Raw genomic sequence first — 53,501 nt, 5'->3', positions numbered from 1 at the left:
TGGTGCCATAGACTGTCCTTGGGCCGGGGCATCATGCAGCCAGATTCTGTGTGCATCACTAAAGAGTAATTCTAAATGTGGCAGGGTCTATAATTAGCGCTGGAGGCTCCCTGGGGCAGGGAGTATCTATTTACTCGGCCCAGGCCCTTCACGGCAGCTGGCAGTCTGGTGGCAGTAGCAGGAGGGAGGGACGTGTGCCCAGCCTCGGGGACTGTCAGAAAGGCCACAAGCCCTTCGCAGAGCCAAGCATCGCACAGAGGTGCTGGGCAGGCTCTGCCCACACAGCTCTGCTGGTGCCCCTCAATCCCGACCCGCAGCCTCCTGCTGGCTCAGGGCTCCCGTTTTTCCAGCTCTGCTGGTGCCCCTCAATCTCAACATGCAGCCCCCTGCTACTTCAGCCTTGATTTCCACCCAGCCGGCTCTGTCTGTGCCCCTCAATCCCAACCCACAATGCCCAGCTAGCCCAGCCCTGGGCTCCCCCATCCCCGGCTCTCCTGGTGCCTGGGATCCTGACCCAAAGCCCTCTGCTGTCCCAGGTGTGCCACAGGCATCTTAGCTATACGAAGATGGCAGCTTTCTGTCTGATGATTAACACAGCAGTAATGAGCCACGGCAAAGCGTGCATCAGCGGTGAGCAGAGTGTAGCCTGCGAAACCCTGCACAGCCTGACCGATGGCCTCTTCCAGCCCTGATCCCACCTGCAAAGAATCATTTTAAAAGCCCAGCCCTTGGTGGGCACTGGCTGAGCTTCCAGAACGTCCTCCACCATGATGAAAAATAGTCCCATGCAGAAGGAAGGGCACAGGGGGCACAACCCCAGATGCCTGGTTGAGATGCTCCAGGGGTCGTGCCCTGCAGCAAGAGAAGGGGTAGAAAGGCTGTTTCCTGTATCCTTTGTGTTGCTCTGGTTTATCATTTTCTACCCCGCCCAACTCTTTCTTTTAAAGGTTCTCTGTGTTCAGTCCCCCCCACCCACTCCCAGTTCCCACAAGCCCCTTCTAGAGCAGTGTGGGTAACATTTTCAAAAGCTCCAAAGTGATTTAGGAGTGTACATAACTTTGAAAGCCAATGGGATTTAGATTCATTTTTGAGAACCGAACTTAAGTCCCTGAAGAAACCCATAGGAAACTTCACCTTTGTGGCTCAACTTCCCTGTTCATCTCACCTCTTGCTATAAAAACACCAGGTTTTCACCAGAGGTCAGTGTACCAGGTGCAGGGGGGGGTGCTGAGATCCCTCAGGTTTGGTCACTGGTCTTGCTGGCAGAGTCACCCTCCAGCCCCACTGGGGCCAGGAGAGTGGGTGAGAATTTGAACCAGTGGAAAAATTTTGATGGGCAATTGTTTTCACCCTTAAAGCACCATTTCCTCCAAATTTAAATGTTTCAAGGAATGTTCAGTTGGGACAAAAGTTTTGTTTTGAACAACAATTTTTGTTGCCTTTTTCAGAAGTGCAAAATAAAAAAAAAATTGTGACATTTGTTTTTTTGGGGGGGAGGGGTGGAAAAAAAGTAAAAAAGAAAAAGAAGGAAAAAGTGGGGGAACCCCATTGTTCCCCCAAAAATCTTTTCCCCTCCACACTTTTTGTGCCTTTTCTTCCCCCTCACCAGCAAAAAGAAGCAAAAGTTAAAAAGGGGGCAAAAGGAAGGGAAATAAACCCCAAAAATCAAAAACTAATTTATTATTATTATTTATTTGGTGCTCTAAAACCAAGACAAAAATCATGAGTTGTTCCAGCTAAGAATTTTAAAAAATATCGACATTTTTCATTAAAATATTTCAGATGAAAAATATTTCATTCAAACTCTCTTGGGGTGAAAAAGTGTCGATTTTTTTTACCAGCCCTAATGAAAAGAATCTGGAACAAGCAAGAGGTGAGTCTGACCACATGTATGCAGCTGTAGTAGTGGCTGGAGCTGTACTACTGCCCCCCCACCTCCCCCCCAAGCTCTCCTTTAGTGACAGAGGCTGGCCTGGGCTGTGGGAGGGGAAGGCAGAGGGTTATAGCTGCAGCTTCCCAGGATCATGAGTGTTATTTTTCATTGCATATGTTCTCTGCAGTGGTTGCTTATCCACAGAGATGGGATAATCCCCCGCGGCTTGTTTCTTCTAAGTGCTGCTGCCCTGTTGTCTTCACATCTCTGTGGTGAATGGGCATCCGATGTGTTCGCTTGCAATGCTTAACTGACATCTGACAGAGAGACAGAGCTGCCTACATCTCTTGTCCGACAGAAAACCTGTTTCTTCAGGGTGTTAATTCAGGCTCCTATGGGCAGCCCTGAAGGTGTATAGGGCCCATCTTTGAGCCCCTAGGGGCAAGGGACATCCTTCCAGGCAGAAGTACAGGGCTGACGTAAGCCACCCTGCGGGGCCAGGAGGGGGAGTAGTTATAGCATTCAGTGCTAAGGGGCTTCTGGGGGCTGCACAGCCCATAGGCAGCCCTGGGGTTGATCTAATTTACACTAGGGGGCATTTTGGCCTCTGCAACAACCCACAATCCAAAGCCCCCTGTGCCCCCCTCTCCTTGGACCATGCCCCCTGTGCTGTATCTGTGCATGATCTGACCCCTGAAATGGAGGGCTCATCCAGCCCAGAGGACTCTGTGGAAAACTGGACTCCATCCAGCCCAGGATACCATCTCTGACTGTAACCGGGTACCAAAACCTCTGGGAGTGGGACAACCTGCCCCAGGAAGTTCCCCCCTGACTCCCAGTTAATAGTGGCCCTGAAGCAGGAGATTTGTTCCTGGTCAGTCTAAGAGACACCCAGGCAGCGAGGCTGATTTGCTGGGAGATGAGGCCATTTTAATCCAGGTCATTTAAAGCGCCTTGTCAGGGATACGGCAGCCTTGGCAGCTCCAGGTTATGGGCAGGGAGGCTCCCAACTCCCCATTTGTGAGCCAGCCACAAATCCTGGGGAGACCGGAGCTGGTGCTCGGCTCCCCATATTCCAGCGGGGGAGAGCTGCTCTCAGCCCTGCCCATTGCAAAGGACAGGGTGCAGCAGGCTGCATTCACAGGCATGGGCAGGGGCGATGCATCGGGGGGTGGGAGGGAAGGGGCTCAGGAGCCAAAGAGTTGGGGAGGGGCAGGATAGAGGGGGGAGTTCCCCACCCCTCTCCCAAGCCCAGATCCTCATGCTCCTCAGGTTCGCTGAGCCTGAATAGGAAAAAATCCCTCCTTTGAGAGGCCTCGGCTCTGGCCGTGAGAACAGACCCTGGCTGTCAGGAAAGGCCAGTTCTCTCCAGGGCCCCCACAGGGCGAAGTGGACCAATGCCAACAGCTCAGAGGCCTTCAAAAAGGGCCAGCCCCATCCCCGGGCTATCGCCACCTTCCTAGCTCTGCGCCAGCATCCACGCAGGCCCCCGGCAGGGCAGGGCATTCACAGGTTCATCCCACATAGCACAGGGATGAGCGGAGACCACCCCAAAGGCACTCAGAGAATCAGCATCAGAGCTGGGCTTAGGACCCACAGTCCTGCTCTAACCACTAGACTCCATTTCCCACCCAGAGCTAGGAATGGAACCCAGGAGTCCTGGCTCTTCCCCCATCTTGCTCTAATTCACTAGACTCCACTCCCAAATCTAGGAAGAGAGCCCAGGGGTCCTGGCTCCCAGTCCACACGGCCATATTATAGCACCTTGCAGTGGGGCTGAAGGGGTCAAATGACCCCCCCAAATCATGGCTGGGATGAAGTTTCTCTTTGTGCATCTCATCATGGCTGTCGGTCTCCTTTATTTCCTGGCGGCGCTGGCTCCCTGTGGAGTTCAGCTGGTTTAGTCTCCATGGAAACTGGCCCCAGAGCACTGGAGCTCAAGGGCGTCTCAAGGTTGCAGGGCCCAGAAGGGACTGGGGGTGGGGTGGGGTGTGGTGGGGGGGGAAGCAGACACAGGCAGAGATGGGGAGATACTGGGAGGAGGAGGGACTGAGATACTGGAGTGATGGGGGTTAGATAGATAGGGGGTGTATGGGGTTAGATAGATGGGGGTGTATAGGGATAGATAGATGGGGGGTGTATAGGGAAAGATAGATGGGGGGTGTATGGGGTTAGATAGATGGGGGTGTATAGGGATAGATAGATGGGGGGTGTATGGGGTTAGATAGGGGGTGTATGGGGTTAGATAGATAGATAGATAGGGGGTGTATGGGGTTAGATAGATGGGGTGTATAGGGATAGATGGGGGGTGTATAGGGAAAGATAGATGGGGGTGTATGGGGTTAGATAGATGGGGGTGTATAGGGATAGATAGATGGGGGGTGTATGGGGTTAGATAGATGGGGGGTGTATGGGGTTAGATAGATAGAAGGGGTGTATAGGGTTAGATAGATAGAGGGGATGTATAGATAGATATATAAGCACCATTTCCTGAGTTAATGGCCCCCAAACTCAGAGACTGTTGGGCCCTAAATCCTGCTGTGACTGAGTCCCAGGCATGCCTTGCCCTTGGGGAGCGCTGCCTCATCTCCCCCCCGCAGTCCTCGTCCTCCCGGAGGGGATGGGGCCAGTTTCCGATCCCGCAGGGCTGAAGGAGACAGAACAGAGGCAGCTTTCAGAACAACCTTCACTGCGATTGCCCACTCGGAGGTGGGGGGGGCTGGGATTCTGCATATTTGGCCTACATGGGCTTTTTCCCCCCCTTCCACCCCAAAGAAGGGGGCCATGTGGCAGCCTCCCGTAATGCCCCGGCCCAGAATGGGCACTGCCAGGGTGGGTGCAAAGTGCTGGGGATCTGCAGAGACCCAGGGAAGGGGCCTTGTGTTTCCTGTGTGGACACACAACTGCAGAGAGCTCAAGCCCCAGTAAGGCCGAGGGGCTGGTGAGAGTCCCGCTCGCCGGGTGTGTTGGAGGCACCTGGCCCTTCCACCCAAGCTGAACAAACAGATGATGCTGCCCTCAGACAGCGAAACAAGCAGCAGGCCAGCCAGTCAGAGCACCCCCAGCCCCCTGAGTGGCCAGGCAGCTAGCAGGGTGCTGGGAACCCTGCCCTTGGCTGAAATGATCCATCACCCATGCACCCTGAGGCTCACAGCACCCTTTGCCAAGGCTCCCACCTCACAGCGGGTGTGGGTGGAAGAATGTGCCCAGCTCTTTGAGGGCACTGCCTGCCCTGTTGGTCTCTCTTCCCCACATTCCCTGTCCATCTCAGCACAGCAGCTGGGCTAAGAGGGGTGGGAGCAGGGGATCAGGCCGAGTTGGTTACTCAGGGCTGGTCTACCACTGAAAAGTGACATCGGCATCGCTACGTCTCTCAGGGCTGTGAAAAATCCACCCTCCTGTGCCACGTAGCCATGGCAACCTAACCCTGGTGTAGACAGCGCTAGGTGGACTGGAGAATTCTCCTGCCAACCTAGCTACTGTCTCTCGAGAGGTGGGGAACCCTGCCCATCGCTGTAGTGAGCCTCTACACTGAGCCAGCTCTGCCTGTGCAGCATCTTAAGATGTAGTCGTCCTGTATCCACCCCGGTGGCTCTGGCTCTCCAGGCAGCCCCCACCTCCCTCCCCACAGCCTGCTCCAGCCAGGCCTCATCCCCACCCGAGGCCCAATCGCTGGGCTAGCAGAGCAGGAGTGTCTTGGTCCTCCCCTCCCTGAGTTTCAGAGCTGGGAAATGTTCATCCAAAGGGGTTTCCAGCTGAAAATGGCTTCTTAGACCTTGAGCTCTTCGAGGCAGGGGCTGTTTGTTCTGTGTTTGTGCAGCACCTGGCACATTGGGATCCTGCTCTGTGACTGGGGTTCCAGTGCAAATGATTGTTTGTTATTATTGTTGTCATACTGACAACTAATCCTTTTCGTTTTCCTCCCATTTTTGCCATATTTTTCTATATCATATTTCAAGTGTTTTCCTATCATGTTGGTAGCAAAACCTTGCTCCTTCTCCCTCACTCCCTCTCCCCCCTTTTTCCACTAGTTTTAAAAGGTAGAGAAAGTGTGTGGAGGTGATGGGGAGAGTAAAAAAAAATTCATACGGGGTGGGGGGAATTGTCACAAAATTCCCCCTTGTTTGACAGTGCAGCGTAGAGGAATAGGGCAGCGTCCCTTTAAACAATCCGTGAGTCCTTGCGAGGCGCTCCTGGTGTTTCGTGGGCCCGAAGCCAGGCAGCGCCATGGTGCACATGCGTCTCCGGGCAGCTTGTGCACATGCAGTTAGGAATCATGGCCACTGCGGCACCAGCCCAGCCCGTGTGGTTCCTCAATTTGTTCTGTGACCAGCGACAAAGGCACCAGACAGCTCTAAGGAGAGCGTCGGGCATCCCTGCATGGTCTCAGCACCTGACTATTCTCCCCCTAACCAGGACATGAGAGAAAATCCCCTCCCCACAGGCCCATAGCCCCCAGGGGTCAACCAGCCCTGGACCCATACCTTTTACGCCCCCACCTATTGCAGGGTGAAAGCAGGTGAGCGCCCCCCTCCTGGCAGATTCAATGTGGCAGCCTGGATTCCTGCCAGTGCCCATCATCCCTCCCCCCCATACACATGGGTCTGTGTCCCCTCGGGAGATTCCAGCACCCACAGAACAGCAGGACCCTTCTGTGTCTTCCTGTGTGGTAAAGTCACGTCACAGCTTTGCACTGAACAGTCATGGGGTGTGAACAGGACCCTGGGCCTGCAGTGAGTCCCTCCAGGGTAAACCCCTTGGGATCTGCAGGGCACAGCTGCAGGATCGGGGCCAAACCAACTGTGGTGCATGACAGACATCCCATGATGGAACTAAGGACACCCACTGTGCCAGGCCTGGCTCCATACACAGCACTGAGTGGGCAGGGCTCTAAACACAGAACACGGCAAATGCCACCAGAGAGCTTGCTAGCTGTTCCAAGGCATGCCAGATCCAATTCCTGTCCACTACCGGCAGGCTCTGGCCGCTCTTCATGGCACTGGGACCGGCCGCTGTGGTTTGAGCTGGATTTTCCAAAGTGCTCAGTGCTCAGATTTCCAGGGACTCAGCAGCCCCCAGCCTCAGCCACGTCCAGATTTCCCCTCAGTTGCCATTAAGACACCTATCATAGCCAAGGCACAGATCTTCAGTCAGTGTTGCTCCGTTGGAGAGGATCCACTCCAGGTTTTCCAAAGTACTCAGCTCCCAGTCTCAGCAACTGTTTTCAGAACAGCCCAGTGCCCCTTCCCACCCACCCATACACCTGAAGCTCTGGTCCCTTATATGGGTGCCTCAAGGGGAACTAACTGAGTCCTTGGGAAAAAGCTGGTCCCTAGAGCGAAGAGGGCCCTACATGCCCTGATGGCTGGATCTCTGGGCAATTCTTTTCTCTCTTTGTTTCTTCAACCTGCCAGTTGGAAAGCAGGCGCTGGGTCTGTCCCTTTAAATGGCAAGGGCCTGTCTTCGGGGGGCTGGGGGGAGGGGGGAGAATCAGCTCTCCTGCTGCGACTTTACCTATGTTCTTTTTTTATTGTTTTCCTTACTCTGAAATAACAAGTCATCCCGGCTGAGAGCCCCTGCTGCCCTTCGCATGTAGGAAACAGGACGCTCTGTGCTTCCCAAACTGTTTGACCTGAACATCTGGAGAGCAAAAGATCCCAGCCAGGCTGCGGGTGAAACACAGTGGGGACTGAGATGAAAGACTCCCCCCGGATTGATCAAGTGTTCCCTCAACCCCTTCCACCGGCAGCTCTCAGATAACTCGGCACACGCGGTGTCATGTACCAGAGCCAGCCTGGCTACAGAGCTTGCTTATCCTCCCCAGCTGTGCTCAGCATCAGGTCCTATAATGCTCTGCTCAGTATGGCTGAGGCTAGTTTAAATATGGTATTGTACACATAGCGCTACCTAGTGGCTGAACAGTATAATACAGTTTAACATTCCATGACATTCCCCCCTACCCCCCTTTAAGTTCTACATTGCCACCATTTACAGTTTTCAGAGTAGCAGCTGTGTTAGTCTGTATCCGCAAAAAGAACAGGAGTACTTGTGGCACCTTAGAGACTAACAAATTTATTTCAGCATGAGTTTTTGTGAGCTACAGCCCACTTCTACAGCCCACGAAAACTCATGCTGAAATAAATTTGTTAGTCTCTAAGGTGCCACAAGTACTCCTGTTCTTTTTACCATTTACAGTATTTACACTGTCACACTGTCTGTGAAGTTCCATATGGATCAGTCTGTTAAGTGTCTCTGAATCATGCTGGTTTGCTAATTACACGAGCCGAACATGTAACAACTTGGTCATCTGGCTGTCTGTTAGTTACGACTGGCTCAGTTTGGAATCCTTGGGTCATCTTAGTTCTGCATCTGCCACCTGGAGAGTTTGCTTTGTCGATTGTTCCTTCTGAAGAACAAAGAGTAGATGTTGATGGGTTTTTTTGAACTCTCTACTGTCTAGATCACATAAGATCTGGGAGCTGATTTTTTTTCTTTATGACAGCTGGAGTTGTCCATCCTTTTTCTCCATCCAATTCGACATGAACAAGGTCACCAGATTCTAGACGCAGCAGTTTGGTTTCTGGACTTGTCCTTCCTTCCTCCTCCATCCCCCTAACCCAATACGCTCCCCTCCCCCAGTCTACCTTCGGATTTCTCTCAATGTATTGTGCAACAAATAATAAAGAACAGTTTTTAAACAATTTTGATTTTTTTCCCTTTTTTATATATAGGGGGCAGGTAACTTCAAGAGAAACAAACACAACTGTCACACCATACCCTGGCCAGTCATGAAACTGGCTTTCAAAGCTTCTCTGATGTGCAGCACGCCCTGCTGCACTCTTCTAATCACCCTGTTGTCTGGCTGTGTGAAACTGGCTGCCAGGCGAGTTGTCTCAACCTCCCACCCCGCCCGAAATGTCTCCCCCTTACTCTCACAGAGATTGTGGAGCACACAACAAGCAGCAATTAAAATTGGGATATTGGTTGTGCTGAGATCTAACCGAGTCAGTAAACTGCGCCAGCGCGCTTTCAAACGTCCAAAAGCACATTCTACCAGCATTCTGAACTTGCCCAGCCTATAGTTGAACTGCTCCTTACTACTGTCCAGAATGCCTGTGTACGGCTTCATGATCCATGGCATTAAGGGGTAGGCTGGGTCCCCGAGAATAACTATAGGCATTTCAACATCCCCAACAGTAATTTTCTGGTCTGGGAAGTAAGTCCCCTCCTGCAGCTGTTCAAACAGACCAGAGTTCCTGAAGATGCGAGCATCATGCACCTTTCCTGGCCATCCCGTGTTGATGTTGGTGAAACGTCTCTTGTGATGCACTAGTGCTTGCTGCACCATGGAAAAGTACCCCTTGTGGTTTATATACTGGCCGCCCCGGTGTGCCGGGGCCAAGAGAGGGATACGTGTTCCGTCTATCGCCCCACTGAAGTTAGGGAACCCCAGCACATTAAAGCCACCCACAAAGGTCTGCACATTTCCCGAAGTCACTACCCTTGATAGCAGCTGGTCAATGATTGTGTTGGCTCCTTGCAACACAGCAGCCCCTACAGTAGATTTGCCTACTCCAAACCGATTCCTGACTGACCGGTAGCTGTTGGGCATTGCAAGATTCCACAGTGCTATGGCCACTTGCTTCTCAACTGTGAGGGCTGCTCTCATTTTGGTGTCTTTGCACTTCAGGGCAGGGGACAGCAAGTCACAAAGTTCCATGAAAGTGACCCTATGCATACGAAAGTTTCACAGCTACTGGGAATCATCCCAGACCTGCAACACTATGTGGTCCCACCAGTCTGTGCTTGTTTCCCAGGTCCAGAATTGGAGTTCCATGGCATGAAACTGGCCCAATTCCACCATGATCTCCCAATCGCCACATGCTGTGCTTCTAGGAACGTCTGTGTCCATGTCCTCATCAGTATAGTAATCGCACTGTCATCGCTTCCTTGCCCAGTTTTGCAGGTACTACGCATACTGCTGGATAATGCACAAGGTATTCACAATGGTCAAAACTGCAGCGGAGATCTGAGTGTGCTCCATGATTGCCGCCCTATGGCACCTGCCCAGGTAATCCTGGAAAAAGGGGGCGAAACGTAGGAGGCCTGTTTGGTTCAAGATGGCCGCTAAAAGGCGGTAGATGGTTGTCTTCTGCAGCTTTCACAGAGTCAGGAAGCTCACTAGAGCTGCAAGAGCGGGAGAGCAGAGTCTGCAGCAGAAGCATGAGCAGAGTTTGCGGTGGAAGCTGTGTGGCTCAGTTCATGATGGCCGAAAAATGGCAGGGAATAGTTGCCTTCTGTAGCTTGCACACGAGCCCAGGACAGACAACATGGAAAAATTAGCTAGTGATACAAGAGCAGGAGAGCAGAGTTTGTGGTGGAAGCTGTGCTGCTCAGTTCACGGTAGCTGAAAAAAGGCAGGAAATGGTTAGATAAAAGAGTAGATAGAAAGACGAGAGGACATGCGAGGTGGATTCATAGTACCAGGAGACAGACGGTGCACCGTACTACACCGTCTGCTGGCAGTATGGCATCTGCCGTAGCTTTCACGGACAGAGGAGTGAGTGACGGCACACACCCAAAAACACCTGCGAGAATGTTTTTGCCCTGTCATGCACTGGGAACTTAACCCACAATTCCAGTGGGCAGCGGGGACTGCAGGAACTGTGGGATTGCTTCCCACAGTGCACCACTCCGACATTCGATGCTAGCCTCAGTACTGTGGGTTCACTCCGCTGAATTCATGCGCTTTAGTTGGGACACACAACACTGAATGTATAAAATCACTTCCGAAAATTCAAATAGAATAAATTCAAATTAATTTCGTACTGTAGACGTACCCCGAGTGACGTCTGTTGTAAAAGGGTTCATAATCTCTTTTAGCCTTTTTATCCAATTTGGCTACTCTCTTCATGTCTGGCCACTTTGAAGATAGATTCTTTTCAAAGGTTGGAGCAGTAGTTCTGAGATGTCTTCCCATCAGGAATTGTGCTGGACTATATCCAATAGCCGCTATTGGTGTTGATCTGTAACTCAGAAGAGCAAGGAATGGATCTTCTTGCTTTAGGATTTTCTTGGCTGTCTGTACAGCTCTATCAGCCTCTCCATTCGCTTGTGGGTAATGTGAGCTGCTAGTAATATGATCAAAATCATATTTTGTTTGGAAAGACCTAAATTCTGCTACAGTGAATTGTGCTCCATTGTCTGGAATACCAAAGTGAAGAAAAGTGCACTTTAGTTTCTTGATAGCACTATGACATGTTATGTCTGCTGAGTACATTATCTCTATATACCTGGAAAAATATTTCACAGTGACCAGCTAATTCAGGTCATCTGAATTTCCATAAGTCTGCAGCTAGCGATTTCCAAAGTGTCTTGCTAGGGGTGTTTGTACGTTGTATGCCTCAGCATTGTCTCAAGTTGGATCTCCTTTCAAAAGTGCAATATCATCAAATCCTCCATCAAGTTTTCCACCTTTCTCACTAGGCTCATCATGGCTGCCGTACTGCAGCTGAGAAGGTTTTTGGTCTTTGGTTCTTCAATCACATGCATTCTGGATGCAAAGCTTTTGTCTTTGTAGGTTGTGAACTGGCCCCTGCAGTTCAGAATCCCTCCAGGGCTAGTCAGAGCTGTGTTAGGTGACTTCAGCTCCGGGAGGGGTTGAAGGTGATTATAAGGCCATTCTTAGGTGACTGTGACATCAGCTCTTGAGTCAATTTTAAAGTCAATAGTCTTGCCAGGAATATTCAGTTTTACTTTCCAGGTGGACTCTTTGTCATCATAAGTAATAGATCCCAGAAACAATGGTTCTTGATGATCTGTAATATGAGTTGACTCCTTGATTGCTTTGATGAGGCAAACAGCTGTAAAATGTCCATATTTCATCCCTTTATTACACTGTGCACCTCTGGCTGGACATGCATCATCTCTTGGGATATATCTTTTTCCTCATCTTGTACCTGTAGGCTGGAATTTGCCCCTCTTAGTCTGGGAGTTCTCTCTCTTTGCCTGAGGGGTTTTATAGGAATGACTGTGCACTCATGCTGCATCTGTTAACAGCTTCTAAGCTAGTTTCTTGTTTTTCAATTTTGGCAAATTGCTCTTGGTTTTGCTGTCTCACCAGCTCAGACTGCTTTGCTATTTGAATAGCTCTGGCTAGGGTTAAATCTCTCTTGAGATGTAGCTGTTGTGAAAGGTTTTTATCTGTTAACCCAATAACCAGCCTGTCTCTGATATTTTCATGTTTTGCATTCCCAAAATGACAGCCAATATCTACAGAGCTCTTATAAAACAGTGAACGTTTTCCCTGGTTCTTGAATTCTCTGGTGAAAACATGCTCTTTTGTAGACCACATTTCTCCGAGCATGCATCAAAAATAGGCAGAACCCTTTCATGGTCATTTTTGTGACTCTCTGCAGTAAAGTGAAAGGATTTAAAAACATATGCTGTCTGCTTCCCCATTGCATAAATTAAAGAAGATATGTGTTTAGCTCCAGTTTCTTATGCAGCTTGGTAGCAATGCAAAATCTTGCCAAATACTGCTTCCATCGTGAAGGTTTGTCAAAGCTGAAGTTCTCTGGGACATTGAAGAGCAGCGTGTTGATGAGATCCTGCAACCTCTGTTGCTGTTTTCCTTCTGTTCCTGTTCTTAGTTTACTCCTGACACCATGTCATGGACTTCTGTACCAGATCTGGCCTGATGACAGAGACCGCTTATCCACCCCAGTTGTGTTCATCGTAAGATTCTTTAATGCTCTGCCAGGTCTGGCTGAGGTCCATTTGAAAAAGTTTTTTTATGCAGACTGCCACCTCACAGTTGAACAGAAAGATAAGGAGGTGTTAGTACCGTTATACAAGGCACTAGTGAGACCTCATCTGGAATACTGTGTGCAGTTCTGGTCTCCCATATTTAAGAAGGATGAATTCTAACTGGAACAGGTACAGAGAAGGGCTGCTAGGATGATCCGAGGAATGGAAAACCTGTCTTATGAAAGGAGACTCAAAGAGCTTGGCTTGTTTAGCCTAACCAAAAGAAGGCTGGGGGGGATATGATTGATCTTTATAAATATATCAGAGGGATAAATATTAGGGAGGGAGAGGAATTATTTAAGCTTAGTACCAATGTGGACACAAGAACAAATGGATATAAACTGGACACCAGGAAGTTTAGACTTGAAATTAGATGAAGGTTTCTAACCATTAGAGGAGTAAAGTTCCGGAACAGCCTTCCAAGGGTAGTAGTAGGGGCAAAAGATATATCTGGCTTCAAAACTAAGCTTGATAAGTTTATGGAGGGGATGGTATGATGGGATAGCCTAATTTTGGCTATTAATTTGGCAATTGATCTTTGATTATCAGCGGGTAAGTATGCCCAGTGGTCTGTGGTGGGATTTAGATGGGGTGGGATCTGAGTTACTACAGAGAATTCTTTCCTGGGTGCTGGCTGGTGGGTCTTGCCCACATGCTCAGGGTTTAACTGATCGCCATATTTGAGGCTGGGAAGGAATGTTCCTTCAGGGAAGATTGGCAGAGGCCCTGGAGGTTTTTCACCTTCCTCTGCAGCATGGAGCACGGGTCACTTGCTGGAGGATTCTCTGCAGCTTGTGGTCTTCAAACCACAAGCTGAGGACTTCAATAACTCAGACATAAGTTAGGGGTTTGTTACAGGAGTGGGTGGGTGAGATTCTGTGGCTTGCATTGTGCAGGTCAGACTAGATGATCATAATGGTCCCTTCTGACCTTAAGTCTATGAGTCTAGCATCCATTACACCTAGGGATTGAACCCAGCCCCTCTGGCTCTAAGACTACATCTACACTGAGATAAAACCCCTGTGGCATCGAGTCTCAGAGCCTGTCAGCTGACTTGTCTCACGGTGCTTGGGCTGTGGGACTAAAAATAGCAGTGTAGGCATTTGGGTTTGGGCTGCAGCCCAGACTCTGGGGCCCACCCCACATACAGGGTCTCAGAGCCCCGGCTCTAACCCAAGCCCAAACATCTACATCACAATTTTTATCCCCAAAGCCCAAGCACCGTGAGCCTGCGTCAGCTGATCTAAGCCAGCCATAGCCAGGCTGCAGGTCTGTTAATGCCGTGTAGACCTCCCCTAAAACAGGAGCAGGATGAAGTCAGTACCAGACCGATAAACCTCTCCATGCTGTGAGCCACACGAGGGGACAGATCCCCCCACTCTGCAGCATGGGTTACACCAGCCAGGTACAGTGCTGCAGAGGAAGTGAGGCAGAGTGTGTCTTGCTCATGGCCATGCAAGCAGTCAGTTGCAGAACAGGGAATAGAACCCAGGTGTCCTCACTACCAGTAATTAACCACTAGATGGCGCTTTTTCTGCGCTGTGATGAGCTAGGAACTGTTGCTCAGCTATGCCATAGTAGCACAGGGTGTCTCTCTGTCCATAGGGCTGTGCTTGGGATGCTGTAAAATCAGGGGGAGCCACTGGACTCTCAGCCCTTCTGAAAATCAGGCCTAACATGGACACAGGAGCCTAATGCTGGAGGCCATAGGAGCTAGGGGAGGTAGTGTTGGTGGTACTGTCGATGAGCCAATATCATCCCTTGGCACTAGGGGGTGCTGTGTTGCTGGAGATGAGATGCTGCACAATTAAGGTTGTGATTGTTCTAAAAGTCCCAATGTCATTTTTTACTCGAAAGAGGAGTTAACCCTGGTGTTCTGGCTGCATCCCAGCACAACAAGTAATATTCTGCTTCCATTACCTACAGTTACCCTAGCGATTCCATAAAGACAACTGCGCAGCTGCTGGGTCCCATCCCAGGGCTGGCTGCATTTCAGCACCCAGTGAGCAATCCCCATGCAGTGTAGCTGTGCAACTGTTACCCAGCTGCCATGTCCCACCCCAGAGGTGGCTGCATGTCAGTGCTGGGTGAGCAGACCTTGCGCAGTATTGCTGTATGGCTGGTGAATGGGGTGTATCCTACCCTGGGGAGTTGGGAGGGGCTGCATTTCAGGAATGGCCCCTGTAATGCATGGAGGAACTCTTTCTCCAGCTCCATTCCAGTCCATCCCGCAGAAGGCCTGGCAGCACGTCACAGGTGCAGTGCGCTCTCCCGACTGTTATCTAGGCTGCGGCTCCTGTTTGGAAAGAAATGGATGCTTCTCCTCAGGAGGAAATTTACATACAAATGGGTTGGATATGAAACCAGGCTGATTGTCGAGCCCATCAATCTCGATAGCAGGCTGGATTCAAATCCTGGAGACAGCAGCAAAAATCGGAGTCACCAACTGACTATAGTGGGGTCTGGGCTGGATTCTGATCTCACTTGTGAGCATTTGCACAGTCATTTACTTCATAGAGACTTTCTCAGAACTGCGTACGCTGTAAACACGCCTGTTGAACTGACCCACCCCTTCCCACCCTGCTGAGAGCATGTGCCAGTGGCACCTGACTGGAAACCAAGCAGATCCCTCCATCCACCTACCATCACGCCCCTCCATCCACCCCACACACGTCTATCCGCCTCCCAGCCACATTCCTCCATCCACCATACACATCTATCCACCCTCCATCCACCGCCACATACGTCTATCCATCCACCGCCACACACATCCATCCACCCACCCACCATCACACCCCTCCATCCACCACCACACACATCCATCCATCCACCATCACAACCCTCCATCCACCCCACACACGTCTATCCACCTCCCAGTCACATCCCTCCATCTATCACACACATCTATCCACCCTCCACCACACCATGCACGTCTATCCACCCACCATCACAACCTTCCATCCACCACACGTCTATCCACCTCCCAGCCACATCCCTCCATCCATCACACACATCTATCCACTCTCCATCCACACCACACACATCCATCCACCTACCATCACGCCCCTCCATCCACCCCACACACGTCTATCCACATCCCAGCCACATTCCTCCATCCACCACACACATCTATCCACCCTCCATCCACACCACACGTCTATCCACCTCCCAGCCACACCCCTCCATCCATCACACACATCTATCCACCCCCTATCCACACCCCGCATGTTTATCCACCCACCATCACACCCCTCCATCCATTGCCACACACATCCATCCACCTACCATCACACCCCTCCATCCACCACCACACACATCCATCCACCACCATACATGTCTACCCATCCCCCAGCCACACTTCTCCATCCACCACACTCATCTATCCACCCACCATCCTCACCTCTCCATCCACCACCACACACATCTATCCCCCAACCACCCACACCCCTCCATCCACTACTACACATATCTATCCCCCAACCACCCACACCCCTCCATCCACCACCAAACACGTCTATCCCCCCACCATCCACCACCTCACGTCTATCTACCCACCACCCACACCCCTCCATCTACCACCACACATTTACCAATCCACCATCCACACTCCTCCATCCACCACCCTACACACATCTATCCATCCACTCATCCATCACCATACACTCATCTATCTACCTATCCATCCATCCATCCAACGCTGCGCTTACCCCCATCTATTTACCACCATCCACAGCTCTCCAGCTGCCTGTCCTTCCATCTGCAGAATGTCACTCCACACTCCTCTATCCCTCTGCAGTCAGTGGACTCTCTCTTGCTCTCAGCCATGGGGTATATCAGGGTTTGTGACACCTCCTCACACCTCCTCCCTGCCCCATCAGACCTTCTCTCCATGGTTTGCTCTTGGATAATGTTAGGCGGCTTATTCCTTCACCCTCTTACTTCCCTGGTCCTTCTTGCATGAACAGAGAGCAACAATACCTGAAGTCCGAAGGTGCAAACAATTCGATGTTTATTGGGGTGAACTTTTAGCAAGCGTGATTCCAGTTTCCTTCCTTAGTGTCCCTCTTCCCAGCTCTCACACCACAGAGACTTGCCTGTGTCCCTTTTCCTGTTCCCATTCCCTGTTCCCATTCCCCCCCTTAGCAAAACATGATCCCAATTCCCCTACCCCCAGTCTCTGTTCCCATTCCCCCCCCTTACTTCCTGATTGATGGCAGACTAGATAGTAAAACTTGAGTTCTGCTTAGCTAGACCTTAACCAATCATTTTACTGAAATTTAACTAACCAATTTCAACATCCTGTTTAACATGGTTATTTAACCAATTATATCCCATCACCTTAATTGGTTTACACCCAGCAAAATTAAATTATACAGCAGACAGAAACAATCACAGAACCAGACAGAGATTATACAGACAAACAATAGGAAAGTGGAGACTACAGTGATAGAACAATACAGAAATAAGGATTTTACATCCCAGCTATTGATAAGTGAGTTCTTGCCAGACAAGATGCTATCAAACTAAGTTTCCTTTTACATCTTCTAGGCTCTTCGCTTTCTCTGGAGGTGATAGGCGTATCAGGACAGGATTGTATTCCTAACAGCCCAATAGCACTTTATTTCAATGTGACTAGTTTGGAATGTGAGGATGTGATCATACACTTGCCGGTTTATGGCTCGCCTCTGCTGCTTAGCTGAAGGCCTTAGCCTAAGCACCAGGCCTCAAACTGTCCCAGGAAGAGAAGGCCCTTACACTGGCAGACAGTGATTTTTACTCTTTCTTTTATATCCCAGTGATAAAAATACACCTAAATTCTTAAAGTATAGGCCTTTGCAGACAGGCCTGAATATCTATATCCTAACTGATACCAACTCCCTCTGAGGCCTCAGCCAAAGGGGAGAGGGGTTGGCCTCCATTCACTGCTAGCCTCACCGCAGCATAGCTCGGTCCCTTGGCTCTCTGCCCACAGGCCATCCAGACTCTGCACTGCTGGGGGCCAACACCTGTTGCTCCAGGACTCTGAGAATCCATTAGTACCTGGCTGCTCTGACAGCTCGTCTGTGGTTTCCTCTGGGCAAATTAATCTGCACTGACCGGGGCAGGATCAATAGCATCCAACAAGCTGAGCAGGAAATATTGACCAGGACAGGCCCAGCTGCAGATAATTGCTTTTACAAACAACCCCCAGCAGTGCAGCAGCCCGGTTGGATCCTGAACTATTTCTCTGGAGGGAGAGGGCTGGATCCTTAGTTCAAATTCATGAACCTTTTATCCGGTCATTTGAACCCACAGGGGCTGGTTTTTGTCTCCTGCTGCTTGTGCAGCCATTTGCCCCTGTGAAAGGGGAGTGCAACACACGCAGGAGGAGTTCACACCTGCTCTGATATGAATGACACACAAGGGGATGGGAAATCAAGTTCCTTGAGACACCCAAGGGGACTGGATGTGGTCTCGATCCTCAGCTGATGCCTGGTTAGCAGGGGCATGGTGGCTCTCTGCTCCTGGGCTCTGAACTGGCCCTGGGGTAACTTAGAGCAGAGTTGAGGTGCTGTAACTCACACTGCCTGCTGCTGCAGCGACCAGGGATCTCACAAGGAAATGGCATCTTGCCCCCTTTGCCGAGGTGAGGGTGGCAGGAGGGGTAAAGCCAGTTTGGTGCCACCCTGTGTCGGGGCCAGGTGAGGTGTTCTAACTCTAACACAGCTACATCTCAAGAGAGATTTAACCCTAGCCACAGCTATTCAAACAGCAAAGCAGCCTGAGCTGGTGAGACAGCAAAACCAAGAGCAATTTGCCAAAACTGAAAAACAAGACAGACACGCTCAATGTGCCTTTCAGGATAGCGTCCCAGCTGCTCTGTGCTGATCACCAAAGGGCCTAGCACAGTGCTCTATGAGCTGGGTAGCTGGATTCTGGGTCCCTTCCTCTCACATCAGGTCCCCTCAGGAGCAGGGTGAAGAGGAACAATCGCATCCATGCGCTCTGGAAACTCCCCTGAGCCGGGCACGAGGTTTGGGGTGTGAGATTCAAGCAGATTCTTACCAGATCCCAGGGAGAAGGATTTCTCACAGCCCGAGTTCCCAGCAGGCACAAGGACGGTGGTAAGGAGTCAGCATCAAACACCTTCACAGCAGGCCTGGTCCCGAGCTGTATAGCCCCAAGCTGGTCCTGCATGTTTCCCCACTCAGATCTAGGGCTTAGTCCATACCCAAGGGTGAGTACCTGTGTGTCTGGGGGGAGGGTTCCTGGGAGTTTCCTGACAATACAGCTGAGCTGAGTTTGAAAAGCAGCTAGATGGGTCCTGTGTTCAGATCATTGTATGATAGGAGGGATCGTAGGGTTAATGTTGTCACCCCCTGCCAAACAATAGCAGATTTTGGGGCCTAGCAGATCAGTTTCCCATTGGAGGAGAAAACTGTGACATGGAGCCCCTGTGTATTCTTAGCGCCACTTGTTTATTTACACTATTTGCACCAGTCCTGGAACAGTGGTGTCCCAGACAGCAGGCAGGCAACACCGCACTCTCAGGCATCTCAGCCCACACCCCACACCCAATTCCCAGGGGGCAGCTCTACCCCAAGAACTGACTTTCCTTCCAGAGATTCCAGCAGGGAGCAAACTGCTTGCAACAGCGCCTCCAAAAGCAATCAGATCCCCCCAAAAGTGACAACAATGCAGCACTTCAGCAAAGACTGACACTGCTCCCCCCAGCCCAAACAGACCTTGCATGACTGGGTGAAACAGCGCCACCTGGTGACTCCTGCCCTAACAATAATGGTCCTTCTCCGTCTCCTGAACTGCTGCTATAGGTCTCACTCCACAGCCAGAAGATGGAATTAACTCTCACCGCTTGAGTATCGTACAGACTTGCCAGAGTCCCTCACCAAAAGAGAATCAGATCCTGATCTCTAGTGAAAACAACTTGGGGGTAAGATGAAGGACAGCACAGAGACCACCTTCCTATGCAAAGGAGCTGTGAAGTAGACAAAGGGATCGCTTCACAATTTACCTTTAAATTAGGTTGAAAGCTCTTGTTTAAAATTTTCGCAAATCTTCAGCTATTAATTTTAAACTATTTCTTTTTTAGACACTTTTGTGCCACAGGTGTTTTTTTGGTTTAAATGAAAATGGAAAAAAGTCCTATTGGTTACCAAAACCAGAAATCAAAAAAACACACCCACCCTTCCAACAATCCCAGCTGCTGCCAGTCCTGCAAGGTAGCTCACGGTCATCTGCATTAGACATAGGGGAAACTGAGGCACTGAGAAGGGACAAGGGTCACACAGGGTCACAGAGCAGGTCAGTGACAGAGCTGGGAACAGAACCCAGGAGTTTTGATCCACAGGCAGGCTTTTGAGCTAATCACTAGGCCCCAGTCCCCTCCCTGAGCTAGGGATAGAACCCAGGAGTCCTCTCAGAGTTGAAGGCATCTCATTTTACAAGGAGGTGGGGAAGTCTCCAGATTTCCTTTCCTCCCAGGGACCCTCTCTCCTGGGGAGGGCAGCTTCCCTCACACCCTGTGGGGAGCACTGTGCAAAGGGCCAAGAATTCCTCAGCCAGCACACAAAGGCAGCCACCTCTGGGGGAAACAAGGCAGCTGTTTAGCCGCCAGGCAGTAATGCTCCACAGGGACCCCTTGCCACCCAGCGCTGACACGCAGCCACCTCTGGGGTGGGACACTACACCAGCTGCACATGGACGCTCAGCGCTAAATGCAATCCCCATCCCTCCCACGGGGAGGCCGCATCGGAGACGCAGGAAATTGAGCGGGGGCTTTCCCGCCCCGACTGCAGTCTGAGCCCAGGCGCTGGACTTGGCGGCGCAGCGGCTGCGGCGGGGGATCGATCCGGGCAGCCCAGCGGCTGCTCCCGGCTCGGCGAGCCGCGCTGCGCGCCCGCTGCAATCGGGCGGGGCCGAGGGAGGCCGAACGGCACCGGGCCGGCGCGACCCCGGCGAAGGCTCCTAGCCCCCGGCCGCCGCTCGCCACCATGGGAGCCATGAGGGAGCCGCTGCCCCGGGGCGCGCTGGGCTCCTTGCTGCTGCTGCTGCTGCTGGGTGAGTGGCCGGCGGAGGGGCAGCGCCGGGCGGGGCGCACGGGCTGCGGGGGTTCCCGGGGCTGCTGGGGGCGTGGTGCGCGGGGAGCCCCGGCTGCTGGACGTGTATGGGGAGGGGGGCTCTGGCGTGTCTGCTGCTGCAGATGGGACAGCCGTGGCTGGGGGCGCAGCGCAGTGCGGCCGGGGGGAGCCCTGCCCCCTTTGGCGGCTGGGGACTGGGGGGGGGGGCGCAGCGCGGCCGGGGGAGCCCTGCCCCCTTTGGCGGCTGGGGACTGGGGGGGGGGGCGCAGCGCGGCCGGGGGAGCCCTGCCCCCTTTGGCGGCTGGGGACTGGGGGGGGGCGCAGCGCGGCTGGGGGGAGCCCTGCCCCCTTTGGGGACTGGGGAACGGGGGGGGCGCAGCGCGGCTGGGGGGAGCCCTGCCCCCTTTGGCGGCTGGGGACTGGGGGGGGGCGCAGCGCGGCTGGGGGGAGCCCTGCCCCCTTTGGGGACTGGGGACTGGGGGGGGCGCAGCGCGGCCTGGGGAGCCCTGCCCCCTTTGGCGGCTGGGGACTGGGGGGGGCGCAGCGCGGCCGGGGGAGCCCTGCCCCCTTTGGGGACTGGGGAACGGGGGGGGCGCAGCGCGGCCGGGGGAGCCCTGCCCCCTTTGGGGACGGGGGGGGGCGCAGTGCGGCCGGGGGAGCCCTGCCCCCTTTGGGGACGGGGGGGGGCGCAGCGCGGCCGGGGGAGCCCTGCCCCCTTTGGGGACTGGGGGGTGGGGCGCAGCGCGGCCAGGGGAGCCCTGCCCTGTTGGAGGGAGGGAGCTGAGCCATGGTGGGGGATGAAGGTTCACAGTCCTTCATTCCCTGGCCATGCCAAGGGAACAGGGCCCCCTGCCTGCTCCCTCCTTCCCCAGTCTCCCCACAACTCTGCCTAGAGACTGGAGCAGGGATGCCTCTCCTTCCTCCCACTTACACCCCCCTCCCAACACCTATGCAATGCGTGTGTCTGTGGGGCTTACCCCTGCAGCCCCCACCTCACACTCCAGGGCTACCTCTGCCACCCAGAGCCCACCCCAGCGCTGGGCAGGCCAAGGCAATGGGGCCTGCCCCCTATTTACAGCAGCACCTGCCTGTTGGCGCAGTCCTAGCCCTCTGAGGGTAGTCACTGGGGGGGGGGGGGGTGTCTTTTCTGTCTCTCTCCATTTATTTAGTCTGATCCACATTTGTTGTTGTTACTTCCCTCTGATCCGTTGGGCTTTGATCATTGGCTGGCTCCTGGGTTCGGGGCAGGGGGTGATGTAGTTGTTGTGCCACCTGCTAAGAACAGGCTCTGGGCGGTTCAGATGAGGCCATGACAAGATCAGGTCAGGCCCAGGAGGAGACTCTATCTGTCCTGCCTGGGGCTGTCTGGCTGGGCCCCAAGTTGTGAATATGGACAGATCTGGGATTTTGGGAGGGATGGGGTTGGGGCAGGGCTCAGGAAGAGTCTCTGCCCGCCCCCCCCCCCCCCAGGCCTGCACACCCCACGGCTCCCCAACCGTGACATCGTGGTCCCTGTGCCAGGCCATAGCTCTTGCTGGTTGTACTGCATGGTCCGAGCTTTGCCTGCCCCAAAGGAATTTCACTGGCCAGACAGTGTAAATCTGCAATTCCCCTGGGGAAGGGTGAGTCACTCTGCAGGTCCAGTGTGACCTTTTAACGAGCACAACTAGAAGTTGTGGGCCTGATTTTTCATTAACCTCCTGCACTGGGGACACTGGGCAGGGAGGGGCTTTAAACCACCTTGGCACTCCTTATATTCGAGGCCCTGGCCCGCCCCTGGTGTACATTAGGAGAGCCTCAGGGTTGCTCTAATTCACACCCTCCTTTCCCCTGGGGAGCTGAAAATAACTGCAGCACAGGGCGCTCTGACAACCCCACTAATCCACTGCCCAGGCTGCTCCATCCCAGCTCCTGGACCCGTCTCTTCCCTGCAGCACCCATCCTCCGCTCTGGTGACCAGGCAAAATAATGTCTTGAACCTTGTGGGAATCGAGCTCTGGGGATAGCCGAGCACCCTGCTTTCCTCTTGCAGCACCCCAAGGAATTAGCCCAGCTTGCCAACACTGTATGAGTCCTGTTCCCTTCCGGACTGCTAGAAGATAACAGCCTAGTACTGCTACCACTGGAGCTATTTACCTCAAGAGATGGGACTCTGATGCTGAAGTTCCCAGTTTGGACCTTGATGACGACAAAGGAGAGGAGTTGTTACGCTAGGAGGCCCCGCGCGGCATTTCAGCCCCATGCCTTGGAGAGGAAGACAGGCTCGGTGGCTGTGGCATGGGATTGGGACCCAGGGCATCTGGGTTCAAGCCAGCAGGGGCGGCTCTAGGCATTTTGCCGCCCCAAGCACGGCAGGCAGGCTGCCTTTGGCGGCTTGCCTGCGGAGGGTCCGCTGGTCCCGCGGCTTCGGCGGACCTCCCACAGGCACGCTGCGGCAGAGCGCCCCCAGTGGCTTGCCACCCCAAGCACGCGCTTGGCATGCTGAGGCCTGGAGCCACCCCTGCAAGCCAGCGGCTGCAAATTGAAGCTAGACAAATTGAGGCTGGAAACGAGGCACTGGAACAATTTACCCAAGGGCTGGGGTGGATTCTCCATCACTCACAGTTTTTAAATCAAGATTTAAATGTGCCTTTCCCTAAACCCTTTGTCTGTGCAGACTGTGAGCGCTTCAGGGCAGGGACTGTGTCTCGCTCTGTCTGTGCAGCACCCGGGGCACTGTGCCCTGATCTCAGCTGGGGCAGGGACTCTATCTGGGCAGCACCTGATACTGCAGGGCCCTGATCTCCGCAGAGGAGTCTAGGCGCTTCTATAATATAAACAAACAATAATAATCCCAATTCTAGCTATATCAAACACTCCCCTCCTTCCAAATAGCCTCACTCAAACTGACTTCTGGTTTTAAACCACAATATATTATTTTGAAAGCCCAGCACTCGCCAAGCAGCAGAAAAGCAAATGCACTGATAAATATTAGATTGAGAGCCTGGCATTCTCCTTGTGTTTCACAGCCCCCGCCCCCAGTTGACACAGGCACCCCTAAGCTCAGCTGTCATCCCCCCATCTGTTTCAGAGCACACCTGGTCAGTTTCAGGGTGGAGGGGAGGGGGAGCGGAGGCCAGAAATTCCAGAGTTGCTCCCAAAGGTTGAAACTTTTCAGACCTTCCAGCCTGAGTTTCCAAAAGGGGGACATGGAGAGAATCTGCTCTTGATCTTTTTTTTCCCCATGCTGAATTTAAGTCCTCCCAACCAGGAAACGCTACTTAGAAACCAAAGCCAGGGTGAGTCACTTTCTTCACTGCAAAATATTCACTCCCTGATTCAAAAAACCCTGAATGTGTCAAACTGCAACCGCGGAATCTTTTCCACTGCAGCTCCAGGCTGCAGGATGAGAGGCTGTGCCAGAAAAACGGGAGCCTTGGAGTCCAGGGCATTGAGTGAGGGGAGGGGCGGCTAGGGATGATCAGAAAGGCAGCTCTAAGGAAGGGCATCTGATCTGAAGAGCCAGCCCTTCGCGCCTAGAGAGTTTAAAATCATGAGCCATTGACCCTCTGGCCCATAGGGGGCAGATGTCGGTGTGGCTATTCCCTGCCCCCTAGGGCCCCTAAGGGGCAGCTGGGGGTGTGGCCAGAGCACAGGGTGCTGTAGCTATTCGCTGCCCCCCAAGGCCTATAGGGAACCCTGGAACATCTCAAAGCACACACGGGGGCTGGCAATGAGCACCTAGGCTCAGCAGGGGCTGTTTGTCTCTTTGCCATGACCCCGGTGGGGGTGAGCAGATGTGTTTGGCTCTGGATTTTTGCCCTTAGCTCTGGTCTGACTGGTAGTTATCAGGGTCTAGTAGTTAGAGCCAGGGCTTGAGAATCAGGACTCCTGGGTTCTATCCCCATCTCTGCCACTGACTAGGTCCGTGGTCTTGGGCAAGTCACTTTGCCTGCTCTGTGCCTCCGTTTCCCCATTTGTACTTGGACGATATGGCCGAGGCCGGCATGTTGAGCGTGTCAGTAGTGCCTGGCTGCTGGGATGGTGGCTGTGCTGCATGAGATCTAGGGGCTGGCACGATTGCATTGGCTGGCCAGCACGCGCCTGGCCCACCTGCATCTGCCCTGCAGTACCAGCATCACCGTGAGCGCCCTGGGAGCTAGTCAATGCACAAAGACTTATTCCCCACTCTGGTACCAATGGGAGCCTCTGGCTGGGCCCCTGGGCACAGCTGCCATCAGTGTGTCTTCCCCCCACCTGGCTCCCTATACGTGGAAACCTCCCTATTTGCTGAGCCACCACACAGGGACCTCTCACTTCTCCTGTGGTGCTCGCCCAGCAGCAAACCCCCCACCCCTGCCTCTGCCAGTTCCTTGGGGCAGGGCCTGGTTTCATTTATTTTGGCTGGTGAGTTTCAGCATCGCCAGCTCTGAGGCCCCTCGGTGTCAGGGGTTCTGTGTAAACAAGAACTGGGGTGCTGCTGCCTGGGGTAAATAAACAGGCATCCACCTGTCCCTGATAGTTAATTAGCTCCTCTGTAGAATCATAGTATCTCAGGGTTGGAAGGGACCTCAGGAGGTTATCTAGTCCAACCCCCTGCTCAAAGCAGGGCTAATCCCCAGACAGATTTTTGCCCCAGATCCCTAAATGGCCCCCTCAAGGATTGAGCTCACAGCCCTGGGTTTAGCAGGCTAGTGCTCAAACCACCGAGCTATCCCTCCCAGCAGCTGGGAGCCGCAGCTGGGCAAATTCAGGCTGGAAATAAGGGGCATGTTTTTAACAGGGTGGGGAATTACCTAGTGGAACGGCTGCAGAGCCATGTGAGGTGTCTGTCTGTAAGATCCAGTCTGGCTCATGCAGATGTTATGAGGCTGGCTTCAGGTAAATGGTTGATAATCTCTGGCCTGGATCGCGCAGGAGCGTGATGATCCCTTGACATCTATGATCCAGCACCGAGACCTGTATTCTTAGGGCCAGACTTGCAGGAGAGCGCCCGTTCAGGCACCGAAACGGCCTCCGTCTAACTAAATCACAGCCAGTAAATGGCTAGATCGGTTTAGCTGACTCCTGTAAATTTGCCGACACAAGCGACACTGCTAGAAGTCGGGCTAAAATCGAGATACGAGTGTCTGTGCAGGAGTTAATGAAGTCGGTGCCAAGCACTCGGAGAAATCTGCCCATTAATGTGCAGTGAGAAACGTGACCCGTTTGAGACCCAGTCCCTGTAGTGTTATATTTGAGCGGCCTGGATCTCAGCCTGCGGCTGGGTGGCCTGACCCAGATATGATCTTATTAGCATGCATGGCCGGGTGTGCAGCGCGTGCGTGTGTCTGGCTCGCTTGCCTTGCACGGTGCAAATGCAGGAGAAGGAGCCTTTTGTGCATCCTGCCTATTGCAATCACTGCTGGCGCTGCATCCCCCCATTGTCCCCTCGGTATCCCAGAGCCGTCGCACACTGAGTCCGATTGTCCCTGTGGAGGATGAGGCAATAGACCCGGCTCTGCGCTTTGGAGAAAGCTGGTGTCAGGCTGGTGCTAGCTGTCCTCGGGCCCTGGGCGGGGAAACGCTCGGGGACGGGAGCAAAGGTCCTTGGGTTGGGCCGCAGCTGCAGAGTGGAGCCGATGGGGGCGGGTTTGCCTCGCTCCCCAGCCTGTTTGATCAGGGAATCTGCTGGGCATTAGGTCCCTTTTCTGGCTAGTGATTTGTTCTGTGCTGAGCTGGCTTTTCTTAGCTCTTCCTGAGGAGCTGCTGAATAGCTGAGGCTGGAGCAACATGAGCTAGAGGCCGAAGCCCTGGACTGGGACGTGGGGTCTGTTCCTGGCTGTGCCACTTGCCTTGGGCATGTCATTTCCCTGCTTGGTGCCTCGGTTTCCCCTCCTGTGAGCTCTCGAGGGCAGGGACTGTCTCTCCCTGTGTGTCTGTGCAGCTCTCTAGGGCAGCTGTGTCTTTGTGGGGAGAGTGATGGAAACTCTTGCCCTGAACTCCCCCAGGGCTGGAATCGCAGCTGCTCCCCCATCTGCCCTGGAAGTCAGTTGATGCTCCTGTGATTCTCCTGGCTGCTGGCCAAGGGAGTGTTGGCATCTGTCCTCCAGCGGGAGGGATTTAGACCTTGGGGGCTGGTGCACCGGCGGGGCAGGAAGCAAATGTGTAGCCAGTCACTGTTCTGGCTCCTGGAAGCGAATTTACTGCTCACGAGGGAACGGCTGAGCTGGACAAAGGCCCCCCCGCCCAGCTCCACCAGTGCCCATCAGTCCCTACTCATAGCCTCCCCTGCTGTCCCTGCACTGGGCACCCCCTGTGTTCCCATCCACAGCTCTGCCAATGTCCCTCAATTCCTCCCATGCCCCCCCACTATCCCACTGGGGTTCCCCTCGCCTCAATTCCAACTCACAGCCCCCCTCTTGCCATCTCAACCAGGCCTCCGATCACCCCTCAATTCTGATCCACAGCCTCCGTACTATCCCACGAGGGCTCCCCCCACCCCTCAATTCCAACCCACAGCACCTCCCTTGCCATTCCAACCCAGGGTTCCCCCTGCCCCTCAATTTCAGCCCATGCCCCCCCATTATCCCAGCCCAGGGCTCCCACAGCTCCTCAATTCCAACCCAGAGGGCCCCCTCCCCACCCACTATCCCAGCACAAGGCTCCCATCTCATCCCTCAGTTCTGACCCACAGCCCCCCACACACACTACCTCAGCCCAGGGCTCCCCCTTTCCCTGCCCCTCAGTTCCAGCCTACAGGCCCCCCGGCTATCCCAGCCCAGGGCAGATGCTGCCGAATCACGTGGCTCTGTGATGGAGATGAACATTCACCAGGAATTGGTCTGAGATTCCCACACTCGTGCCATCCATGATCGAAAGCAGGGACTGGACCCAGGGCTGACAGGGCTTCTCACTTGCCCGCTGAGATGCTTGTGCCTTGACCCAGTTCCTAGCAGGAAGGGGTAGGAGTCGGGCCCACTGTCTGGAATCCCAGGCAGCGCTATGGCTTGTGCTCCCGGCAGCTGTGGACTGGGAGTGGCCATGGGGCAGAGGGCCGGGTGGGGGGAGAAAGGGGCTGGTGAGCTGAGTCTGACCCCAATGCCAGGCTCCAAACTAACCCCCCATCTCTGTGGAGCTCCAGCAGCCGTGAGACCCCCGGGGAAGAACTCCCTGGGTTCAGGAGCACCTACATGGCCCCCTCGAAGGTCTGGGGAGTAAGCAGAGTTATGTAGCCCTACAGGCTTTCTGGGGAAGCTGCCATAAGTTAGAGCAGCCTTGGGGCTGCTCTGGCTTACACCGGGGCTGCTTTGGCTTCTGCAGTTGCAGTGCAACCCGCTCTCTCCCCAGGCCGCCTGGTGCTGGATCACTTGGGGGATGCAGCCTGGAATCTGGCCCCATCTGAAAGCAACGCAGCGGAAGTGACACTTCTGCAATGGCCAGTGGAGAGGGGGCTTGGCAGCCTGAACCTGCAGGGCTGACCGGAGAAGAGGAGGGTTGCAGAGGCAGAGAGACAGGCTGTGTTGGGGTGGCCACAGAAGAGGAGAGTGGCCAATGCTGGGGGAGCAGAGGGGGAAGCTGTTGGGTCCTGAGATGTGCTGAGAGGATGTGGGGGATGCGGTTGTGCTGGACATGCTAGGAGGCAGATTGTGGAGTCCAATGGGTGCAGGGGGGCTGGGACTGGGGGAGTGCTGAGGATTTCCCTGCTATGGGGCTGAATGACAGGGTAAGGGGGTAAATCACCCGCCCCTCGGTTTCTGTAAACCAAACCTGAGGCAGCCTCCCCTTGTGGTTAGAGCACAGATCTGGAAGCTGGACTCGTGGGTTCCTTTCCTAGCCACTCAGTGTGTGACCTGGGGCCAGCCCCTTCCCCCTCTCTGTGCAGCAGCAGTAGGGGCTGGGAGGTTTAGCTCCTTGGGATTGGGGCTGTGAAGAGATCTGGGATCCAGGGCTGGAAAGACCAAAGGATTCGATGTATGCTGTCTGTCCTCAAGTCCCATCTGCTCCTATCTGTGGTCCATGTCCCGGGGCCTTCACCCCTTAAGCCACTCCAGTTCCCTTCCCTCCCCTGGCAGCTGGCCTGATTTCTGCCCCAGGAGCCAAGGCACTGAGGGCCAGGCTGGAGGGAGTCACTTTTCAGTAGGAGCTCATATATCCCCCCCTTGCCAACCTACATCATTGCCAGGACTTGAACTCAGGGCTTCCAGCACCATGGTCCTGGCCTCCGCTGCTGGAGCTGAAGGAGTGATGCTGCTGGCAGCAGTAGGCTGTTATCCTGTTGTGGAGCAGCCACTAGAGGGAGACAAGCAGCATGTTGCTGGTGGGGGGCTGAGAACAACTGACTGTCGGGGAGAGAGGTGCTCTGGACTTGCTTGGGTGGGGGATGGGTCCTAGGGATGGGATCTTGGGGGTGTGGAGGATGGGACCCCTTGGTTGGGGGCTGTTCACTGTAGAGGGGGATGGGTCCTCTAGAGAAAGTACATGGCAGGGTGTGGAATGGGACTCCCCAGGGGATGCATAGGGGGCCTGAGAAGGGGAGGTGCTATGGGGGGGCAAGGATGATGGAGCGATAGGGGGCAGGATGATGGGGGTGGGGATCTGGGGGTCCTTGGCAGCGGTCAGGGCCCCTAGAGGCAGACCCAGGAGATGTTTTGGGGGGTTCCTGGGAAGAGGAGTGTACTGTGGGGACACAGACCCCTGGGGGGCACAGAGATGGGGGATGGGAGCCCCTGGGCCCCGCTGGGCTGAGGGATGAGACGGGCTGTGCTCTGTAGTTCCCTCGGTCACTAACCCCTTCTCCCCGCTCCCTCTCTGCAGGGCTGTGTGGGGCGCGGGAGGTGCACCTGCCCCCAGGGCCCCTGTTCCGCGTGGAGGGCACGGCCATCTCCATCCCCTGCAGCGTCTCAGAGTACGAGGGCCCCACGCTGCAGCACTTCGAGTGGCTCCTGTACCGCCCAACGGCGCCCAAGATCTCCATCGGCATGGTCAGCACCAGGGACCCCAGCTTCCCCTATGCCGTCTTCAGCCCCCGCGTGCAGAGCGGGGAGGTGTCGGTGCAGCGGCTGCGTGGCGATGCCGTCGAGCTGCGCATCGCCCGGCTGCGGGCCGAGGACGCTGGCGTCTATGAGTGCTACACGCCCACCACCGACTCCACGTACCATGGCAACTACAGCAGCAAGGTGGTGCTGAAAGGTACCTGGGTACTGTGCAACTCGGGGGACCCCATGCACACCGCCTGGCTCCCAGTTACCCCATTCCGGCACTGGGGACAAGACAGGGAGAGTGGCTGTAAACCCCTCTTACCACCAAGCTCCCACCCCCCCCATCCCTGTGCCAAGATGAGTCACTAAGATAAAAATCCCAGTTCTCCACTGCCACCCAGATCCATGTGTGTCGCTTGCACCAGTGACGAGGGCCAGCCTGCTGGTCACATGGGGTCTTGTACCAAATCTGTGCTGGTGCAAATGAGGCATGAGAAGGTGGGTGGCTGCGGAGAATCAGGCCATTATAGTGACTGACCCTGAACTGTGGTAATCCCCAAGGGCCAGGCCTAAATCAGAGCCTCATTGTGCTAGGCGCTGTACAAATGCTCCCTGCCCTCAGTCTGTTGCTTCTGAGAGGATTCTGTTTTATGCACTCCCTATAGTCCTGCCCACCATGTAAATTACAGCAGCCTTGAGGTTGCTCTAACTTACACTCTGCTACGCAGGGCCCCATGTGCGCCCTGGACAGTCCCCTGGTCTGCCCTCTATGCTAGGACTGGTAATAGCTTGGGGCATTGGGGGCTGATCTGGTGCTGAAGCCTCTGGCTAGGGTAACGAGCAGCCCTGTTGTCTAGCGTCCAGGGCTCAGGCACTCCATGCCTGGCAGCACCTAGAACAAATCTGCATAGACCCTCCCCAGATACCAGTGCTGATTGCCCCACACAGCCCAGCTTCTGCCGCTGGCCCCACGTGAATGGGGCGCATGAGACTCAGACATACAGGGGCCTGGTTCTCAGCCACATTGCGGCCCCTCCGTGCTTCTCTGACAGGTAACGGGGCCTTAGGGTGGGTGGGAGCAGCTCTCCGTAGGAATCTCCTGCGTGGCAGCCTCCCTGGCCGGTGTAGCGTTGCTGTAGAGGCTCAGAGCTTTTTCCTTTCCTGTAAGAGAGCGACTTGTGGGAATCCCCTGCGCCCACAGGCCAGGAATTGCAGCATGGGCGGCTGACGTAACATCGCCCCTCTGGAGCTTGCCCTTCAGAAAGGGGAACTGGGATGGAGCGTGGGGAACCCCGCAGTTCCTCATACCCTGAGCCTGGCCAGGATCCAGCTGCACCTTCGGATGTTCCCACTTGGCTGGGCTCTTTGGATTAGCCCATTGGGGTCTTCCCAGGTGACCAGTGAGCTCCTGAGCGGGAGGGGCTGGGAGACATGCTGCAGCCTTCGTAGAGCAGAACAGGCCCCAGCATGGGGATTATTTTTGTGGGGTGGGAGGAGTGTGGGTTGGGGTGTCTCTGGGGCACAGCAGACGCACAGCAGATCCGGGCATGTCCAGCTGACCAGCTGCTCCCCTGCTTACGCCTTACGCTCTCCCTGCCATGAGTGGGTGCACAGTGGGGTCTTTCACCTCAGCGAGGTCCAGGGCTCTGGCTCTATCTGCAGACCTGGGGCAGCTCCCACTACCCCACCTGCCACCGGCCTCAGCCTTGCCCTGGAGGGGGCCCTCTTGGGCAGGAGGCAGCTGTGCGCTCACCCTAGGGCCGGGCAGCCTGAGCCCCAGTGCTGGGTAGGGGAGTTGGGCTAGCGGAGGCTCTGTTCTGCCATCCAGAGGGAGGGAAGCGGGGGGTCAGCCCAATCGTGCCGGGTGCCATCAGCATCCACGCAGGCTGCTGGGCCAGAGAGAGCAGCTTGTGAACCTGTGCCCTGGCTTGGCTGCTGCCCTCGGGAGCTGAGTGCTCGACCCTAACAGGATCAGGCCCCTTGTGGCTACAACCCAGGGGTCTGCCCAGTGGTGCCCCCTGGGGATGTGAGTGGAGTTCGGGCTCCATGGCCCATTGGGACCTCAGTGCCCTGCAGAGACTGGAGCAGGGGCTAGTGACCTAGCAGTTCTGGGCAGGGGCGGCTCCAGGCACCAGCACACCAAGTGCATGCCGGTGGCGGCGAGCCGCAGGGGGCGGCCTCTCGGCCACTGTGAGGGCGGCAGTCAGGCGGCTTTCAATGGCACTTCTGCGGGAGGTCCTCTGGTCCTGCGGCTTCGGCGGCAATTCGGTGGCAGGGACACCGAAGGCGCAGCACCGGCGGATCGCCCGCAGGCGCGCCCCTGAAAACCACCTGCCTGCCGTGTTTAGGGTGGCAGAAGCCATAGAGCCACCCCTTGTTCTGGGACTCCCTGCCTGGTGTTGGGGTAGCACCCAGCCCGTTTTTCCACCAGCAGGGGGCACTGAGGAACCAAAGGGATGAGCTGGTGCTTCAGAGTGTCCTTAGGGCTGTGGGGTTTTCTCTCCCATCAGTCTGTGGGCTACAGGCATTTATGGCCATGGTGCCCCGTCCAAGGGGATTAAAGCTATGGGGGGAGGGGGGCAAGTTACCTGACATCAAAGGTAAAGAGCTGTTAGAGTGAGGGAGCGCGCACATGCACACGCGCGCACACACACACGCACACTCTTTCCCCTAGTGGTGGAGTAGAGGGGTCGTCCCTGGATATCAGTGACCAGCAGGACAAGGCCTTGCCTGACCCTGCTCACATCTCTCTCTCTTTCCCCCTTCTCCCCTGCAGTGATCCCTGACATGCTCTGGGTCTTGGCCCCGACACCCAGGCCCCCTCTGCGGAGCCGCATGGCTAGTACTTCCCCACTGCAGCTCAGCTTGTTGGAGGGCCAGGAGCTGCAGCTGAGCTGCATGACCCAGAGCCAGACGCAACAGCACACCCATCTCTCCGTCTCCTTTGGGGTGTCGGCCCCGGATGCCCCCGTGGGGCACCAGACGCTGCAGGAGGTGGTCGGGGTGCGGCGTGACTTTGCCGTGGAAGCTGGCGAGCACTTTGCAGACCGGTACCAGGCTGGGGAGCTCTCCATGGCCAAGGCAGGCAGTGAGCAGTACAAGCTGGCGATCGGGCGGGTACGCCCGGGGGACGCGGGCACCTACCACTGCACAGTAGGCGAATGGATCCAGGACCCTGACAGCAGCTGGCAGCTGATCACCGAGAAGCGGGCAGCACTGGCCCAGGTGACTGTCCAGTCCATCGGTGAGTCCTGGCCAGCTCCGCCCCCAAGCCGCATCCTGTGTCAGTGCTCACTGGGCTGGGCTCCCATGAGGAGGAGGGTGGTATAGGGCAGCAGGGCATTCGCTGACGCTGTCAGGCAGGGGCGATCGGTCACCGGCCCTGTGGGAACTGCTCGCCCTGTGCCTGTCGGGATCTCTCCTCTTGGTCCATCCTCACCACCAGGGACCGCATTGCCCGTTGTCTCTCGTCTTGGCAGTCTTTCGCTCCAGTGCAAAGTGAGCGCAATCAGAGCAGTCATGTTTGCACAGTCGCCGAGCAAATGAGCAAGTGGGGCCAGGTGGCAGGGAACTAGACCCTTGGCTTGAGGGAGCTGGATTCTGTGGTTCCCCTGGCTGACATCACAGGTTGAGGGTTGTGTGAGGGGCTCGGCAGTTTGGCAGGGAAATATTATGCCCTCCCCCCTCCCCCGCCCCACACACACACCCCTCCCCAGGCAGCTTCAAGTGAATGCAGAATTCTTCTTCACCCCCTGCCTCAAACTGCTGTGTAGCATTGCTGTGTGGCTGTTAAACAGCAGCCATGCTCCACCCCAGAGGTGACTACATGTCGGTGCTGGGTGAAATGATCTCTGGGCATGGGATCCTTTGAGGAGGGGCGGGGCAGTGCCAACGGGGCTGTGTGGATGCTCTCACTCCCCCGCTCTCTTTTTGGTTCCGTTTCAGCGAGCCAGCTGGCGGTGTCGGCCGGCCCGCCCAAGGTCCGGCTCAGCGCTGGAGACGCCCTGGAGCTTCTTTGCAACCTGTCAGGCCCTGTGCTCCCTGCACCCCACGTGGCGTACGCCGTGAGCTGGGTGGTGGGTGAGGGGGACGGGCTGCTGGTGGCACAGCTGGACACAGACGGGGTGGCCGTTGTTGGGGAGAGCTATGCCAACAGCCAGGTGGGCCGGCGCCAAGTCTCGCTGCAGAAACTGACACCCGCCCCAGGCTCCTACCGGCTGCGGATCGAGTCGGCCCAGCCAGGGGACGAGGGCACCTACCGCTGTGTGGCCCAGGCTTACGTGCACTCCCCTGATGCCCGGCTGCGGGAGGTGGCCAGCAGCCAGTCGCAGGGGCTGAAGGTGCACATGAAATCAGAAGGTACAAGAGTTGGACTGGGTGGGGGGTTGGCATGCATTTGGGGGGCCCCCTTTGCACCCCTACTCCTGCCATCTGCCCTCTGCCCCTGGCCGTGCTGATTCCTATTGCTCCAACAGGGTGTGATTGGCCTGGATGTGAGCACCCCACAACCAGTGCTCCTGCCCCGCTCCCTACAATGCCCCCTGCTGGGGGAGGCCGGGGCTGGAGTATCTAGGAACTCTCCCATGGCTAGTCCTCCTGCCATGCTCCCTACAGCGCCCCGTGCTGGGGGATGCCTTAAGGGCAACTTTGTGTTGTTTTTTAGATTTTCCCTCCTCTCCGCATTTCCATGTGTGGCCCCAGCCCCTTGGCCTCCGACAGCATCAGGGTTCAGCCAGTGGGGGGTGTTTGGACCCTGCTGGGCCTAGGGGTTCAGAGTCTGGGCCATAGCTCCGGTGCACTGACTCCTGCTGCCCTTGTCTGTCCCCTGCAGCCGTGGTGGTGGAGGCCTACGCATGGCTGCCCATCCCTGCCACCTACCGCGGGGACACGGCCGAGCTGCTGTGCAACATCTCGGTGGAGTCGACCCAGGCCGTCAACGTGGCCGTCAGCTGGTGGGTGGAGGTGACGGTGGGGGAGGAGGAGCCCCAGGGCCGGATGGTGGCTTCTGTGAGCCGTGACGGCGTGGCCGAGCTGGGCCGGCGGGCATCAGGCGGGGACATGAGTCTGGACAAGGTGGGGCCGCAGTGCCACCGGCTGCGGCTCCATGGGGTGCAGCCATCCGATGAGGGGAGGTACCACTGCGCCGTCACCTCCTGGGTGCGCTACCCCGACCGCAGCTGGTACAACGCTGGGGCCGTGAAGTCCAACTCCGTCGCCGTGTATCCCTATGCCCGGGGTGAGTTCTGCATGCACTGCCTCCCCCTAAATCCCTGTATATCCCTACGCCCTGGGTTAGTGCTGCTGTGACACACACACACACACACGTGTGTATCCTTACTCCCGGGGTGAATTCTGAGTGCACCACCTCCCCCTAAATCCCTGTGTATCCCTACGCCCTGGGTTTGTGCTGCTGTGACACACACGTACGTACGTACGTATCCTTATGCCCGGGGTGAGTTCTGCATGCTCTGCCTGCCCTCCACCCGCATTCCATTTATCCCTACACCACGGGCAAGTGCTGCTTGGCGCTGCCCATTCCCCATGTATCCCTACGCCTGGGGTGAGTTCTGCATGCACTGCCTCCTCCTCCTCCCCCCAGCCCCCTCTGCATATCCCTACGCCACAAGCAAGTGCTGCTCGGCACAGCCCATTCCCCTTGTATCCCTACGCCCTGGGTGAGTGCCGCTGTTCTCCCCTACCCCCCCATCCCCGTATGAGCATTAGTGCGTGCCTCCTCCTCCCCCCGGGTATCCTTGCTGAGTGCTGCCCCACAGTGTGCCATGGGTCTGTCCAGCCTGCAGTCAGCTCTGTGACAGCAGATGTTGCTGGGAGGTGGCTCTGGGCAGGATATGGCTGACTCTGTGCCCCCTGCCAGAGTGCGACCTAGCTAATCCCCCTCCCGTCACCCGGCTTCTCTGCCAGCCCTCTGGCTGATGGCCCCCAGGCCTGGCTGCTTTACACCCCCTCCAGCGCCAGGTCTGACAGGCCTCTCTGCTTTCGCCTCCAGCCATGGACACCCTGTTCATCCCCCTCATCGTGGGCATCGCCAGCGCCCTCTTCACGGGCATCGCCATCCTCGCCACCATCACCTGCTGCTTTATGAGGCGGCTGCGGAAGAGGTAAAGCGTGTGGGAGACCGGCCTCAGGGCGCTGCAGGTGAGTCGGCCTCTGTGCAAGGGGCATGGGTGGGGGACGGAACTGTTTTACGCCCCTTCACCCACCCTCTCCTGCTGGGGGGATTCCACAGAGCAAATCCGGGCTCCTCTTCCCCAAGGGCTTTATTGTGTGCCCAAGTTTTTCTTGTGCAGCAGATTTAGTTCCTCTGGGGCTGGGAGAACTGGCTCTGCCAATATGGATGAGACTCTGCACCCTCTAAAGGGACAGAGGTAGAGACGATCCGATGGGAAATACTGCATCCATGATCCTTCTTGGGGCAGCTCTGCTCCATATTGGTGGGGGTCCCTTGATCCCTGACACACAGCAAGACCCCCTTCTCCCTGCCCAACTTGTGTCCAGCCCTGCCAAACACAGTGTGAAGTCCTGGGGAGCTCCAGTCCAGGCCCCCTTGGGCCAAGCTTTCAGGGAGTGTGAATCAAAAGCAAATAAATGATTTGCATCAAGTGCTGCCCCTGGGGCCGGTCTTGGGTCTGTTGTGTTACAGTTTCAGATCACACCACAGGCAATGTTGGAGAAATCGGAGACTAAACAGATTTAGTCTGCGTGTGGATAGGAAGGTGGGTCTGTGTGTCAAAAGCTGGCCCTTAAATGTGTGTGTGTGTCTGCCCTCTACTGGATGGATTCAGATCTACTGCACTGTGTGTCATAAGCCCTGTACTGCAAACAGCTAATGGAGATTCTCCTTTAGCTCCAGTGGCAGGGTTCTGGGTTCTGCTTAGAAATTTTCTATAAGAATGTCTTTTTGACGGAAAATGTAGTTGCCACAAAACCAAATGGAAAAACTTTGATTTTGCTGAAACTTTTGGTTTTTTTTTCCCCCCATCATATAAATCTCAACAAAATACTTTTGTTTGGGGTCCACTTCCACCTGAATGGAAACATCTTGGTTTGTTGAACTGAACCAAAATGTATTGTTCTTTCTTCCAAATCAGTTCAACATTAAAGTGCATCTTCCTGTGCTGCCGCGATGCCTCATGGGAGTTATAGTTCAGCTACAAAGCCTGCCCAGAGGGAAGAATGGGGACATGAGGCACCTGAACTACAACTCCCATGCGGCACCGCGGTGGCATAAGAAGATGCTGTTGAATATTGAACTGATCTGAAACAAAACATTTTGCAATTTCTTTGAACTTCTGTGAAAAACTTCAATATTTTGACCACCTTCTCCTGATTCAGGACCAAACACAGTTGAACTATTAGTATTCCCCAGGGGATGAAATCTTGTTCCCTGCCCAGGTCTCGTCGTAACCCAGCTGGCCATGGTTCTTTGGGAGATCCTTGTCTGGCTGCCCCCGATCCCACCCTCTCTCTCTGTCTCTCTCTCTCTGCAGGTGCCTGCTCCATCTCGCTCTCCCGCCAGCCTTCACTCAGGCCACTGGGCTCCCCTTTTTGCCCCCACTTGTGACTTGACCTCCCACCTGCCTGGTCCGGCTTGGGCAGCATTTCAGCTCCTCGGACTGCACACTGGCTTCCTACTTCATTTCAGTCATTCCATTTTTTTTTTCTAAACTCAACCCGGATCCAGGCAAGCCCCTGGTGGGAGATGGGAGAGACCCTGGGTCCTGCATCAGGGCAGACGTTGCCATGCCAAGAAGTCGATGCATCCATCTGAGACAGCCAGGCTGGAGAGGTCCCTCCCTGGAGGACATGAGGGACAGTGGCACTGCCTCATCTGCTCCTGGACTCGCTGCTTCCCCAATCCTTCCCAACCGTGTCTCTGTGTCCCAGGGTGGGAGCGTGGGGGCTGCATTTCCCTTGCTGCCAGCATCTCTACATCCTCCACCCCCTCTGTCCGTAACCCCTGTTCTCCTCTCCCCTCTGTCAAGTGTTTGGCTCGGTGAGGGCTGTCCTGTGGATCTAGATATGTGTGGACTCTGCCCCTGCAGTGTGCGCAGAGAAAGGGTGTATCATTCCCTAGGGGAGGGGCCCAGAGGCTCTGTGCTCTGGACAATCTGAGACTTGATCTACCAGAGACCTCGGGGTCAGTAACGTGCTTGTAGGCTACAACGTGGACAACAGCCTGCTGCTGCTGCCAGCTGAGGGGACTCCTCCTCTAGCCAGAGCAGTAGAGCCTTGTTCTTTAGAGCTGAAGGTCCTGGGTGCAAAAGCCTTCTGATGACCCATGTTGGGGTCATGGTTGGGTGACCTCAGGTGACCTGAGAGAGGGGAGGGGTCTGCCTTTTTGTAAGAGAAGAGAGAGACTCTACTGCCAAAGGATGGGGGCTCAGACCTTCCTTGGCCCCCCTCCCCTTTGGGGTTTTAATTGCACCTCAGCTCTGCCTTCAGGAATAGCCGAGTACTCTGTACCAGTGGCTGGGCCTGCCCCCAGAGTGGTCCCTTTGCAGCCAACAGGCCCGATCCTGCCCTATCCCTCATGCTCACTGCACCTGTGCTCTCAGGCTGATCTGATGGCATTTTGCACTGACTGTGAGAAATCCTGGCCCCCCGAAGTCAATGGAAAACCCCCCATGATCTGCAGTGGGGCCAGGATTCCAGCTGTGATGTAACCAGCAGCAGAATCCGATTCATGTGTTTCTGTTAAAGGGACGCATGTAGCAATGGCCACGGAGTCCGGGTTTGTTAAATAGGTCCTGAAACCTCATAGGGGTGGAGATGGACTAAAACAATTGGTGGTAGGTTTTTAATGGAACCTTCAAGAGGGAAAGTGCCCAGGCTGGCAAGAGACATGCCAAGCAGAGGTGCTGTGTCAAGGGGGAGAACCACAGCTGGCGTTTGCTTGTCCTCTCTCCTCCCAAGAGCTGGGGAGGGGCCTAGAATGCCCGGCTTTAGAAAAAGAGCAGTTGGGTTTGATGTTGTGGTTTTAATGTAACAGGCACACGACAGCCAGGATTTTCCAAAGCTGCCTGGAATGTCGCTGTTTAAAACCAGGGCAATCGGCCGTGTGCGTTCCTGACACGGTTTAGAAAAACCTCTGCCCACGTAATGGTCATTCCTGTGACCGGTCTTGGCACAATGGGGGGTCCCCCCAAATTACCCTATCAGACGAGCACAGAATCACATGGGTTGGGGAAATAACACGTTTATACAGATAAGCACTATATAGAGACAACCACTGTACATAGATGCATAAATTATTAGTCTCTTTTTAGAGATATAGGATCAGATCCTTATCTGGTGTAAATCAACATAGCTCCTTCAAAGGGATGCCGCTGGGCACAATCGAATCCTTGCTGTACAGGGCCGAGCACTCTGGCCCTGGTGCAGCAAAGCCCTTAAGCATCTTCATAACTCAAAATCGGCCGCTTGTTCCATTGAAGTCAATGGGAGCGCTCCTGCGTTTAAAATTAAGCACACGCTTTGCTCAATGAGGGTCTCTAACCCCAGCAGCAGGGCCGGTGCTTCCATTAGGCAACTCTAGGTGGTCGCCTAGAGTGCCAGGATTTGGGGGGCGGCATTTTGTGCACTCCCCACGGCGCGCATGGGAGCTTCCGGTTCCTCTTCCGTCGCGCCGCCAAAGAAGGACCTTCTGCCGATGTGCCGCGGAAAACAAGGGCAGGGAATTGAGTAGCTCAATGACTGCCGCTGTCATCTGCAGCATTTCGGCGGAGGGTCCTTTGGCGGCGCAACAGGAGTGGAACCAGAAGCTCCCGCGCGCCCTGTGGGAAGCGCACAAAATCCCACCCCCCGAATTCTGCCTAGGTGGTGTAAAATCCCTAGAGATCATCCCAAACCTTTATAACCATTTCATGTTGCAGATTCGAGAGGGAAACCGTTTTCCGAAGCTCAGGGTCGATGTGGAATGTTTCTAGAAAGTCTGTTTTATAATTGGATAGTAACCCAGCCTGTGGACAAACTTGGTGTTGCTGGGCGGCACAGGAGGGGTTAATACCTGACTTTTTTCCAGCTCTGGAGAGCACAGTTCAGATTTTGTTTAAATCACAATGCTGCGCACAATTCAGCTTGACGCACTGTTCGGGGGAGCCTGGGGAGTGGAACGGGGGAGGGGTTAACGGGTCGGGGTTCACGTCTGCAAATCCCAGAGCCGTACTAGGCCTCTTACCTTCAGGTTTAGTTATTGATGATTCCTGCAGACCCCAAGTCTCGCCGGTGGATCTAATCCATTGCCATGGAAATCCTGGCTCATGTTGGGAGCAGGGCGGAGGTGGACTCATTTTTCATTAATGTGATGTGATGTCACAAGGCGGTTCCCACCCTAGTAAAGAGCATTTCCTTGTATTGTTCCCCAGGGCCTGCCTGTAACTCCACACCGCTGCACAATGGCCTTTTATAATCGCAGCCTGGACTTTTGGGCACAGGGCTGGACTAGATGGGGCAGTGGGGGGAACCCCCTGTGGGGAAGCCAGGGCCCCCATGGTAGGGTTGCCAACAGTCTAATCACACAAACCCAAACACCCTTGTCCCACCTATTTGAGGCCCCGCCCCACTCAGTCCATCCCCCCTCCCTCTGTCACTTGCACACTTACTTTCACTGGGGTAGGGCACGGACTTGGGGTGCAGACTTTGGATGGGCTGAGGAGTTGGGGTGCAAGAGGGGGTGGGGTACAAGCTCTGGGAGGGAGTTTGGGTGTTGGGGGGGACGGGTGGGAGATTGGGGTGTAGGAGAGGGTGTGGCTCAGGGCTGGGGATTGGGGTGCAGGAGGGGGTTAGGGGTACAGACTCTGGACAGGTGGCACTTAGGTGGCTCCCAGATGGGAGCATAGCGGGGCTAATGCAGGCTCCCTTTCTGCCCTGGCCCCACGCTGTTCCCAGATGCTGCCGCCCTAGCCCCAGTGAAATGGATCCAACCCTGGAGGTTTCACTCGTGGCCCAAAGTCATTTGCAATTTCCTGGTTTAATGAGGCTTCCTGTAATACCCTGGGATGTAGAATCCAAAGGAGGGCACTTTGTTGAGTGGTTAAAGCCGGAGACTCCTGGGTTTTATTTCATTTGCCACCACTGCGTCATGGAGTGACCTGGGGCGAGTGTCAGAAAAGCCCCCTGTGTCTGTGTTTTTTCCCCCCATTGTCACTGTAAGCTGGGCTGATCAGAACCTGGAAGGGGGATGCTGTGAGGTTGGAGCCATCAGCATCTGTGTTCTGGGCTGCATCAGTGTAAGGAATCACTGCCTGGCTGCACTGGGGCAATTTTCAGGTACCGTAAAAAGCCCATCTTGGTGAAGTTCCCTAGCACGTCTCCCTGGCCCAGCCTCCTCAGGATCCTGGCAGGGCTCGTCATAGTTGTTGCCCTGGGAAAGGTGCCCCTCCGCTTGCTCCCAACCACAGGCAGAGAGGGGTATCAGGACAGGCCTTTAACACCATCCCACGTGGGTCTGAGGACTTTCTCCCCCACTGGATTAAAACGTGACCTGGCATGATAGCGCAATCAGGGCCATCTGGGCTGTGACCCATGTGCCTGTGTGGACTCCCATAGTGGCAGAGTTTGCCCATGTGGCTCTGACAGTAGGATTGGGACCACGTTATAGAGGGTTTTGACTCTCCCTCCCCCTCCCTTCATTGTTTGCTTAGGAGGTAGGTTCAGCTTCAAGCCTGATCATGCAGCAGTTTGTCGTTTTGTGTGTAGGCAAACTGAAACTTTGTCTTCAGGGAGCAGCCCAGGGTCAAGCCAAAATCTGCTGGCAGAGCTTCAGAGCAGGAAAACTTAAAAGGGAAATCCTGTATCGCAAATGGCTGGCTCTGCCGGGGCAGTGGGTGAAGCCTCACAGAGTAGAAATGGAAAGACTTTAACAATCCAAACAGCAATTCCACTGTGCAGGCAGATTGCGTCCTGCTTGATACATCTCCCTCCATCAGTGAAGTTTACGCATGCCAGTTTCACATGTGGTGCTAATCAGTTTCACTTTCAGGTTGTCTCTGCTGCAGCTTTGGGTTGCCAGGGCACTGGGGGGGGGGAGATTGCTAATTGCGGCATTCCATTCCATTCCCCAAAAATCAGAAGATTGGCTTAAAAATCATGACAGTTTAAAAATAATAAAACAATACATTTAGGTCCTTTCTATTTGCAGCCTGGTTTGAGCCTTTCAAAGTCACGTTTTCCAGTTTTTCTACCTGCTTACAACGCCTGGGAACGTCTTTATTTTCACAACCAGTCTGAGGTAGGGTGGTATCTGCCTCAGGCAAGCTGGGGCTTTAAGCACTAGCTATTGGAAGGGAAGGGAGGTTTGATTTGTTTAAAGACATCTAGGCTTTATTCATAGATTTGAAGGCCGGAAGGGATCATTGTGCTCATCTCCTCTGGCTTCCTGGATAGCATGGGCCTAGAGCCGAGCTTTTAGAAAAACATCCAATCTCGATGTAAAAATTGCCAGTAATGGAGAATGCACCAAGACCCTTGGCAAATTTGTCCGTTTCTTCTCTTGCACCTGTATAAACCTGGTGCCGTTCCAGTGGAGTCACGCCAGCATGAATGAGATTGGGGCTGAGCCCAAAGCAGTTCAGCTCAAGCTAACGTTTGTACGGAAGCAGAGGACTGCTGCTCTGCCACCCCACACCTCGTGCAGTCATTTACACGGACTAGTTCACAGTGGGTAGGGAATCACTACTGCAGTGGCCTGGGAGTGTCACTCTGGTGTAAACGACTACACAAGGTGCAAGGCAATGGAGACTGGATAGGATTCAGATCTCCAAATCTCATTTCAGTCCAGTGGTACTTAGACCCCTGAGAACTCCACCCACCAAGATCTTCAGGCTCACGTTGGCGCTGACAGGTGCAACCTACTCTGAGCAGGAGCCCTGGGGTTGCATTGAATTGCCCCTATAGCGAATCGTATCCCTAAGCCCCTGACCTGTCCATTCCCAGGACGCTGGCCAAACCCGCTCGGCCCTGACCTCGTGCACACTACTTCGTAACACGCTATGCTTTCTAATCAGCGAATGACCCTGTCCCAGGGTGCGCAGGGAGATGCCAATGGGACTCAGTGATCCCTGGCTCCCAGCCTCTGCCTTTGGCAATATCACTGGGGAGAGGCCCAGCTCCCTCTGTCTGGGGTCCCTCCCCATGCCTGCTCTCTCTGGTGCACTAGGGAGTGAGCAGCCAGGCTTGGGCAGGGTGGGGGCAGTTCGTTTTAGGCTTTTTATTTTTCCTTTGGATTTGGGGGGAATTTTATTCTTTTGCCTGGAGCGGGTGGGGTTGTTTCCCCTTGATTGCCGCACTAACCTGTATCACAGCTGGCTGCCCCCTCGCCTCTGGAAGCCAGTGAGTGTCAGGTGGGGACTCACTCCCAAGGGCACTAACCGGCAGCTCCAAGGGGGGGCGGCGATAAAGCGCAAAAGGGGCATGGAGCCTGAGCTACCTCCTTACACCTATGACCTAGGCCTGCTGTGGAGGGAGCTCTTACGTGTTTCTCTGCGGGGGGAGTGGGAGGATTGGAACTTGCCCAGGCTATGACTAAAGAGGGGACTTGCCCCAGCCTGGCTGGGGCGGGTATCTGACTGGGGAGGGTCCCCTGTGATTCCTTCCCTGCTAGCCATGGGATCATGCCACTTTCTGGGATCATTAGCCCCCCCCCCCTCTGCTGGAAGAGGCCATTGCATCTTTGGAGCTACCAACAGCATCCCAGGCCCCCACTTCTGATCCTGGAAGCTCTCTGCTCCTGGCTCATCCTGTTGAGCTCTGAGCTGTCCTGGCCCTGAGAAGCTGGAGTCACCCTCTGCAGGGCACTCGGCAAAGAGCAATGGGGATGGTCAGGTGGGTAGAGGATTGATGGGGGGTGGAAGGGCCAAACCTGCCCACCCTTGAAAGGCCTAATGTCAAGAAGGGGGTTTGGGGCAGCAGGATCTGTGTGCACCGGGTGGAGCAGGGGCATGGGGAAAGAGAAAAGTAGGGGGAGATGTATCCCCAGAAAGTGGAGGGGGTCTCCCCAGGACCTGGGGGATGCACCCTAGGGGCTGAGCCTGTCCTGGAGGAATAAGAGGAGCTGAATATGGTGGGTAGGTCTGTCCCAGCTCTGTGCTTTCACCCAGTGTGCCAGCAATGGCGGGCAGCAGTAGGGGATGCAGATAGGCCCCCCTTGTGACTCAGGCCCAGCAGTGGCAGGTGGCTTAGATCCGGATGCCTACGTGGGCATGGATGGATTTGGATGCAGGGTAAAAGGCTGTGCAGGCAGGAGAGGACGGAAACTGGTGCCCACACTGCTGAGGCCTCCCAAAGCCAGCTTGGGGGAATCCCGGGAGGGAGGGAGGGAGATGATTTTTCCAGGCAGGGATGGGGGGAGGTCGGGATGCAGCCTGGACTCTGCTGGTTTGTCTGCGCTTTTCTGCAGGTAGTGATGCACCTTGTGCTGCCCCATTGAAGCTGGATTTTCAAGCCTGGGCCTTGGTGCATTTTAATCATTGGTCAGTTTCCTCCTTGTTATGCCCTGCCCTGCCCCACCCAGCTTTGCTGTCCACACTAGAGAGGCAGCACAGAGAGGGGTGGCAGTGGGCCAGTACCCTGGGCTAGGAGTCACCATGCCCTAGGCTTCTAGGCCTGTCTCTGCCACTGCCTTGCTGTAGGGCCCTGAGTATGTCCCTTCCTCCCACAGATATGGACAGTGCAGCCCCAAATCCCTCTAGCACAGAGTGCTGCAGCCCCTCCCCTATTTCCATCCTGCCCTGCCATGGCCCCTGCAGCAGGGCTGGTGAGGTGGGCAGGGCTGCTGGCAGCAATTCCCAACCTTGGGGAGTGAGTGGTGCCTATGTGCCAACAGCACAGGGCCTGGGGTCCCTCTTAGAGGAAGGTTAGCCTGGCCACCAGTGCCCCGAACTGTGAGCCAATATGTTTGGGCTTCAGCTCCCACCTCTGCCAGAGGCTTCCTGGGCAACCTCAGGCAGGGGCTGGGATTCCTGCCTCAGTTTCCCCATCTGTATATGGGAATAATAACTAACTCAGAGGCATGGCTGGAGGGTGAATTGGTGCCTGAGACAAAGGCGTTTAGCTGGTGTGGTGATATATTCCTCTAGATCAGAAGTTCTCAAACTGATCCGCGGCCACCAGTGGCCCATAAGCTCTATTCAAGTGGTCCACGGATAGTTCCCTCTAACGTGCATGCCTGGGTGGCCTCACACAAAAGAATGAAGGGCCACCCACCTAATTAGTGGTGGGCCCTGGTGTCACGGAGTGTGGGGGAGTCAGGGCCCTGCACCCCCCACTTCCTGCTATTCACTGTGACTCTCAGCCAGCCAGTAAAACAGAATGTTTATTAGACAAGAGGAACACAGTCCCAAGCAGGGCTTGTAGGTACAACCAGGACCTCCCAGCCAGGTTCCTCTGGGGGACAAGGATCTTAGACTCCAGACTTGGGGTTCCCTGCCTCTTCCCAGCCAGCCCAAAACTGAAACCAAGAACCCCTCCAGCAGGCTCTGTCCTGCTCCTCCTCTCCCCCTCTCTCTTTGTCCAGTTTCCCAGGCAAAGGTGTTGACTCGCCCCACCCCCCTCCTGGCTCAGGTATCGTCCCTCACCTAAAGTCACCCCCTGCTCTCCCATCCCCCATGCAGACAGTCCCCCTAAAACTAAATGACATTCCCAGGTCAATCCACCCTGCTCCCTACTGCATCACACCTGGACCCTGGAAATAGCACATATGTAAGGTGAGGTGGTGGCCTTGGGGGGAATAGGGGCAGGTGGGAGGGAGCAGTGGGGTGAGAAGAGGGGGTGGGAGGAATTTGGGATATGCAGGGCTGCAGCGACCAGAGAAAGAGGTGACTTTCCCCAGCTCCAGGGATACGGCTGCTGGGGAGAGACGGCCCTTCTTTCCAGCTCGAGGGCTGCTGCAGTGGGGTACAGACCCCTCTACTTCCCAGCCCCAGCTCGGGGGTGCTGCGGCGGGAGAGAGAGGGCACGTCCATCGCATTAGAAAGGTAAGACTATTGATATTAAAATATGAGTTGAGTGCTTTTATTTGTAAAACAAAAAACCATTAATCATTAAGGTGTTTTTTTAATATAATGCTTTTATCCAAAGCACTTTACAATAGTTAGCTCACAGTACAAACACTGGGAGAGATCATTCAGTGGTCCGCCGAGACCCTCAGCAATTTTCAAGTGGTCCGCGAAAAATTTTTTTTTTGAGAACCACTGCTCTAGATGGATGATTTCAGCGTCCCTCGCTGCCTTTGAACCACTCCAGCTGCCCCAGGGGCGATCACGCCATGCAAACCACAGCACCGGCTGCACCGGAAACCCCAGAGGTGGAGCGGAGCCTGTCGTCTACTTTGTGTTTCTTTGCATGGCAGCGATGAGTAATTCCACAGCCTGCCTCCGTGGGATGCAAATGACAGGGAATGTGATATTCACCCTACCGGGTGGGTAGGTTGCCCCGGCTGTTGTTACAAGTAAAACCCTTAGCACCAGGCTGGGGCATTGGCGCCTAGGGAACGCTGTGCTGCAGGGATGGGGGCATTCTCCCCTAATCGGGGCTGACCCCACTGCCTCAGTGTGGTGGTCAGGGCTCAGTGCTGGAGGAAGCGGGGCTCAGCAGGGGATGCTCTCCCCTGGGTGTTAGTGCTGGCCAGTGTGGTGTTCAGGAGCGCTATATTGCAGGAAGCAGGATGTAGGGCCCTCTCCCCATGGACTGCTCCAATGCCCCCCCTGCTTCCGGTGACTGCCGTGCTGCTCCGAGTTTTGCCTTTTGGCTGTGACGTGGTCCTGATTCACTCTAGGATCCCAGGACACTTTTTTCAAAGAGCCTCATGACCTGGCCCACCCCTGGCAACTCCATCCTGCCTCCCTGGATGGTTTTCTGCTTCCTGCCATCAGCTGTCTTGTTCCTAGGCCATGTTCCCCTCCTGCCCTAGGCGTGGCCGCAAGTTCAGCATGGGGCGTAGAGAGCTTCTTGGCTCGTCTGCAATCTGCACCTGACTCCCCTGCACCGTAGGCAGCCTCTTACCAGTGCAACCTGCATGCAGAACACTGCCCTGCTGCGTGACACTGTCCCTAAGGCGTGGGCAGGGAGGCAGCGCTGGAGGGAGGAGAGCTTTATGGAGCACGCCAGCAGTAAAGCTTGACCACCAGCTTGTACACCTGGGCCCCCACCCAACTGGGCCGCTCCTCTTTCCCCAGTTCCAGTTCCGCTTCCTACATGCCCTGGCGTAAGTGACGGCACGAGGTGCCTGGAGCACTGGGCCTGGATGCATCTCCAAATGCTCCAGTGACCAGAGCGCCGGCAGTCACACTCGCCTTCCAGTCCCATTCACTTGCCCCAGGCACAATAGGGCTGCTATGGCCTAGCGCTGGTGGGTGCGATGTGTAAGTAGCAGCAGCTAAAGAGTTAACCCATTGCCAGCTCTGCCCCTAAGCCTATTGCTGCTGGGGTGGGGCCGGTGTGTCCTGTGCTCTTGCCTCAGCTCAGTGCCGTGAGGCAATTCCAGTCTTCCTGCATGTAAGGAGGTACCAGGATTCCTCTGCTGCCCCTGGGATGTTAGCTGCAGCATGGCCCAATTGTGTTGATTTTTGAGCCAGAGCACCATGGCCTCTGGGATCATGGTGTGGAGGGATGGAACTTATGGCCAGAAGTTTTAGGAGTGGAGTGGGCTTTGCTGCGTCTGCTTTCTCTGTCTGACTGGACATGGGCCCCAGAGGGCAATTCCCCTCCGAGAGCCAGAGCAGGGGTGCAGCCGGACCGCGGAGAATGAAATTGCAATAGCAGCTTTTGTTGCAGGGAGCGAGTCGTGCATCGAGGGGCGACTATAACGTAAAGAGAGGAGCGAGTGAGTTCTTAGGAGCAGGGTCTGCCTTTCTGTTCTGTGTGTACAGCGCCAGGCACAGCGGGGCCCTGGCCCTTGGTTGGGGCTCCTGGGTGCTATTAATAAATAATAACTCGAGGCTCCTCTCACCAGCCTGCTTCTGCCTGATGCTGCTGGACACTTCAGATTCTAACTGGCATTAGCCTCACTTGTCACCTATGTGTCCCCATCCCGAGGGCACCATCCAGATACTTTTTTACATTAAAAAAAACAACCCAACACTTGAGCATTTTTTTTTCGTGAGCCAAACTGTCCATCTCAGCTCAGATGACTAATCGTACACTAATATCTCGGGGTCTTCATCTCACTAGTGACCCTACAATAATACTGCAATACTTGCCTATGAAACTCAAGGGAATTTTTGGAACACTGCACGTAACAGCTCCAGCGCTCACAGCCCCTTGTTCCTTGCAGGGTTCCAATGACTCTTTTCATTTCTATAAGCAAGTATTAAAGTATCCCAGGGTCTTCAGCCCACTGCCCCCTAGCAGCCCTACAATCAAATGGCAGAGAGTGCTGCCCCACCCTCATGGGCGACCCTACAATAACAAACCCATGTGCATAACTTGTGCTTAAGCCCAACAATGACAAAGGAGTGTATGCAGCTAACTCTCCAGGGTAACCCTTTGTTAACACAACAGTGCGTGGTGCCCAGTGTATAGAGCCCTACAATAACAAACCACTGTTTGCATTGGAGAAATATCTGTGAAGGAAACAGATTTCAGGGTGTGGCTCCCAGGAAGCTACTGTAAACAACACAGAGAGGAAAGAGTTGAACATTCTCAAATGCGGCAGGTGATAGCTCACCTCTCAGGACTCCGGGGTTCTCTGCCCATCTCCACCACTGGCTTCGGTAGGCCCTTGGGTAAGTCACTTTCTCTCTGTGCTGCAGTCTTCCTGTCTCTAAAATGAAGCTGTGCTTTGAGATCCGTGGCTGGGCAGCCCCGTAGCGCTAAACAGCGTGAAGTAATCTTGTGCAGATGTTTGTTTCAAGTGCAGTGGAAGGGGAGCTGCTGTAATGCTGCTAATTTTTTAATGCCTGTCACAGCTCGAGTTTCTAACTGAGTTTAGGACCCTGTGGCGCCAGGCGCTGCACGGACACAGAGTGAGAGCCAGGAGCTCATGATCTAAACAGATGACAGGTGGGAGGAACAGAGATGGGAAGGAACTTGGCCAAGGTCGCACAGCAGGTCACTGGGGTGCTCCAGATCAAGGCCTGGCCCTATCCTGCCCCCAGCCGCCCTGTCACAACCTCCCCGCTGTCATATCGCCTGTGCATTTCCTTCGTTAATTTTGCTGCCTCTCTGAGCACAGCTCTTTATTTGGACTAGCCACCCCCAGGGGACACAGACTTCAAACGCCAAAGGATTGTGGGTATGTGCTTTCCTGCCCACCCCTGCGGCGATGTCTCCAAAGCTCTTCTGCTTCGTTCCTCCGTTTGCGTTCCCCACCCCCCGCCGCCAACAAGGTTTATTTCAAATGTTTTCACTTCCCCTCTTTTTTGGCAGTGAAACTGCAGCTTCATCACAGTTCTCGGCCAGCTCCTGGCTCTTCAGCTCCCAAGCATGTGCTGTAAGGTACGTTCAGTCCCTGTGTGACTTCTCCTTCTGCACCACATGCAGGTCACAGTGCCAGCCAGAGCCAGCCAGTTGTAAATTGTGTGTAAATGGAACACACTTGGAAAATGTGAGTCAAACCTCCCTCCCCCACACCCTCTCCACTTACTGCTCCACAGAAGCATATAACATCCTACTACTGCTACCTTTAGTTCAAGTGGCTGAGCTAGTTCAAACCCTGTTGAATTTGTTACGTAAATGCCCCAATCCCTGCTGTGGAAAGCAGCACAGATTCTCCCCGCTTTACCTCCTTCATCAGCAGCCACCCTCCACCCCAGAGGTGGCTGCATTTCTGGGGCGGGGGGCTCCATTTGAGGGGGGTAAACACCCGAGGAGAAGAAGAATAATTTGGCACGAAGGGCCACATCTAGGAGTGACGGGGTGGAATGAAGGATGAGAGAATTTAAACTGGCTGTCCCCCCACAGGGAAGGGGTGGGAGCCCCCTTTTGTGGGACAAGGCCCAGGAGAACACACCAAGGGTACAATCCTTCGTGCCTTTTCCAGTATGATCACGCAACCCCTGCACACGGGACCAGTGTCTAATCTCAACGAGCCCCGGGTCAATGCAGACACAGGCCATGGATGTCACGGAAGTAACTGCAGATTTACATTCCACTCAGAAGCCACCTAGCGATCCCTGTGGTGCTTTGGAATCCTTCCGTCCGAAAGACGTCGCGGCAGGGTTGTGGAGGAAGGCTCAAGACACAGAATGTGCAAGTTGTGATGGCGTGCAAATGGAACACGGTGGGAAAGTGCGTGTCGAGCCCACCAGTGACCTGGTCCGTGTAAGAGGATAACAGCCTACTACTGCTGCCAGCAAATGAAGTTCAGCAAATGGGCTCGGAACACCCCCGAGTACTGCACTGTTTGAATCTGAGAGTTAGTTTGGGCCCTTTGTAAAAAGAGTATCCATGCACAGCTCAGAATGGTTATTACTATTTATTGTCTGTATTTCAGCGATGCCTGCAGGCCTCAGGCAGGATCAGGGCACCATGGCACTAGATGCTGTATGCGTACATACCACACAGACAGCCTCTGCCTCCAGGAGCTCACAGTTTAGGGCCAGAGGAAATACAGCCGTTCACTTGTACCGGCAAAGTCCTCACATCTTCCATTGGCTGTGACAGGCTGACAATTTTCTGCAGTCTCCGGAATGAACATAAGTTCAATCTTATTGAATTCGGTTAACATCTTTGGGATCCAGGGCCAGCTCCAGGCACCAGCAGAGGAAGCACATGCTAAAAGGCGGCATTCCGGCCATTCTTGGGGTAGCACAGTCCGAGTGGCTTTTTTGTTTTTTGCTTGGGGCGGCAAAAATGGTAGAGCCGGCCCTGTTGGGATCCATTTTATTAAAAATGCAATTGTGTGTGTGTGTGTTAATGTGGAATTGTATGTTCAGTATTGTTTCCATAGGAAGGGTAAATAGGAGATCAGCAGAGGGTGATTAGGCAAATTCATGCAGGTTGTAACAACTCCAGAGAAGCCGCCCCCCTGGAGACCGGTCACATATACTGGTTCAAACTGGATTCTCCAGGGACCAACAGCTGGAGGAAGGGTTTTTGGATAAAGAGCCTGGTTTTAAACTGGCTCAGGGCCTTCTCCCCGATCCAGCAAACGGATAGGACCCCAGGGCCCTTTGGGAAGGGTTGGAAGGACAGGGCCTACTGAGGCCTCATAAGACGGAGCAGTTATTCAGAGCTGAAGCTGTGATGAACTTGTACCAACAAGAGATGGGTGTCCGAAGGACTCCTACTGCCAGAATCCATGAGAAGGGTGAGAGGAATCCTGGTGAGCTGATCAGCAGGTGTGGAGGTTCTTTAGTTGTTTTGCATGTGTTTAATCTGTAATGCTTTTACCTTGAGACTAAAGCAGATGTGTCTAGGAAGTGCTGCGGGGTACCTTATAATGGTAGCAAGGACACCGGGTAATAGTACTGAACAGGCAGGTGGAAAGAGGCAATTTCTCCAGAGAGAAAGCCAGCAGGTGTCTTGGGCAACCTAAACACATGGCAGGGAACAGTGCAGCCTGGAGGTCAGGGTGACCAGATGTCCCGATTTTATAGGGGCAGTCCCAATATTTGGGTTTTTTTCTTATATGGGCTCATATTACCCGCTATCCTCTGTCCCAATTTTTCACCCTTGCTGTCTGGTCACCCTGCTGGAGGTACCCCAACCAGAAGGGCTCCACCCAGAAAAGCAGTGCGTGAGGAGCTGGCCTCCTGAGAGAGAGCGCAGGGCCTTGCTGGGCCACTGAGGGGAAAAATGGGTGCAGCTGCCCTAAGCCAGCCTCCCTGAGTGAAACCAGCTGAGCCAGCAAAAGCACGGATGTGCCAGTATAACGGCTTCTGTTGCAGATCGTCCCCATGCCCACAGGGCTGTGCTAACGGTTGCAGGACAGGCCTGGCCTGGGAAAACGCAGGTCGTGAGTCTAGTCTGTCTCTGCTGGCGGCCAGGCGCTATCCCTTGCTGCTGTTACGATTATCATCACTGTGCACTTTTCACAGCAGCTTTTCATCCATTGCTTTCCAAGCTGGTCAGTCTAGTCACCCCTGTTTTACAGACGGAGAAACCGAGGCATAAAGATTTACCCAAGGGCAAAGCTGGGACTAGACCCCAGGTCTCCTGCAGCTCAGCAGGCTCCACTGCCTGCCTTAACAGCACCTCCATGAGCCAAAGGGGAAACCTGTGTTGCTTTCCTTTGCCGTCCAAATGCCACCTTGGCCAAGCTCTGCCGGACAGGCGGGCTGAATGCGGGCAGAGCCGTTGCTGGGGACTCAAACACTGACCTGGACAAATCTCCCGGCACTTGATGCCTAATGAAAAACTAAATGTCCTATCAGCAAAGCTCAAAACCTCTATAACTCCCTCCCTCAATGTACCCATCTCCCCCTGCCTCCATTGCCTTCCCCAGTGCTGCAGGGATGGGAATTTGCCACTGCTCCCTGGCGCTTTGTAATGATCTATTACATTATAATAGCTTCCCAGCCCGTACCCCAGCTGGCCTCCTGCTGCAAGGGATGGATGGGAAATAGGTCAGGGATAATGTTTGCCTGGGTGGGGGAAGGGAGGACGCAAAGGGTCTCTTCTTCACGCTTGGGATTATGTTTATTCCCAGGGTCCTTTAACGACAGCACTTGGGCCCTGTGAGATGATCACTGAAAACAGACGGAGCTCTAATTAGTAGCATTAGGGTAGAACCCAGTGGCCCTGACTGAGACGGGCCCCACTGTGCTGGGTGTGCATATAGGAAGAGATGGTCCCTGCCCCAGAGAGCTCACCATTGAAATAAACCAGCCAGACACAGTGGGAGGAGGGGGACTGAGGCACAGGGAAGGGACACGACTTGCCCAAAGTCGCTCAGCAGATCAGAGCCTGGCCTTGATCCCAGGTGTCCTGACTCATCGTCTCATGTCACAGCTACAGACTGACATCTATCATCTGCCCTGGCCCCAGCTGGGATCAGAGACAGTGAAACTACAGCGACTGTTCCCAGGGCACCTCCAGTCTGCCTAGAAGCACCAGAAGTTGCTCACCAGGGCCCATTTTCTTGATGTTCACTCCCATGCGTGGAGGTGCTTAGAAGTGGGTAGCGGCGGGCGTGGCACAGCCAGAGCGGTGCTGGAGCAGCCAGCTGTGGGGATGGCGGGCTGGGCACCCCACGCCACAGACAGCTGAATCCCCAGGGGGTGTCCGGACTTAGGCAGCAGGGAAATCAATGTTAAGGGGCCAACCCACATGGGTCACTTAATGGAAGAAAGTGGAGGAAGATTTAAATGGGCCTCGTTCTTCTTTGCCCTGCTCCCCTGATCCTTGTGCCCAATCTTCCATGGCCCTGATCCTCCCTGGCTAGACTGGCACCTTGCACCATCATTTACAGCAGCACAAACCAAAACTGTCGTATTTCACATCCACCTTGCCCTGATGTACGAGCCACACAGTGACTCGTGGCCAGGGATTTTGTGGGGCTGTCTCACAGCAGCAGGCTGCTGCCTTGCACAGACTGGGCTGTAATTAAGTCCCAACGAGCCATTGTTTGCTTCTGCAGACTGAAGGCCGGGCTCAAATTCCTGCTCTTTTCTGGAACTGGGCCTCCCTGCGTTCAAATAGCAGAGACAACTCGTGTGCAGAGGCTTTACTTGGAGCGGCCTGCACCAGCCTGAGCTCAGGAATGTGGTCCCTGTTCCTCGTCATCCCAGATCTGGTTCGTGCAGAGCAAAATCCAGACCCAGGCTGAGGTGGGAAAGAATCCAGCATGGAAACAAAGAGGCTTGCTATTTACTACGTGTATTTTTAGATCTGGCCACTGCAGAC

The 53,501-nt window shown here is 54.8% G+C and overlaps 1 protein-coding gene and 1 long non-coding RNA gene across 4 annotated transcripts; both read left to right on the top strand.

Annotated features, from left to right (window-relative positions):
• The first annotated feature begins 20,624 nt into the window (after positions 1 to 20,624).
• Positions 20,625 to 39,293, top strand: IGSF8 (immunoglobulin superfamily member 8). Of its 2 annotated transcripts, none has more exons than XM_030542462.1 (7): positions 20,625 to 20,733; positions 29,535 to 29,910; positions 32,476 to 32,943; positions 33,645 to 34,058; positions 34,531 to 34,935; positions 35,707 to 35,855; positions 37,208 to 39,293. In XM_030542462.1, exons 1-6 carry the CDS (start codon positions 20,674 to 20,676, stop codon positions 35,820 to 35,822), a joined length of 1,839 nt encoding a protein of 612 aa, XP_030398322.1. In that variant the 5' UTR covers positions 20,625 to 20,673; the 3' UTR covers positions 35,823 to 35,855; positions 37,208 to 39,293. The 2 variants fall into 2 exon arrangements, with proteins under 2 accessions (XP_030398322.1, XP_030398321.1); XM_030542461.1 differs by having other exon boundaries at positions 20,625 to 20,740; positions 29,536 to 29,910.
• An 8,734-nt stretch (positions 39,294 to 48,027) lies between these two features.
• LOC115639412 lies at positions 48,028 to 50,855 on the top strand. Of its 2 annotated transcripts, none has more exons than XR_003997661.1 (3): positions 48,028 to 48,439; positions 49,083 to 49,151; positions 49,696 to 50,855. It is a non-coding gene; the product is annotated as an uncharacterized LOC115639412 (long non-coding RNA). The 2 variants fall into 2 exon arrangements; XR_003997660.1 differs by having other exon boundaries at positions 49,083 to 49,260.
• The last annotated feature ends 2,646 nt before the right edge of the window (positions 50,856 to 53,501 follow it).

Source organism: Gopherus evgoodei, chromosome 24 (genome assembly GCF_007399415.2).
Source record: "Gopherus evgoodei ecotype Sinaloan lineage chromosome 24, rGopEvg1_v1.p, whole genome shotgun sequence".
Classification (NCBI taxonomy): Eukaryota; Metazoa; Chordata; order Testudines; family Testudinidae; genus Gopherus; species Gopherus evgoodei.
This window is presented reverse-complemented; position numbering and strand designations above follow the sequence as displayed.

Coding starts and splice junctions, on each gene's coding strand:
- IGSF8 (XM_030542461.1), top strand. CDS start 20,674: ATGGGAGCCATGAGGGAGCCGCTGCCCCGGGGCGCGCTGGGCTCCTTG. Junction 29,911..32,475: donor CAGCAAGGTGGTGCTGAAAG/GTACCTGGGTAC, acceptor TCTCCCCTGCAG/TGATCCCTGACATGCTCTGG. Junction 34,936..35,706: donor CGTGTATCCCTATGCCCGGG/GTGAGTTCTGCA, acceptor TTTCGCCTCCAG/CCATGGACACCCTGTTCATC.